We start from the raw sequence: 71,147 nt of genomic DNA on the forward strand, positions 1-71,147 counted from the left end.
CCTATTTCTTCCCAGGACCCTGACTTTACTATTTTTTTTTAAGATTTATTTATCTATTTATTTATTTATTTATTTATTTATTTATTTATTTATTTATTTGACAGAGAGAGAGATAGCAAGAGCAGGAACACAAGCAGGGGGAGTGGGAGAGGGAGAAGGCTTCTCACTGAGCAGGAAGCCCAATGTGGGGCTCGATCCCAGGACCCTGGGACCATGACCTGAGCTGAAGGCAGATGCTTAACGACTGAACCACCTAGGCGCCCCTGATTTCACTATTTAAAAGAAAAATGTCTCACGGACATTTAAGAGAGCTTGGAAAAGAGTATCAAAACTCAAAGAGGATGCCTTAAATCCAAAGGGTTTGCTTTGGTGCGGCTGAGAAAACACATGTTGTTCAGTAATAGTAATACTCAGCTCTGCTCCCAAGCCCCTGAAACAAAGTCATTCTTTACATATAAAAGTTTAACACAAAGTTGTTGTTAACTTGATTGATTTCTTCTCATTTTGGTCTTGATCAGAAAAATTATTTCAAACGTCCTTGTTTCCCCAGGATTTTCACAACATCTGGAGCATGAACTACAAATGGGGGCTGAGCAAGGAAGAAATCTGTTACTCGGGGTGTTCAGGGTTTAATTAAATGTTTTCTTCACTCCAGATTTATTTTTCCTGAGTCAGCCACATGCTGCTATACTGTCTAATATAATTCTTTGAGCAGCACTTTGAGGCCAAATTGCAAAATCCAGAAGCTCCGTTTCCTGATGGGGCCACAAGTTTCGCCCTGGACAAAACCGGAAGTGTCCCTGGATACTGCAGTGGGCATTGGTCACTATTCGGCACCTGGACCCCTGTGGGTCTCAGGTAGAATCTGGAAGGGCTGTTAGTTGGAAGCTCTGCTCTGCTTGGGCTCAGGGGCAGCTGTCTGGCATCAGACTCCAGAGCACAGAGGTGTAAACGGTGGAGACAACTGGCTTCCAGTCACCCAGCTTCTGACCCTGCTTTGAGAATGTTCCTATTCACAGATCTTTTTTTTTTTAAGATTTTATTTATTTATTTGAGAGAGATAGCAAGAGAGAGCAGGGCAGCGGGAGGGGCAGATGGAGAGGGAGAAGCAAGACACCCAGCTGAGCAGGGAGCCTGATGCAGGGCTGGATCCAAGGACCCTCCTGGCATCACGACCTGAGCTAAAGGCAGATGCTGAACCGACTGAGCCATCCAGGTGCCCCCCTGTTCGCATCTCTTGGATCTCCCCCAGTTCCTGCTCATCTCCGTGCCTAGTTCTTAGTTTTCCTGTCCATTACCCATTTTCTGGGTTTCCCGAGCTCTTTTGATAAATGCCTTTTTGCCTAATTTACGCAGATTGATCTGCACAACTTGCAGGAGAACCTTGACACGTAAGGGGCCATCTGCACAGAACACTGTGTGTGCAGGGGATGGCCAAGAATCATACCTGGGGATTATTGTTCGTACTACTACTATTACTAAAACCTAAGTCACATTTGCAGCACGTAACTTTATGAAACCTTGCCTGGGGCAAAATCAAGTGCAGAACTCATACACATCTTCTTTTATAAGCAGCTTTATTGAGATGTAATTCGCATATTACACAATTCACCTATTTTAAGTATACGATTCAACAATACTTAGTATCTTCACAGGTATGTGCAGCCATCACCACCATCAATTTCAGCACATTTTAATCACATTAGAGAAACCCCGGATCCTATAGCTATCACCCCACTTCTACCCCACTCTCCCCCGGCCCCTGGCAACAACTAATCTATTTGCTGTCTCTGCAGATTTTCCTATTCTGGACTTTCATATGAATGGAATCATAGAACATCTTAGTCTGTTTGGATTGCTGTAACAAAAATACCACAGACTGTAGGGCTTAAACAACAAGCATTTATTTCTCAGAGTTCTGGAAGCTGGGAAGTCCCAAGATCAAAGCACCACCAGGTCTGGTGTCTGGTGAGAACCCATTTCTTGGTTCAAAGATGGTGGTCTTTTCCCTGGGTCCCCAGTGGTGAAGGGGACAAGGGAGCTTTCTTGAACCTCTTTTCTAGGGCAGTAGTCCCATTCATGAGGGCCCCACCTCCCAAGGCTCCACCACCAAATACCATCACGCTGGGGGTTTGGTTTCTATCTACGAATTGGGGCAGCGGGGAGGGGACACAGAACTTCAGTCTATAGCATGTAATCCGTGGACTTTTGTGACTGCTTCGTTCACTTGGCATAATGTCTTCATGGTGCCTCTATGTTGTAGCTACATGTAGTCGGTGTTTGATTCCTTGTTATGACTTGCCCATATTCTACTGCATGGACATACCACATTTTGGTTATCCATTCTTCAGTTGATATGCATTGTTTCTACCTTTTGGCTATTATGAATAATGTTGCTATACACACCCAATGAACAAGGTTTTGTGTGGACATATATTTTCACTTTGGGGGGGAATATGCCTAGGAGTAGGATTTCTGGGTCACATGGTAACTAGATGTAGTCTTTTGAGGAACTACTAGACTATGTACCAAAGTAGTGACATGGTGTTACATCCCCACCAGCTCACACAGTTTTTAATTACCTAAATTAAGCAGGAAAGTATATTTATACATCAGTCATAGTAATCGAACCTGTGACTGTAGTACTTCATATCGTAGTACTCGGATGAGAAAAAGTCCTATCCAAAATAAGCGATTCTTATGTGCCTTTACGTCCTCACAGCTAGGACTGACAGTCAGTGACTTTATAAATTACCTTTTCATGGGAGCCTGAGCTAATAAATCCCTTCAAAAGCTGGAGCATAAGGATTGCTATGAGATTTTATGAAAGCCATTAGCTCAAAGGAGACAAATAGTTCTTTTCCTGAGCCATTCATCCACACAAACATAGCATGTGTTTGCTGCCTAATGGCGCCTTCCCAACGTGGGAGAATACAATTTATGAGAGTCTGAAAATGATGTGTCAAAAAGACGAAATGAGCGGTGACAAAAGATGAGACACATGAAGAGTTGCTGAAGATAAACCTTTACCACAGAAAAAGATGGGAATTAAATAAAAATCTATGTCAAGGGCGCCTGGGTGGCTCAGTCGTTAAGCGTCTGCCTTCGGCTCAGGTCATGATCCCAGGGTCCGAGATCAAGTCCCACATCGGGCTCCCTGCTCCGCGGGAAGCCTGCTTCTCCCTCTCCCACTCCCCCTGCTTGTATTCCCTCTCTCGCTGTGTCTCTCTCTGTCAAATAAATAAATAAAATCTTTAAAAAAAAAGATCTATGTCAATTCTAAATATGCACCTGGACCATATCATGTAAGAGAGAGCTCAAATTTTAATTATATTAATTATATTAATTATATTAATAAACCCAGCAACATTGTGGAGAATATAAAAATTTCTACAACGAAAGGATTTTTTTTTTTATTCCATCTCTTTTTGCTATAGAAAAATTTCACAAACTACCGGGGACTGTCCTTCCTCCTACATGATGGAAGCTGCCTCAGGACATTACTCCGCATTATTCACGCCCAGAGGTACATGTCCCATTAATTCCACAATAGTTATTGTCTCCTGGGAGGCGTATCAATGAGTTTTTGCTACATAACAAACCACTTCCAACTTAAGGGCTTTAAAGAACGCATGCTTTCCAAGAGTCTGTGGATGGCGTTTTACGTCAGGCTCAGCTGGGCTGTCCTGTTCTGGGTGGGCTTTGTTGTTTGCCCCTGAGCCGGCTCGGAAGCAGACAACGGAGCTGGGATGGCTCTGGACGGCCGAGATGGCTGGACCCTCTCTCCCTGCGGCCCCTCACCCGCCCAGCAGAACACTAGCCAGGCTCGTGGATGCGGTGCCAGAGGGGTTCTCAGGACCAGAGCAGAAGTCCCAAAGCGTCCGGAGCCCAGGCTGGGCTGGTGGGGGTGGAGAGAAGCTGAAGGTGAGAATGGAGCTCCCATGTCTGAAGTCATTGCCTCCACCCGTCCCAACACTCCTCTTGTTGACCCTGCAGAGGGAGAGTGATGGAAAACTTCCAGATGTTTGCAGGAGACTCTGAAATCAGTGCACTGAGCACCAGGTTCTGTGTGCATCCGTGGGAGCAGACAGCTTCCCAGAGGGCTCCTGGGGGTACCAGACAAGAAGGGCCACCAAGGCTATTCAGGTAGAGGGAGACCTCGAGCCCGCTCAGGTCCCAGGACCTGAAGATCACATGGAAATAAGCCAAGGGTGCCCACAGGCCCCAGGATTCCTAGCCACAAGCAACTGTTGCTACTTAAAGCAGAAGAACATTTATTAAAAGGTAGAGGGAGATAACCATTTCTAGGGAAGCCAGAGACCCAGGCTTGGAAAGAACCAACGAGCAGTGCTGTTCAAGGTCATCCTGAGGCTGCTTTGGAGAGAGGCCGCCTTCACCGTCGCTTGCTGGCAGAGATCTTGTTCCTCAGGCCAACACGCTGGAGTCTCACACAGGACGCGGACACCAAAAGCTTGCCACGCAGGCCGTCAAGACGGAATGCTTCCACCACCACCTTGCACCCACAACACACAAAACAAGTTCTTTCTCTCCTGCTTCTCCACCTCACGCTCTGAATCAGTCTTGCACGGGGGCATCTGAGGAGCCGAGCCTGAGTCGTGTAGCTCCAGGCAGCCAGGAAGACCTGGGAATAAGGTCTGCTCGCATCCCCGGGAAACGGGATTTATGAAATGGGAAACTTTCTAGTTGGAAGAAGGGTGTTCAAATGATGCTGCATAGCCCAAACATGACAATTTCCACTGTTGGGGAGTGGAGGGGGTGGTGTTGTGTGTGGCTGAGAATCGAGTCACTTTCTCCAGGCATTGCCCTGAGCAGGCAAGAGATGTGCTGGGAAAGCTGCAGAGCCGAGACCCCAACCAGGGAAGGAACCAAGGGCCAGAGATTGAGGAGACTCAGAGAGACCCTGGCGGAGGGGCTCCCATCAGGGGAAGATGTTGGAGGCATGCCGCACCCCCAGGGAATTACAAAGCATTGTCCATGATAAGAAATCGAAACACAGGTTACACTGGTTGTGAGCCTCCAGCAGCAAACACAGTGAGAAAAGAGGTGAACTCCCAGAGCCCCAGAGGCCCTGCCCCATGCCCTGGGTAAGTCAGACCCCCCGCCCCCCCGTGCCGTTCCAGGTGCCACTGTTGGAAAGAAGAAGGGAGAGGAAGACTGTCGAGTGGGGAGAGACAGACTCAGAGGGTGTTTGAACTCTGAAGTGACTGCTAGTTGACAGAGTGAGAGACTCTCTTAAAATGAGACAGGGTATCATACAGCAAAATTTAAATTCCATTTTTATTACTATATGAGAATGTGGGCTCCAGAGCAAGAGGTGACAAGATGTACAGTTTTTAAAAAGTCAAGTTAGAACGTCTGCATGCTAAACCACGGAGAGCACATTTCCATTCCGCTGTGCCTGGGGTTCAAGGCATCCTAGGGTCTGTGCGCAGCATCAGCCTGCCGCCCCTGAGGGAGGCCCGGGAAGCTGTCCTCTTGGAATGAGACCAGACTGCAGGGACAGAGGCACCAGAGGGTCAGCAGAAGGAAGCCAGGGATATTGGTCTTTCTTCCACGCTGAAATTGTATTTTATTTTATTTTTCTAAAGATTTATTTATTTATTTGAGAGAGAGAGAAGAGAAAGGGCAGAGGGAGAAAGAGTCCTAAGCAGACTCCACGCTGAGCATGGAGTCCCATGTAGGGCTCAATGTCATGACCCCGAGGTCACAAGCTGAGCCAAAACCAAGAGCTGGACGCTTAACTGACTGCACCACGCAGGCGCCCCCACGCTGAAATTTTACAGAGTGAAACCTCTCAGGAATGCAAAGGCAATTTCAATAGTGTCACCTTGGGCCATAGGGAAGGAGCCTAGTGCTTATCTGGGGCGACAAGGCCTTGGAGGAAACTGTATCCCACAGTCGAGCCAGAAAGCAAGCCCGCAGCCGAGGAGCTCTGGGAAACCGAGGGGAACCATCAGCAGCTGATGAGTGTGCATCTCCGGGTAGGAAGCTCTCTGCAGTCAGACAACTGAGGCCAAAGACTGGGCAGAGCACCTGGGGAAGATCTGGGCCCGGTGCCCGAAGGTGACCTCCTGCACCATGATGCGATGCTGCTGTGGGTGGCCCACTGGGGAGGAGCGGTGGGTAGCCAGATGCTGGAATGGGGGCTGTTCCTGGGGAAGGAAGTGAGTCTCACCTGGGACCCAGGCTTCCCACTGTGAACCTGGGAGGTGATAGAAGGAGCACCAGCTCCCACCTTCTAGGAAATGGGGGTGGCGCTCGTGACCACCACTCCTGAGCCCCCTTTGCAAACACATAGACTTCTTGGAAGGGAGGGAACAAAGACATCACTTCTCGGCTTTGAGCTTCAAGCTAGACTTTGTAAACTCTATGGTGACAGGAGGGTCAGTCCCACCTTGGAAAGAAAGCCCCCTGGGGCTGGGGGAGGACAGATCTGCCGTAGACCAGGAGACTTGGGGACCCCTGGTCTGCTTCTGGCACCACGGAGGCCCATCTCCCTGTGCCCAAATGCCCCCCGGGGAGACTGGTGACTGGGCTTACCTCAGAGGACTCAGTTTTGGCCCAAAGAGTGACTAAGCCAATAATACTTAAGACTGGCCTCGAACTCCATGTGTTAGATGGAACACCCTGCAAAGGGGCAGGATCACCGTGTGCTCTGGGCAGTTTGCGGGCCCAAGGGCCACAGGGGCATAGGCCCCAGAAGAGAGGGAATTCCATTTCTGCACACGTGGGACGCAGTGCATGAATTCCGAGACCCCCATCCCAGCCCCAGCACTTACTGCAGAAGCCCCTTCGCACACACTGTGGGTGTCACATGCTGGGGCACAGGGATCAAGTATGAGGGGGCGTCGCTAGGAGAGCAGGGAGGGTGGAGAGTGGAGAGCATCCCATGCTGAGGGGAGGCACCACACCAGGTTCCTGCTGCCAGAGGGACTCGGTAGCTCTGAGAGGGGAATGGAGCATTCTCCACGTCTCCACTCCTGCTCGCTGTCTAACCGCCCACTGGACCTCGACCTTGGCTGTCTCCTGGGCATCTCAAACTTGAAAGAAATTCAACTGAGTATGTCTATAAGGTTACAAGGATAAAATAGTATAAAGAGGCTTATAGGGATGTCTCCCGGACACCCTAGCCCCTGACTACTTAGTCTATCCCCAGAAGAGGGGATCCTCTTGCTAATGCCTCGTGTATTTTCCAAGAGCTTCTGCAACTAGAAATGCATATGCTCTTCCCCCTTTCTCCACAAACGGTGGCCGACTCTGCATGGCACGCCGCACGGGGAACTTTCCGTCAAACATCCGCGGCAGCATGGAGTCTCCTCGTTCCCGTCTGTGGCTGCCAGGTGTTCCATTTCATGGTAGTGGGCCGTAATTTTTGATCGTGGCCCCTAAGAGTGGGCCCTGCATGCTTCTCAACTTTTTTCTAAACTAAATAATGTTGCAGTGAAGTGAACAAACTTGCGTACCTTTCACTTTTCAAGGGTGCAGGAGAAGCTGCAAGGAAGAAACAGCTGGTTCTGGGGTGTAAATTTTTGTAAATTTGATAGATTTTAATCACGAGCAGTGAGGAGGGCGTCTTCATCGCAACATATCGAAAGTTTTGAACTTGCTGGTCTGTCCCTCCTCCGTCCTTGGACTCATGTCTGGGAGCAGAAAGCCCATCCCAGCACCCCACAAAGAAGCCCTGACAGTCATCTTACCAAGAGAATCTGCCCGTTCTCACCCGCTCTCCTACCACACCTGCCGTAAGCCGTGGCCCCTCTCGCCCGGACACCTGGGTGCACACCCTGGCTCCGCTCCCCTCCGGGCTCTTGCTCCAGCCGCCCCAGCCATTTTGCACACAGCACCAAGCGCCGCTGAGCCAGGCACGGAACACAGAACAATCCCCGTCGCAGGATCGGGTCTGGTTTGCGCGCTTGGCAAGTCCTGGTGAGGGAGAGTCTGTCTGCCCTGCTGCGAAGTCCAAGGCCACTGGACTCCTCGGGCAAAGTGGCTGCACCTGGGTAAGGGCTCAGACCGTTGGTTCTTGAGTTTTGCCCCCAGATGTCACACACCCACCCGGGCATGATGCTCGCATCCCTCTGCCCCACACACAAACCCACCTGGGCTTGGAAAGGAAAACAAAACATATTCAGTGCAGGCCAGCAGTGTGGAGGGGAAGGACTAGTAGGCCCCCCGAGGCCCTGATAGGGATCAATTAATTTAGAATTCACTTCAGCACATTATTCTGTCAAGGGGAAGGAGATACAGCTCAAATGATGAATGGTTCCCGTGAGGCTCACTGGGCTCGAAGCCACCCATGTGTCTCTCTAGGCTGGTGACAAGCAGACAGACCTCATTATAAGAAATGCACCTCATTCCCATGGGCAGACCCATGGACCTTCCCCTCCAAGGTGTTCAGAGAGTTTCCTAGGGTGTGTGAGGGGGGTGTGTGTGAGGGGGCCTGCATGCAGGAGGTGTGCAGGGCCTGCCGGGCATCCAGACTGTGTGGCTGAAGTTCCTCTAACCATTTCCCATCCTGAGATGGAACCAACAGTCTGAGCCCTTACCCAGGTGCAGCTACTTTGCCCGAGGAGTCCAGTGGCCTTGGACTTCATAGCAGGGCAGATGGGCTCTCCCTCACCAGGACTTCCAAGCGCGCAAACCAGACCCAATCCTGCGACGGGGACTGTTCTGTGTTCCGTGCCTGGCTCAGCGGCACTGGGTACTGTGTGCAAAATGGCTGGGGCGGCTGGAGGAAGAGTCCGGAGGGGAGGGGAGCCAGGGTGCACGCCCAGATGTCCAGGGGAGAGGGGCCACGGCTTTCCAAGGTTTGGAAAATTAACCCGAGAGGCTCAGGAATGGTATCTGCTTTCCTGAGGCACTGGTTCGATGTTTCCCCAGCCTGAATGGCAGGCTGAGCTGGGCGCGGGCTCAGAGACGCTCCCATGTAGCCCTGAGCCCGGGACAATGAGGTTCACAAGAACGTCAGCACAGGGGAATCCCGGCCTGCACCCGGGTCATCCCAAGGGACAGGGCTGGGAGGGGTCATGAAGGCTGACTCACCTGAGGACCAGGAGGCAGGTAGGAGCACTTGGACAGGGTCCTAGTTGCAGTCCTGTCTCCCGTGCTGGGACATGGTCCTGGGGAGCAGGGTGCAAGGTGAACCCCAATAGGCTGCGGGTTGCTAAACGCTTTCAGTGCGTTTCCCACTCAGGCATTTCCGCAGTAGTCACAGATGGCAATGCAGTTTCTGATTTCCTAGTAACTAAAATAGGCTTTCAGGAAAAAGGCTGGTTCTTCCAGTCTGCAGGAGAGACCAAGGGGAAAGACACCTGCCCAGACAGGGGTTTGTAATGGGAAAGGAATAAGGATACACAGTCCCGGAACTTGGGGAAGGTCCGGCATGAAGTGGATCCTTCATGACTCTCCACGGTGTTGAATTTCACTGCAAGTTCCCTTTACCCCTCGATGGGGCATTTGAGGGGGAAATTCTCAGGAACCTGGGCTGCTGCTAATTTCCTTGAAATGATCCAGAAATGAATGACCCTCCTGCTGTCACACCTGTCTCCCTGGCTCTTGTCCTTAATCACTTCTAAATAGAGCTGTCTGTCAGGCAGCGGAATGCAGGACTCCCGGCAACTCCACTGTTTCTAGCACAGAATCATTCCAGAATCCTTTATTGTGCAAAGAGATATAACAAAAGGGGCTCAGAAGTAGGGTCATGAGAGCCTGTGTCTGTGGGATGAGGCAGGGGGCAGAGAGGACAGGGATGGGAGGAATCCACAGCTCCTGACCCTGCATATGCCAGACTCCACAAGCTGCTTTGATCCCATAATCCCTGCAGCTCTAAGAGACCCCGTTGTCCTGACTCATGCCGAGAAAACAGGCACAGAGTGTTTGCCCAAGGTGACCCCAGGCAAAACTGGGAGTTCAACCCTGATGTCACCAACTTCGATGCCTACACATTCTCTATAAAACAATGCGCAGGGTCCACTCGACAGGAAGTGTGTGGAACTAAATGAACATGCCTGGAAACTGGGAGGTCCTATAAAAACTCGTGTCATAGGCTTTTAACTACACCCACTAACTCAAGACCCTGTGCCTCCAACACCCGCTGTGACTAGTTCGGGAATCACAGAGACATCGTTAAGTTCCTAGAAGACCAGGGGCTTCACATGGCAGTTAATACTTTTATTAAATTGCCTCCAACCTCTGAAGCTCATTTCTTCTCAAATGTGAAATCGTGTTTGTAGAGTTTTACAGGACACAGAATTTTACTAATATGATACCTGCTTTTGCAAGTATTTCCCAACACCTACTGCCAGGAATGCTGGAGAACAGAGGTGCCTGTACCCTGGAGGAGGAGCTGATGCCCTCTGTGTGTACACCTGTATCAGGGGTCAGTCACCAAATTCCGGCTGGATGACATCTGGCCCCCCCGCTGCTTTTGTAAATAAAGTTTTATTGGCACATAGCCATGCTGGATTCATCACATAGCATCCATGGCTCTTTTGTGCTACAACCCAAAAAGTTGAGTACTTGCAACACAGACCACATGGTCCACAAAGCCGAAAAATTAACTAACTGGCTCTTTACAGAAAAAGTTTGCAGACCCCTGCTCTAAATCAAAATGAGGTGGTCTGAGAAAGAGCTGGGTAAGCTCGGTTCATGTAATAGGTGTCATGACGGTTCACTAAGCTCCCTTCCGACTACAAAACCCTGCAGTTCTCTGACTTCAGATGTGATTCAAGACCACACAGTATACTCTCCTCCTGCAAAGCAAACACTGCCTGCCACCTCCCAGACCGATTTGGTTTCTTGCTCTCTTTTCCCATAAAGCAATCCTCTCTCTCCCACGGAGTCTCCCCAGAGCATTAAGCAGAGTTTGCTGCCCCTGCCTGGAATTGGCCCAGGCTCACTGCTCCCTCTGGGTCTGCAGGAGCCCCTGGGAGGGCAGAGAGCTCTCTCTACAGTTTGCCATCAGGGCGTGCCTCATTTTAGTCTTCACAGGGAGGTTCCCAGGCAAACAGGAAGAGGCCAAGGGCCACTGAGCCCTGGTTTCCCTGAGCTGGCTCCTTCTTGACTAGTACAGTCATCTTGTCGACCTGAGCCCCCCAGCAGGGGAGCAGCCATGCCTTACCTCTATCGGGCCCCAGGGCCCCAGAAGCACCCGGTTCCCAAGGATGCCCGCATCACCCACTCCTCAGGCCAGAGCTTCGAGCAACTGAGGCAGGAGTGTGTGCAGAAGGGAGTCCTGTTTGAGGATGCAGACTTCCCAGCCAACAGCTCCTCTCTCTTCTATAGAGAGAGGCCCCAGATCCCCTTCGTATGGAAACGGCCAGGGGTGAGTGTAAGAGGAAGTGGTGGGGGTGGCAGGCAGGGGTGTGGGCTCAGCAGCCTGGCAGAAGGGAGCAAGGAGAGGAGGGGCTGGGTGGGTGGGCTACACACAGACACATCTGCCAAGCACATCTGCCAAGTCCACTGTTGAGATGCTATGCAGTTTGCAGAGGGAATGACATGCAGGGGGCACGCACAGCAAGCCAGGGATGGCCCCGGGGCCGTGCCCAGGGTGTCTGGCTTCACCCCATCCCCAGCTCTCTGACTCCCACCAAGGTGAGCCCGGGACGAGAACCCAGAGCCAGAGAGGGGCTTGTCATTAAGTGGTGAATGGGAGACAAGTCTCAGGTGACACGTTCTATGGGAACCCAAAGGCAAACATGCAGAGCTGGGTGGGAGGCAGTCTTGCCCCGTGTGCTGAGGCTGCTGGGATGCATGGGGGGTGCCCCTAGCTTCTGGCTGCAGCCCAGGATGTTCAGTGTGGACGGACACTCACGCAGCAAGTGCTCAGTACATATGTGATGGATAGAACACTCGGGAAGCAGGGCCTCTCTCCCCAAACCACGCATCTCCCTTCCCAGAGGGGAGCCAGCGTCCGAGCTGCCCCACCCCCAACAGTCTGGAGGTGATGGTCCCCAGGGGCACCAGCTGGTGCCTCCCACAAGGAGTCAATATTTGCTGTGCTGGATTAGTCAGGCCTTGACCTCCGCCCGGGCGCCGCTGGCTATCATTCCTTCCAGGTGGGGACACCTTCCAGGTGGGGCCCCTATGGGGACAGGTTGCTATGGACAAGGAGAGCACAAAGAGGACTGAACAAAAGGTGAGGCCCTGAGTGCTGGTCCCACCCTGCCACTGATTTGTCCTGCGACTCTGGTCCTGGTACTTAACTCCCCCGAGCCTCAGTCCCCTCCCCTGTGAAACGGGAACAGAAACGACCAATGTAGATCCAATGTCCAGCAACAGTCCACAGTAAGTGGCAGCTGATGTCATGATTGCTATTATGGGTGTCATCCCAGAGCAACGCCACCGACAGCTACATGACCTTCTCTCTGGACCCCACACAAACAGCGCCCGCAGGACGTTTATCACAGGCGCTCTCAGGATCAACACCTGCGGCCGGACGGGGAGCAGGAATGGGCAGATGGAGCCTCTGGGCTGTCATGTGGCCCCATAAATGGCCCCACAAAGCCCTCAGCCAGTTGCACGGGGTGCCCTGGCCTAGGATGGACCGTCAGAGTCTTCTTGTGTCGGGGTGACAGCGTCATCTGTGTCTGTGCCCTCACCAATGAGTCACTGGATGCAGTACCCCCGAGAGCCATGACCTTGGAAAAGGTAGCTTTTTTAGCAGCCCCAACAGAGGGAATGAGCCGAGCCCCTCCCCGCTGCGGGGGATCCAGGCCATGCACCACTCAGAGCCTCACTTTCCTCTTTCACAAAAGGGGGGTTATAATGCTGCTTCCCTTGCAGGGCTGTTACAGGGATTCCCGTGTTAGCGTGTAGAGCGGGCAGAAAGGAGCCCGTAGATGGGTGTCTCTGACTGTGTTTGCTAGGCAGCACATACAGGACCGTGCTTGTAACCCGACTGTCCCCTCCCCGCTGGAGGAGGGCGCCCTGCCTTGCGGTCTGCACCGCCACCCACTGGCTTAACGTGTGATTCCGCCGCCGCGTTCGACTCACCTCTTTGCCGAAGTTGGAGTTTCTCCAACAGAAAAGCTGTCTGCACACAGGCCAGCATGGAGAACGCCTTTGTTCCCGCACGTGGAGTGGAGCAAGGACCACCCAGACCCCCAAGGGAGTCCAGAGTCCCAAATCCCAGCTCTAGGAGGTGGTCATCCTCACTACTGATCTCTCTCGGGGTTGCCCCAAAGGATGGGTGAGGCCGCCATCCACTTGGGGGCCCTCCACCCGCGACCAAGGGCAGAACGATTTCTTTATTTACCTCAACTCAGGTCTACTGTTGCTGTCCTTCCTATGGATTCATTCTCAGAATCCGTTCTGCCTTTCCCTTTGTGTGCCCCTGAGATGGTCCCTTCTGTACTCACTCCCAGAAACAGCCCCGTCTGTTTGCAATCCGAGGGGCTAGGGGTTTTGCAGACTTCTGACAGACTTGTGTGAAGTCAGCAGCGAGGGGCTGGGTGGGGGTGAGGATTGAGATTCCTCTTGCAGGATGGAGGGCCAGCGTCCCCTGTGTGCAGGTGGGCGGGCGGCAGGAGGGAAAGGCTAAGCGTTGCCAGTGTCCCTCCAGAAGGCTTTTGTGGCTTGGGTGCTGTTTGCATGTCTGCTCAGCACTTAGGTGGTGCACGTTCGGGCAGCAAGTGCCGAGCTGCCCAGTGGGACCGTGCTGCCCTCCCCAGCACCACCTTCTTGTCAAACACAGCTGTGCTCACGGACGGGGGCATGAGCACCAGAGCGGTCGGAATCAGAAAAGTCAGGAGGACACCAGAGGGCAGTGGGCAGCCGGGCCCACCCTCCAGAGAGCCCCGGGCAAGGCGCGCACCGAGGGGGAGCCCCTGGGGGCCTGCAGCGGGGGTGGGGCGATAGGCTCCGCTGGGAGAGAAGGGGGAATCCCCTCCAGTGGGCCTCTTGGAAAGGGCTATGTGTCGGAGTGGGGAGGACTGGGTCTGGGGTGCAGCCAAGGGCCTGCCTTCCTGGGCCCACAGCCTGACTTCCTTAGCTCACAAGCACTTCCTTCGGCCTTTTCCTCCTCGCCTCCCTGTCTGCCTGCATCCTTTCTGCTTTCTCCTATGCAATTCCCTTCCTAACTTCTCAGCCTAAACCCAGGGTACCTCTTTGCTGAAGATGCTCATACCCCTCTAGCCCAGGCTGACGGCCCCCTGGCTGAGACTGCCCTGCACACCGGGCCTGCCACTCTGTGCCTCCAGAGACACCCCCGTATCCCCACGCGTCTTCACAGCCCTGGGTAACACACAGCTGCCGGTCGTAGGGCCCAGCCCCTCCAAACTCGTTACAAACGCGGCTTCTCCCCGTTCAAATTAATGACTAAGTAAAGAAAAGTCTATGTGCGTGGCTGAGCCCCTGATGATGTACGAAGTGAACAGAACAGGCCCCAAGAGGGAACATTCCGGGACGCCTGGTCCTCTGTCTGGGTTCACTTCGGGTTTGTCGAGACTCCTCTGATTTTCCTGTCCCAGGACAGTAACAGGTAACCCTCATCCTCAAGCCCCCAAACAGCATTTCGCAAGAACAAACGTACCCCTGGGCCCCACACACGCAGGCCGTCCAGGCACAAGCGCAATGCATCCAGAGCACACACGGAACCAATATGCGTGTCAGACGGGCGCCCGTCACATGCTCCCTGCGCCTGAGACCCACATCTGTCGGCGCTCACGGCCACATGGCCGGTGGCCGCGGGGCCGCCCCTTCGGCCTGGACATTCACGGACCCCGCGCGGATTCACTGACTCCCAGGAACGCTGGACAGACCCCTGTATCAGCCACGCGTCCGGGGAGCTCACAACTTCACACCTGATGGCTAATTCCTGTTCACTTGGTGAGAGTTTCTGAGTTTTCTCCTTCTGTATTTTTCTCCATCCATCCACAGTTTGAGGCAATTTGGTAAAACTCTCCTGGACAAAAACAGCTAGCTGAACAATGGAGCCGAGAGGCAGTGGCAGCTGTTGGCCCAGTTGGTGCTGTTGGCAGGACGGGCCAGCCAAAGGCGGGGGAGGGGAGGGCCATGAGGGGGGGCGGGGGGCCTCCTCGCCCACAGCCCATCTGGCCTCCAGAGGCCCACGTCTGCGACAGCCTGCTGGGCGGGGTCCGCCCGCCTTCGGAGTCGGAGATAGGGATGGGGCCGGGGCGGTGGGAGTTTTGCTGGCTGGAGCCCTGCTGCGCTCCCCCGATAGGGGCTGGCTGCCGTGGGAGCTCCTGGGGGGCCCTTGGGAGCAGGGGCTCCTGTACACATTGTGCACCTGGCCCCGAATGTCCACGACGGAGGAAGGTTGTCTCACATGACAGATGGAGACAGAGCCTGGAGAAGCTAGATGGCGCACCCAGAGCCCCTCTGCTCATTGGGGAGGGCTCCTGAGGGGAGCACGTTTTCCTGGTCTGTTTGCACCTTCCCACTGGCCTGGGCCGGAGCCACCTGCAAACACCTGAGGAAGAGGAGTCGGGAGAGCCGTGTGAGAGGGTCTGCACGGGCCAGGAGACTGGCCCAGAGGAGCTGCCCCCATCCCCATCCATGGCCCTGCCTGCCCTTCAGGAGCCGGCATTCGGGGTGTCGGTCGGACCCCTGCCACGCCTGGGCTTGTGGTGAGCTGATGGCACAGTGTTCAGAGATTCTCCTGGCCCAGTTTACTGAAACACTGGAAAAACACATAAGCCCACACAGTGCTCTTGGGCAGATGTCCGGGGTGTCCATCACTCCACGAGGCCGGCACATCCCAGGGGCTGCAGGGAGAGCGCCATCATTTTACACGTTGGCTCTTCGTCTTAAGCAATCCCCCTTCCTGCAAAGAAATCGCCATCCTCCTGCTGATACTTTGGACGCAGACCAGAGGAGAAGTAAGGTCCCGGGGAGCTTGAGGAAGACTGTTCAGGGCAGAGCTGTCCCCTAGGCCACCACCCAGGTACTGGTGAGGACTCCTGCTCCAGTCCTGTTTCTGGAAAGAGGTGGGAAAAACCCCTCACTCGGCCTGCATTCAGATCCTCTTTTTTTTTTTTTTTAAGATTTTATTTATTTATTTGACAGAGAGAGACACAGTGAGAGAGGGAACACAAGCAGGGGGAGTGGGAGAGGGAGAAGCAGGCCTCCCGCGGAGCAGGGAGCCCGATGCGGGGCTCAATCCCAGGACCCCGAGATCATGACCTGAGCCGAAGGCAGACGCCCAACGACTGAGCCACCCAGGCGCCCCCGTTCAGATCCTCTTAAAACGACCGAGCATCTGCTGTGTGTCAGAACTTTCCTCTATGTCTGATGATTTGTTGTTTCCTCTCCCTGGACCCTCACGTGACTCCCTACTCAACTGTCTGCTTCCCCAGGAGGTCCTCCCTGACTGCTCCAGCCCCCACACAGCCCCCGTTCCACACTATTACTTTCCATCCTGGAACTTACCGCTCCTGAACTTGGATGTCCATGCCTCTGTTCATGGTCTGGCCCCCAGTCCCTCAGCAACTCAGGAGGGCAGGGACTCCCTCTCTCTTGTTCTTCGCCTTCGTCCCTGTCAGGAATGGAGACTAATGACTCAGCAAAATATAAAGAAGAGACGAATTTTTTTTTTTAAAGATTTTATTTATTTATTTGAGAGAGAAAGAATGAGAGAGAGCAAGCACATGAGAGGGGGGAGGGTCAGAGGGAGAAGCAGACTCCCCGCCGAGCAGGGAGCCCGATGCGGGACTCGATCCCGGGACTCCAGGATCATGACCTGAGCCGAAGGCAGTCGCTCAACCAACTGAGCCACCCAGGCGCCCCAAGAATAGACGAATTTTATACAATTGCTTTCAAACACTTTTTTGTTAATGCTTTATAGTATCTCTTTCTCTATATATATGTATATATAAGTAATTATGTACACATAATAATATAATTATGTGCAATATAGAATAAAATATATGTAATGCACTGAGATAAAGTTACATGAGAGATATTGCATGTATCTCCCACTATATAATGTGTGTATATATATATATACACAATGCATATTTTAAAAAAGAAAGCAGCTGGGTGGGCGAGCATGAATTTGTATTTAATCCTAGGCACTGGTCTGTGGTGTGTGTATTACCTCATTTTAAGATGAGGAATTTGAAGCTCACAGAGGGTACAACGCCGATAAGCGGAGAGTCAGGATTCGAACTCATGCCCTGCCCCCGCCCCGCCCCGACTGCTAGCCCAGGGCCTGAGTAAGTGACAATGGGAGTCTTCAGTTCATGGTCCGTTGTTCGTCCAGCGCTGAGGGGCTGCCCAGAAGGCAGGATCTATCCCCAGGGGGTGCCATCCACCAGAGACGGGCCCAGGTTTGTGGCACCCCTCCACTGGAAAAAAGCCCTCTGCTCCCAGAAGGGAGAGAGACCCCGAGCCCGCCCCAATCACAACGGCCCAGTAACGCCTTTGTTCTTCCAGGAAATAGTGAAAAACCCAGAATTCATTCTTGGAGGGGCCACCAGGACAGATATCTGCCAGGGGGAGCTTGGTAAGTGTGAGGGGATGGGGCACGGAGAGAGGGGGTTGGAACAAGCACCCCTGGGGCCAGCAGGACAGGGCCTCTGAGCTGCCCCCACTGCAAGAGCAACATGGGACCCCCGAGGGGCACAGGGTCTGGGAGAATATGACTGCTACCACCGGCTACTTCCTCCTCTCTTCCCTCCCAGTCTGCCAGTCTGCCCCCACCCGGATGGAGCCCCGGGGCCTCCAGGCTCCTTGCACTCTTGTACCCCTGGGGGTGGGTGTGCTGCAGTGTGGGGCTCAGTTCACAGAGAACGGAGATACCCCACGGCGCTGCTCTGGCTCCCTGCACCGTGACACGGCTAACACATGCATGCGTTAAGTCGGTCCCTGGATCTCCGTCCTGGTCACCCTTCCTATTTTACAGATGAGACACCGAAGCTGAGGGAGGCTGAGTAACGTAAATCACAGAACTGATAGCGAGGTAGTCAGGATCTGAACTTGCTCTTAACCATTATGCCACAGTGCACCAGGGGCTCAGACTTTGGGGGGTCTCCCCCTGGAGTTTCACAGTCTCCTTTCTAAAATTAACCTGAGAGTGCCCCCAAGTCTGTTAAAGTGGGCCTTGCATTTCAGGATTTAGCCCAAAATTGGAGTGAGTTTACCTTTATTCTATCTATGGAAAAAAAAACAAAAAACAAAAAACCTCCTCAAAACCCAAAAAAGGGGCGCCTGGGTGGCTCAGTTGGTTAAGCGGCTGCCTTCAGCTCAGGTCATGATCTCAGAGTCCTGGGATCAAGCCCCACATCGGGCTCCCTTCTTGGCGGGAGGCCTGCTTCTCCCTCTCCCACTCCCCCGGCTTGTGTTCTTTCTCTAGCGTCCCTCTCTCTCTGTAAATAAATAATAAAATCTTAAAAACAAAAAAAACCCCCAAAAAACCACCAGTGGGTTAGCTTATGAGGCCTGGCCTACAGCTGAGTTACCACCGTGCTCACCAACCAGCTACCCCAAACCAAGAACCCAGAGTCACAGACCTAGAGTGATGATAGTTGATGATAGATCAACAGATTGATCCATGATACAGTTGGTCCTTGAACAACACGGATCCACTTATACATGGATTTTTTTTTTTAAAGATTTTATTTATTTGACAGAGAGAGACACAACGAAAGAGGGAACACAAGCAGAGGGAGTGGGAGAGAGAGAAGCAGGCTTCCTGCCGAGCAGGGAGCCTGACATGGGGCTCAATCCCAGGACCCCAGGATCATGAGCTGAGCCGAAGGCAGACGCTTAATGACTGAGCCACCCAGGCGCCCCCATGGATTTTTTTGAATAACACAGTATCTTACTGTCAGTGGATTTTCCCTTCCTTAGGATTTTCCTACTAACATTTTCTTTTCGCTGCATTCTTATTGTAGGAATGCAGTACAGAATATATAGAGCATACAAAATACATGTTAATTGACTAGGTTACCAGTAAGGCTACTGGCTGTGAAGTTTTGGGAGGGTCAAAAGTTATACGTGGATTTCCGACTGTGCGGTGGGTTGGGGGTGGGGGTCAGCGCCCCTTCCCCCATGTTGCTCAAGGGTCAACTGTACACAGATGATAGAATTACACATCCTAGGTATGACTTTGACCTTTTGAAAAAAAATTACATCCAGATTGGTCTTCATTTGTTGGGGGTCAGCCTTTCCTGGGAGACTCTGCCTGCCCCTTCCTCATCTCCTCTCTCATCTCTCCCTCCAGACTCTTCCTCTGCCTCCCCTCACTGCCCCCTCCCCGGCCCCTGCCTTCTCCCTATGTTGCTATTTGATAAAAAGGCAGTGTATAGGCTTCTTTGTGTTTCAAGGTTTTCGTTTGTGGCATGAGTGCAAGTATCTATTTGGAATTCCAACTGCATATTTAACCTTGGTTGGTGTTGAATATAACTATTATTTTGTAACACTTTTAAAAAATTTTATTTATTTGAAAGACAGAGAGAGCACGAGTCGGAGGGTGGGCAGAGGGAGAGGGAGAAGCAGACTCTCCACTGAGCGGGGAGCCTGACCATGACCATGTGGGGCTCAATCCCAGGACCCTGGGATCATGACCTGAACCAAAGGCAGACGCTCAACCAACGGAGCCACCCAGGCGCCCCATTTTGTAACACTTTTATTACTTCCAAATACTGTACATAACATCTGGATAAGCCAGGAAGGACAACAATAAAATGAAGGGCAGTGAGCCTGACACCCAAAATAAGAGCTAGAACATGACCAACACCATCGCCAGTCCCTCCCAGCTAGCTAGCAGCCCCTTGCATGCTCTTGTCCACCGTACTGCCTGACAAACTGACTTTCAGAGGGTACCCTCTTCTGGGCAATGCCATGCATCCACACAGGCCCAGCAGAGAGATAAAGCCATATTGCTTTGTTGTTGAGTTTTTTCCTTTGCTTTAAATTGTATGAATAGCACTGGCTTCTGAATGCCCCCCTTCAAAAGCTCAGGGCCTTCCCGGCTGAATAGACACGAGGTGCTGCGCTCTAGAAAAGAAACGCATTTTCCTACATTGGGGAAAGATCTAACTTGGAGAAGAACCGGGAGGAGGTCAGCGTACAGCAGGGGGCCCCCTCCACCCGGACTCTGGCCAGGACCACCCCAGAGCTGAGAGCAGGAACCGCCCCCCGCCCCCCGGGAGGCACTCAGTGAGGTTTGCTGAACAAATGATCCTGAAAGATTCTGTGTCCCTTCTCATTAGCATCTCCCCAAAGCCGGACCCCAGGCTGTTAAGAGCAGTGGATGCTTGAGGAACCAGTTGGCATGTTCCCCCCGGTGACACTCTAGGGAAAGCCAGAAGCAGGGTGACTCAGCAAGTAGCTTTCCTGATGCTACACCCTCTGAGAGTCGCTCCTGCCTGTGCACAACAATCAGAAAGGGGTCGTGGGCTGTATGGTATTTTCCAGAAATGTGAACCCCGAGGAAGCCAAGCTAAGTATGCTGGGGTCTAGAATTCCAATGACGGTGGTGTGATCTACTGCCAACAAAGAGATCAGGGATAAAACAGAGAGGTTGGGGAAATGGATACTTGCAAGTATCTGCTCACACGGAGCTCATGGCAGCCCTGGCAAGAGGCGCTGGTCCCAGCCTCAGGGCGGGCGAATGGATATGTGCGAGAGGCTGGCACAGCACAGATAAAATGCTGTCTGATGTCTGACTTTCCTTTGGAGTTGTCCTCCAGATGTGTGTCAGTGTAAAGTCACGGCTGCAGAAATCAGTAGACCGGTCAGCAAATCTTGAAAATGAAAAATAACTGGAGCTACTCTCATCTCTAACTCAACCGAGTCTGTGCTGTGGGGAGGCCTCAGTCCCAGAAATGCATTCCCCGGGCGCCACGGGGGGCTATTTCTGAGGACCCCCAACTTCTTGGGCTGTAGCTACGAAATGCCTACTCACCCAGCCCCGCTGACACGAGCGTCCGCAGCCTTGGCGCTCTGGTGGGGAAGCCTCTGGAAATGCACAGAGCTGATGCATAATGGAGCGTCAGTCTGAAACCCAAGTGAGCATGTCCTATAGCATGGCCCAGACAACAACAGCTGTGTGTGATAAACCGGGCACGGAAAGAGCCAGGAAGGGAGGCAGAAGGGAAGGACAGAGGTATCTGTTGGTATCCTGTCCGTTTTCCTAAATGCGGAAAAGATGTGGCCACATCTGGAACGCCCCACCTCTCCTTCCAGCATAGAGTTTTCCCATTCACTGTGCGTGGGCAGTGAAAACCGTGATGTCTGGCTCTCGTTTTGCAGGGGACTGCTGGTTATTAGCTGCCATTGCCTCCCTGACGCTGAACGACAATGCTCTGGCTAGAGTCGTCCCCCAGGACCAAGGCTTTGGACCCGGTTATGCCGGAATATTCCACTTCCAGGTAAGAGGGAACCTTGACCGGAAGTGTTAGCTCTTTGGGGTCCAGCATGATGTCATGAGCCTCTTCAGCTGCTCGGTACCCTGGGAGGAATGTGACCCCATCTGCGTGAAAGCAGCACCCCAAACCGTGCTGTGTCACGGGATCGCCTCTCAATGCGGGAGGAGGACATGGTGAGCCCTTTCGGAAAATAGACAGTAAGACTTTACGTGCGATTGTGGCAAGTCTGGAGGTCCTTGCCAATGGGTTTTAGTCTTTGGAATAGCTTGTGCTTTTAGCATAAATGGCCTAAAACAATTCTACCTCCCTGGGACTGGATTATTTCTCATAAACTGGGAGATCCTCCTTATTGAAGAAATACAGATTTGGAGACGTGAGTGAGGGTAAGAAGTAGAAATGGACAGAAGCATGGAGGCATCGCCTGCTGGAGGTCAGGGGGTGACACATGTCGCCCCTGTGGGACTCCTGCAGAGCCACCCCCGGGGCGCGGCCTGCCTGGGAGCTGGTTTCCGGTTTGCTCACGGCCCTGTTCTCTGTCCTCTCCTCCCCTGCAGCCCCTGCAAAGGGCCCCAGCTCACACTGACGCCTGCCCTGTCCCGTACGTCTGCGGGTTTCCTCGGGCAGATTTCACACACTGTCTGGAAAGAGGACTCATATCTACCTTGTGGGGTTCGCAGAACTAAAAGGGATCCTAGGAAGGTGGCAGCATGGGGCCGGCATGCACTTCTGCCCCCGCACGGTCACCTTCCCCTCCCGGGCCACCACACTGTCCCCTCCGTCCCCAAGGCCGGCCATCTGAGTACTCCCTCCAGTGCGCTGTCGTGCTCCGCTGCCCTGCCTCTGATCGGCTGGGGCTGCCCTGTCGGGGGCCTGTCAGTCACATGCTGACATCTGGGAGGGGGCGTTGGGAGTGAGGCCCCCTCGCTGCTCCTCTCCTGTCCTCAGCCACAGTGCGGGCGTGAGGGTGCCGGTGGGGCCATCTCTGTGCCGCCCTGTAAGATCCCCTGAGCCAGCTCCCCGCTGGAAGGCCAGCCCGGAACTGCCCCCAACCCTGCACCTGCTTCGGGAAGCCCCGAGCAGTGCATCCGTGGAACCCTAAGTCACAAAGGCCCCCAAGAAAGCCTGAAGTGACACGTGCTGGGAGGGTGAAGCCCCCAAGCGGGACCCCAGCTGTGGGGGGGGGTTGTAGTGTCCCACGCCGTGCTGCCTCCCAACACACCCCTTAGAACCCGTCACTGGGAGCCCGGGGGAATATTCCTTCAAACACACACAACCTCGGCCAGACACCGGGTGGCCTGGTCGGACTGGGGCAGGATCACTGACACGGAACCGCTTGGGATGCCCCGGCAAAGCTGGAAATGGACCGCTCCCAGAGCTCCCCTCTTTCTACTTTCTCTTTCTTCTTACCTTAGGGTCTCTCTCGGGCCATCTGAGTGAGAAGGAACGCACACGCAGATACACGCACTCATACGCACATGCACGAGTGCACGTGAACACATGCACACACGTGTGTGAACACATGGACACACAAGCACGTGTGTGAGCACACGCAAACACATACACACACACATATATGCACACACACTCACCTCGTGTCTGCACGCCCAGCACAAGTGTCCACCTGCCCCATTACAGCCCCTCTCTCTCTCTGTGTGAATGGCCAAAAAAAGTCAGTCTGAGAGTTTCCACCCCCGGGCAAGGAGGGGACTGAAGATGAAGAAACATTAAGACGCCCAGCAGCCAGTTGACGGAAGGGCGTATGGAGAACCGCGGTGTTGCAAGAGCAGAGCAAACCCCACACTGCGCCCCTCTCTTGGGAGACAGAAGAGCTAACCCAGCCCACCCCGCGGTGTCCGCGTGTGACCCTGTCCCGCCGCCCCCGGCGTTGATGGGTCCACACGGGGTCTTCAGGCGGATGTCCGCGGCGGGTGGGGTGCTCAGCCTGTGGCTCAGTGGACACAGTCCAGGTAGCCCCATCATGGGACCTGCATGTGATTTTCCTCAGGACCCTAAGGGCAGTGTGTGGTCTGAGGGAGAAAGAGCCAAGTGATAAACATACACGGACGGGGCTGGGCTCCCCTGGGACTCACCCCCGTGCTTTCCATCTCCATCCTGGCCAACAGTTCTGGCAGCACAGTGAGTGGCTGGATGTGGTCATCGATGACCGGCTGCCCACCTTCAGGGACCGCCTGATCTTCCTCCACTCCGCCGACCACAGCGAGTTCTGGAGCGCCTTGCTGGAAAAAGCCTACGCCAAGTGAGTGCCCCCTGCCCAGGGAGGAGGGGTGCTGTCCAGGAAGCAGGTCTCCACCCCTGGGGCCTTTCCAGGGAGTTTCAGTGAGTGGCGACACATGTCCCCCCTGTGTCTGACTTTCCAAAGAGCTGGGAGGGTAGGCGGAGGAAAACCTGGATGTGTTACCAGAACTGGTCTCTCCCAACCTGCCACCAAGCACCATCATAGCTCAAACATCTGGGCTGTGGTAAAAGGGACCGTTTTAATCATTTTTAAGTGTACAGCTCAATGGCGTTAAGTACATTCACACTGTTGTGCAACCATCACCAGCATCCACCTCTAGAACTTGCAAAACTGAAACTCTGCACCTGCTAAACTCCAACCCCCCATCCCCTGCGCCCAGCCCCTGGCAACCGCCATGTTGATTTCTGTCTCTGTGGATTTAACGAGCTGAGGAAGCTCAAAGTAAGTGGAACCCAAACATTTTTAATCGCCTGCCAGACGACCTTGGTTCCCGCCAGCACTCTCAATGTCTAGCCCATCAGCTTGTCAGCAAAAGGCCAAGCAGCCTGAGTTCTGTGCTCAGCTGACAGCAGAGCTCCCCTGGGAGTCCCTCTTGGGCTCATCCCGGATCTTCAGGCCATGGGAAACCTGTCTTCAGAGACGGGAACTGGGAAGCACATTTGTGCTTCTAACTCTGGCAAGTGGCAAAATTAAGTGAAGGTAAACGGAGGTTTAATTGATCCTGAAATCAGCAGGACAGAATTAAAGCCATCAAAGAAGAACCAAAGGTATACTACCTGCCCCCCATGCCCATCTGCTCCAGCTAAGTCTATACACACCCCTCCGAGGCACCCGACAGGTTTCAGATGGGCAAAGGGGCACAGGACAGCCAGGCAGCCCAGCCCCAGTTCTACCCATGGTGAGTCCCCCACCAGGAGACCTCGGCAGGATCCTCTCCAGGGCCAGTGCCTGTGCTCTCCAGGGCTGGGCGGGCATGGCTTCATCCTCGGTGAGCCCAGCCCAGGGAAATCCTCCCCCTGCAGCTATGGAAAAGGCTTGAGTCAGGAATTCCAGCTGGGGGGATCCAGTGGAATTTGAAGGGTATTCACTCAAAGAGTGAAGAATAAGTTTCCTAAAAAAGAAAATCTTTAATTTTTGGTCATTCAAAGAGACCAAAAATGATTGGGATGTACCTCACCACAAAAAGATGTCCAGATGGCAAATAAGCACATGGAAAGATGCTCAACATTATTTGTCATTAGGAAATTGCAAATGAAAACAATAGCGAAATACCACTACATACTTGCAGCACCGATTGCTGATGAAGATGTAGAGCAAGAGGAACTCTCATTCACTCGTGGTGCGAATGAGAAATGGTTCAGCCATTTCGGAAGACATTTGGCAGTTCCTTATAAAACTAAACATAGTCTTACCTAATAGTTCAGCAATCACACTCCTTGGTAAATGAGTCCGGTAAAAAGTCATTTTTACCCAAATGAGTTGGATAAAAACTTGTGTCTATGCAAAAGCTGCACACAAATATTTATTGTACCATTATTGATAATTGCCAAAAACTGGAAGCAAACAAGATGTCCTTCAAGATGAATGGATAAACAAATGGTGGTACATCCAGGCAATGGAACATTATTTAGTGATTTAAAAATGAGCTATCAAGCCATGAAAAGAAATGGATGAATCTTAAATGTATATTGCTAAGTGAAAGAAGCCAATCTGAGAAGACTACATGCATACTGCATGATTCCAATGATATGACATTCTGGAAAAAGCAAAACTATGGAGACAGGAAAAAGATCAGTGGTTGCCAGGGGTTCAGGTGGAGGGAAGGACGAGGTAAGGATGAATATGTGGAGCACAAGGGATCTTTTTAAGGGTGGTGAAACTATTCTGTATGATACTGTAATCGTGAATACGTGACACCATTCATCTATCAAACTCATAAAACTTCACAGCACAAAGAAAGAAGCTTAATACATGAAGATTTAAAAATCATAGAGAAGGATGAGGAATCCCAGGATGAAATGCAGACCATGCATTTCATAACTGTATTGCAAATTTATGCAACAAACTCATTGCAGGGGTAGGAGAAAAAGGAGCTGACCTGAGTAACTGTGGGCATGAATGGGGTCTGTAAGATTAAAAGCAAAAGGAAGCATTCTACTCAGGCTGATTAAGTTGTTTCTCATACGGGCAAGGACAGCAATTCTGATACCATTATATGTATATAATGAGTTGAACAGTTAAGGAGATGGATGGCAGGTGGTGGAGCTAGGTTTCTCACTTTTGGAGAGGAGGTTACAGAGAAGCAAGGGGAGGAGGCTTAGAATGATGCCTGTGGTCGTGGGTTAGGGCTGGAGACTCAGGCTGTTCTCATGTTTTGTTTAATAGAGATCGTTCCAGATAGACACATGTATATATCCTGGGTCGGTGTACATACATCATCTCCTCACTTTGTCAGCACAGGGGGCCTAGAAAGAACAGCAGCCCCACAGGAACAAGCAACCCTACTTCCCAGGTCTTGGTCTCTAATACCGTTTTTCCAAAGAAAGGAACCAGAGATCCTTGGAGACAAGGTTGATTCTAGGACTGGGCCGGGGAACTCACAGATGAGCCTAGAGCATCTTGTAGTACCAAGAAGTGAAAGAACATGTTTTACACACACACACACACTGGTGGGGTTATGTCAAAAGGACGCAGGAACCAGCTGACGAGGCTGAAAGTAGCCAAAGCTGGGACAGTTTGAGCAATAAAATAAGTACTTTGGATTATAAACCAAAGTACAAAATAAATATCCCTGAGTCCATATTGACATAAATAAATGACTGAATATAAATTGGAGAAAAGAATAAATCTTCCACGTAGAAGAATTGCAAGTAATTAAAGGTGGAGCAAATCCCTCTGCTCCTGAAGGGATGGCTGCTCGTAATGGTGTCCTGCCAAAGAGGATAGCGTGGACAGGGGGAGGGAAGGTAACTACAGTGGAGAAGCCTAATGGACATGACCTCACTATCAACAGCGATGGGTCATGATGACAGTATGGACCCTGGATACAACATGATGAGAAGGACATGTTACTTCTGTGGTCTTCCTCCCCTACACCCATAACCCCAGTCTAATCAATAGAAAAACAGCAGACAGATCCCAATCGAGAGACATTCTACAAACACCCGACAGTATTCCTCAAGATGGCCAAGGTCATGGAAAACAAAGAAAGTCTGACATTGTCACAGCCAAGAGGGGGCTTGAGGACTCAGTGTGATGTGATATCCTGGGTGGGATCTCGGAACAGAGCATATTAGGTAAAAACTAAGGGAATAAGAAGAAAGTAGAGACTTTAATAATAATAATGTATGGGTTCAGTCACTGTAACAAGTGTACCAAGATGTTAATCCTGGGGGAAACTGGGTGAGGAGTATATGGGAACTCTACTGTTTACAAACTTTTCTATAAATCTGAAACCGTTCTAAATGGAAACGTTTATATTATATTAATTTATTATATCTGTATATTATATTAATTTTATATTAATATAATATTATATTAATATATTATATTAATAATATATTAATTATATTAATTAAAAAGACCATTATGTAGAGAAAAAATGGTTGTGAGTATGTGAGACCAGAAAGGAAGAGAAAGATCCTCAACTTTGTCTCAGTCTATGTATAACTAACACCCTCATGGTCAAGTCTTGTTCCCTGTTCTGTGTAAGATGAGGGAGAGGGAGGGAGGGAGGGCGGGCGAGCCTCATTTACACCTCACAGCAGTCCTGGGAGGGAGCATACGCCCATCATCCCCATTTTGTAAATTTGGAAACTGAAGCACTAGGTAAGCGAGTTGTCCCCGGAGCCCTCAGTTTGCAAGTGGTGGCTCTGCCACTTGCACCCGCGGCCAGTCGGGGACCAGAGTCCACGCTCTTTACCACCACACTGCACTGCCTGTCTCATAGAGAGCCCAGGATCCTTGGAGCTCCACGTAAAGCTGAATCCCTGCTTCCCATCTTCCTTCCACACCACCCAACCCAGGGCAAGGCCAGGACAGACAATGGTTCTTAGAAGAGTTCGGAAAACTCTGGTCAAAGGGCGCCACCTGGTGGCCTTCCTTGTTCCCTGCAGCGGTGTCCCTGCCTTCCTTCCGAGACAGGCTGAATGGGAGCTATGAGGCTCTGAAGGGGGGCAGCACCCTCGAGGCCATGGAAGACTTCACCGGGGGTGTAGCAGAGACCTTTGCAACTAAAGAGGCTCCAGAGAACTTCTATGAGATTCTAGAGAAGGCCTTGAAGAGGGGCTCTCTGGTGGGCTGCTCCATTGATGTAAGTCGTTCACTTGCGTGTTCACATTCCTGGCACTGCCCCCGGGCTGTAGACCAGCAGGTGCCCTGGCTGGGCGAGACCAGGAGCATAACTTTTGGGGCGGGGCGGCGGGGAGGCACAGTGGTGTCGATGTTTATGTATTTTCATTAAAACAAAAGCTTTAATTTAATGTTTTTCAAATTACAAAGTTAGGGCACACTTATTGTATCAGGTGGAACAATCCTAGATCTATAAAGGTAAACTTCAATGCCCCTGCCTAAGTCCCAGCCCTGGGACACCCAGTGTGTGCCCTTCACACCCCCCTCCTTACTCAGACATATGGGCATGTGCATGTGCCTAAATACAAAACCATAGGAGAAGTCAGTTTGATTTTACTAAATGGAGTCCTACTCCATAGATTTTACTAAATGGAGTCTTACTCCATACTTTTTCGAAACTTGTTTTTTTCTACTTCCTATAGCATTAAAACATTCACATCAGTAGATAGGAATCTAACAGTATTTTCTCCAACGTCTTTATGCATGCAAACATACACACGTATAGTTTTACCTCACCCAGTTTTTTAAGAGAACATATTCAAGTTTTGTGTTTCCTCTTGCATTAACCTTGGGAATATCTTCTTTGCTACTAAATTATCCCTTTCCTCTGTGTTTCCAAGTTTGTGACATAGGGTTGTATGTGAGACTGTTAAATGCTTCTTATCCTCTCTTTGGTGTATGGGATCATACCTCTATCTTGTGCTGGGCTACATGATGGGGGGTGGGGTCAAGTTGCTCTGTGTGGAGGCAAAAAAGTGAACTTTTCCCTGGAGTCTGAGCTCGGAATGAGGGTCTCCTCACCCTGGTAAGAGACTGGGAATTGCTCTATGTCCCAGCTAACCATCTTAGGGGTGATCTTATATGCGTCAGGCACATGGGGGAGCAGAAGGGGCCAGGCACAGAGCTGGGTCTGGGCAGGTAGGGAAGGCTTGACTTACCCAATGGGTCCAACGCTGCTTTTTTCACATTTTAGATCAGAAATGCTACAGAATCTGAAGCCCGGACACCTTTTGGTCTCATTAAGGGCCATGCCTACAGTGTGACAGGAATTGACCAGGTAGGCGACGTGAACCCCTGTGGATAGGGTACAGGAATAGACTCAGCAGTGCTAATCCCTTATACTGATTTAGTGCATCACAGTTTAAACCACACCTTCAGACATTTTAGAGAAGGTCTCATCTAAAGGAGGCAGGCTGGAATCCAAAAGAGCAAAACAGGAGAGAGAGAAAGAGAAACATGTGATTCTACCACAGTACCAACCTGGTTTAACTAGTGTAAGAGTCTAGGCTTTGTTTTTTCTTTTCTTTTTTTTTTTCTTCCTTAATTCTAGAGTTCTCTAGAGAAACAGAATCAATAAGATATTGATAGATGATAGATAGATGATAGGTAGATAGATAGATAGATAGATAGATAGATAATAGATAGATAAATAGATAGATAGATGATAGATAGATAGATAAATAGATAGGGAATGAGGAATTGGCTCCCATGATTATGGAGGCTGAGAAGTCCTATGATCCACCATCTGTAAGCTATAAACCCAGGAAATCTGGTGGGGTTGTTCCAGTCCAAGTCCAAAAGCCAAAAACCAAGAGAATCAATGGTATAAGTCCCAGTCTAAGAGCAGAAGAGAATCAAAGTCCCAGCTCAGCAGTCAGACACAGAGAATGAATTCTCCCTTCCTCCAACTTCTATAGCTCTAGTCAGACCTTCAACGGATTAGATGAGGCCAACCCACATCTGGGAGGGCCCTCTGCTTTACTCAGTCTCCCAATCCAAATGCTAATCTCATCCAGAAACGCCCTCACAGACACACCCAAAATTGTGTAAAAGCAAATATGTGGACACCAGTGGCCAAGTCAAGTTGACACATAAAAATAACCGTCAAAAGTCCCATTCTCTGCAGCAGTGGCCCAGTGTAGAACTAGTAACCCCCAGGGGTTACTAGACCCCACACAGTACCCCCTCTGACTTCTAGGGAGTGCTTGGTTTAGACAAGAGCTCCTGAAGGGACATGTGGGAAAGAGAAGGGAGGGGGAATGACATGGAAGAGGAGGACAAGAAGCCAAGGGCCACATTCTTTCAGGTTCTAGTTCAGTGAAGTCCAAAAGCCCACCTCATGCTTCCGCTGGACAAGTCTCAAACCCGGTCTGTAGAGGACGCAGCACCTCTGGCCTCTCCTGTTGCTGCCCACATTTTGAGTAACACAGTCCAGAGGAGTGGGGAGTAAGGAGTGCGGAAGGAAGCCTGTCCTGCCTCCTCACCAGGGGACTGTGAGCAGAGCTTACAGGGTGGTGGATGCAATGAGAGTCTCTAGAGCTGAACTATTTGCATAGGCTCTTTTCCCCTCCTTCCCTGCCCATAATGCCTTGCCAATCACTCACTTGAGTAGGCATGTGATTTTTTTTAAAGATTATTTATTTATTTGAGAGAGAGAGAGTGAATGAGCGAGAGAGAACACGAGCGGGGGTTGGGGAGCAGAGGGAAGGGAGAAGCAGGCTCCCTACTGAGCAGGGAGCCCGATGCGGGGCTCAATCCTGGGACCCCAAGATCATGACCTGAGCCGAAGGTCATGAGTCAGAGTGAGCCACCCAGGCGCCCCAGTAGGCATGTGATTTTTAATGTTGCAGCTTCCAAATATTGTTTCCAGTAATAGAAACCTTCCACCCCATCTGTTCAATGGCTTTTCCTTTCTGTCCACCTCCAAGACATTTACCTTGCCTGCACATTTCACGTAATGAACATCTTAAATGATGAGCTGCAAGCTGCATCCTAGACTCTGGAGAAGTTATACTAACCTAATTTTTACACATCAAAAATATGATTTGTGCCCAGTGCATGAGGATAAAGTGTTTTGAGCTAAAATTTCTGGTTAGTTGATGAATAGAAGTTTTTTACTTCTACTCTCTTTCCTCCAAAATCTTTCTGAAATGCACTGGCCCTTTCTCCTGGTCCGGGGCAGAGCATGAAGGGCATGGCTGAACATCTTTCTTTACTGGCTCAAGGGCTCTCCATATGGACAGCAGAAATCCTCACCTGACACCTGAAAGGGGGAATATTGGATTCAGAAGACTTGGAAGTGGTTTTTGTTTATCGTTGTTTAAATTCCCAGTGTGCGCCTATATACTTTTCGTTCATCTGTGAGTAAGATATTACGGATGAAGAAAACTCACTCATAGGTCCCTGAGCACTTGGGACAAACTACTCTTTACCTCTCGCTGTGCTAGATGCTGACGATACACCAATAAATAAGACTCGGCCCCCGCCTCTAGGGCGATTCCAATCCAGACAGAAAACTCATTCATTTGAAGATTCACGTGAACTAATTTCTTGTTATTTGTAATTCTACTTTATTTCCCAGATGCAGCGTATCCAATTCTGGGGTGATTAATAATCATTGTTGGTGATGCCAGCCTCTGTGCTCACTAGGAATTAGAGAGTTCCAAGGGCTAGTTAAGAATTGATGAGTTTTGACATGTCTTTTGCGTGTCATTGCCAAGAGGCTTTTGGGAAAGCCAACCCTGGCTGGAGGAGAAGTACTCTGGAGCTCACGCATGAATTTATCATTCCACATTGCCCTGATGTTTTTCCCCTCTAGGTAAACTTCCAAGGCCAGAAAACAGAGCTCATCAGAGTGCGAAACCCTTGGGGCCAGGTTGAGTGGAAGGGGTCCTGGAGTGACAGGTCAGTCCCTGCCTCCTTGCCTTCCTGGGGCTTCTGCAGGCATATGAAGAAGGGGCACTGTGTCTACAGTTCCCTCCTGGCTCTCGTTCAGGGGACTATCCTGCTGCTGGGGTGACCTCACTTCCTCCCTCTTCAGCCCTCTGGCCCGCCATGCAGTCAAAATTGAACACCCTTGTAACGGCTTTTTCACCTTTCCAGGTACTGTTACTTACGTTAGTGGATATACTCCCTCCCATGGGGAGATGTCATCTCCCCATGATATTGTGAGAGGCTTTATCTCCAGTGATGAGTAGCTCCAATATGCAGGGTGTGTGTGTGTGAGCGCACGTGTGGGGAGTAGGGGTGGCCATGAGTATTTGAGGTGTGAGAATCCCCGAAATATTGCCAAGCCGGTCACTACAGGGTTCTCTCTGATTGGTCCCTGGCCATTGGCTAGAGATCCAGTGGAGTCTGGAGCCTGGACTTCCATAGCAGTCAACCAGGGTTATTTCTTGGCCCCCAATTATATAGAAAGATCTCCCTTGCGGGTATGTGTCCCTTCCTCATCCCTCGCGAAGCGGCCCAGGTGGCTAGCATCCGGGAACGTTTAGATGTGCTTGGGCAGGGCCCACCTGAGCCACCTGCTCCCTCAGCCAGGACTCTGCCATCTTGGGGTCCTGCTGTCACACCCCTGCCTGCTCACCGCTCGTGGGACTCTGGGGAGACCTCAGCATGTCTAGAGCCTCAGTAAATGAACTTGAGTTGTGTTTGTCCTCAGAGCACGAGGCCACCATGTCGCCAGCCATCAGTGTCTGTGTCTCTGTTAACCTGACTCCAGCCTGAGGGTGCAGGGGCTTGTGGTCCCATCGTGGTTCTTGTCCCACCACCTTCCCCCCACTTTGGCTTCTGCCGTCTCAGAGCCCAGGGCCTTTGGCAGAGATGGATTCACACCAACATCACAGGAGGAAAGAGATCGGCCTCCCTCTCCTGGCAGAAATGGAAAGAACAGAAATATTGAAATTGAAATTAATGAGCCTGCTTCATATCACACATAGACTATTAGAGTGTTCTTCCGTTTAGAGAACACAGCGTGTAAAAGGGCCATTTTTTTTTTCTTCTCCTGGGAAACACGCAGAGGGAGAAATAAGGGAAGTGCATTTCCTGGGGTCAAGGCTGGAAGCGAGCTTTCCTCCTGCTCCCACTCAGCCTCGGGGTGACGGAGGGAGGTCCCCATCCTGATCCCTGCTCCTGACCCCGCCTGTTAGGAGCAAAGTACTGAAAGCGCGTTAGCCTGGCAGGCCCCTTTTGGGGTGTGAGCCCCTCGGAAGGTCCTGGCTCTGGGTACTGCTGTTCTGACCCTGCCGCGCAGGACCTGGAGAGGGGCTCCTCCTGGGTCCTTCCCGGGACGAGCTCTGCAGGGTGTGGATGAGGGGGCCACGTCGGTTGGGTACCCCGGCGGCAGTTACTCAGCTGGAACAATTGGGAGGCGGCTGTAGGGGTCGCAGAGACACGGTGAACTTGGAGGCTTCCTGGAGAGCTCACCTAAAGAAAGCGTTTAGTATGTGAAATGTCAAGCCCAAGCAAACATAAGATACTATTATCACTTTTTGAAAAGTCACTTACCAATGAAGAAGAGAGATCGGGAGATGCTCTGGGGCACACATCAGTCCCCTTCTGACTTGCAGTGGAAGTTTCTGTTACCTTGCTCGTGTTCAACGTCCTATGATGGTCCTGTGATAAGCCCCTACAGAGGGACTTCAAATGATCCTGAGGACCTTTGGCCATTGGCTGCTCTTGGACGCGCACTTTGCAACCAGCTTCTAGATCCCCTGGGGCGTTCCCGGGGCCCAGGGCGTAGGCACTGACCAGGATCAAGCCCCACATAGCCACCACCCTGGCGCCTCGGGAGGGACGCTCACGCCCCGACAAGGCCAGTCTTGTTTCAGCCGGCTTTGCTTACTCCTCCTAGTTCCTCCGAGTGGCGTTCCATTGGTGCAGCCGAGCAAAAGCGTCTGTGTCACACGGCTCTCGACGAGGGGGAGTTCTGGTACGGCGCTCGTCTCTGTTTTCCTTTCTGTATTAACTATATAACAGGTATGAGCACAGTGCCCTAGAGCCCTTGGTTTGCTTGCTTGCTTTCTGTCTGTCTTTGTTCAATTTCTTTGGTAAATCAAATACATTGGTCTCAAGCCCCTTATGTTCACCCAGGTTGGCAGAGAATTTGATATGAAGACGGGGTTGAGCCTGGGTCTCCAGCCCAGCGTCCCTCCTCTGAACTACCCATCATCCAAGTTTGCGTGGTGTATTTGAAGACAGGCAGCCCCGCTGCTCCTGGGGGCTACTCCCTTGTCCCACTTGATGACAAAGGCCCCTGAGGACAGTGACCTTGACAGCATCCAAAAAAATAGACCTAAGTGGGCAGGAAACATTCCTAATCTGGACTTTCTATGGGGTGGAATCTCTTTGCTTAACTGGGAGTTTTTAATGGGCCTTTGTTTCTAGAAGCTTCTTTGATCTTGTTTCTTCCTGTGGGGTCCAGAAAACAGTTGGCTCTTCCAACCCTGCAAGACCACACATTTCTGATGTCCAGCTTTCTTCCCTGATGAGCAAACCAGTCAATTCTTGTCTGAGCTCACTTTTTTTCTTATAGGCCTTATTAAACACAGCAAGCAAAAACCAGCACACATACTAATATGCTAGCTTTTTCCATCCTTTTCCCCTTGAACACAGCCTCTGTCTTCCATATTTTTACAGTTTTAACAAGTATACTGCCATTTGTAATGTGAATATCTATTTTCCAGCTCTAATATTTCCTTGAAACCTGCCCAAGTGCTAAGCTGATATCACATAGTTTAGAATTCTGTCACAGTGGCTCCATACTTCAAGGCACCAATGACTTAGGGTCACACCAGCTGCTGTAAGAAGTAGACTCAAAACGTATAAAGACTCAAATGCAATAAAGTTTATTTCTCACTAATTGTAACAGTCCAGGAGGACATCCCTATCCTGTGGGTGGCTCTCCCCATGCAGTGATTCAGGGACCCAAGCCCCTTCCTCTGTGTGGTTCCACCATCCCCTGGGGTCACCCAGCCATCTGCAGGAAGCCAGCAGAAGAGGAAAGATTGGAGGAGACACCCCCACTTCCTAAGAGCCTTGACCCGCACATCACTGCTTACATCCCACTCTAGATGCAAGGGGTGGGCTACAGTCCCTGAACCTGGGTTTTCCTTAGCTTTGCTTGTGTATTTTCTGTCTGCCCACATGTGAGTTCTCCTCCATCCTTGAGGACAGGTGCGGGCACTCACTACCGGTTGGTTAGATGATTAAGCGAATGAATGGATCATGGCATCACCATCACTTCCTATGGAGAATGGTGTCTCTCCACCTTGTTGCAGGATGGCGTTTAGGGACTTCAAGGCCCACTTTGACAAAGTGGAAATCTGCAACCTCACTCCTGACGCCCTGGAGGAGGATGCTCTCCACAAGTGGGAGGTGACGGTCCATCAAGGAAGCTGGGTGCGGGGCTCCACGGCCGGGGGCTGCCGCAATTTCCTGGGTTGGTAATCTGTTTGTCACTCTCTCTGTCATTGCCAAGTGTCCAGTGCAGTCTGGGGGACATCAGCAGGTCAGCGCCAGGACCCTAGAGAAAGCCTGAGTGTGGAGTTAGTAGGATTTCCGGGATGGCTGGTGAGGGCTGCAGAGATGTAGCTGGAAGTCAGATAAGAATTGCTCGGGGAAACTCTTGTTTGGTCACTTAGGTTATCTCCCATGACAAGTAATAGAAAGCACAACTCATGCTAGTTTAGCAATTCAAAGAATTTTTTCCTTGCATAGCTGAAAAGTTCAGAGAAGTAGGGTGGGCTTCAGGCATAGTTCCATCAACTCATTGGTCTGGAATTCTCTGCTCTGTCCTCTTTCCTCTGTTGACTTCTTCCTCAGTCTGGATTTCTTTATAGTCACAGGAGGGCTGCCAGCACCATCCAGGACTTCCTGAGCCCTCACTTGTTCACAGGGTCATCCAACAAAAGGCCCCAACTTCCCTCTAACTGGGAATTCCTTGTACCCATATTGCCTGGTGAATGCTTCAGGCTGATTGGATTTGTTCCAACTGTCCGCAGCAAGAGGGACTAGGATGAACCAATCAGCGTTCACGCTTGGAGCTGGGAGTGGGGTGGATTCTGCTCACACTGCACAACCAGAGGGGCACAGCACTCTCCTCTGAAATATCACAAAGGAAAAATAAGATGGAGCAAATGGGAGACCCAGAAGAATGTCTTTATAAGCTGCATGGGAAATGGCTCAAGAGAAGGTGGAGTTGAAAGGGGAGCACTTGGCCTTCTCACCGGGGTTACGGGAAGTAGAGCACAAGGGCCATCGGAACAGGGAGAGAAGAAATGAATGACTTTCTCAGGTTTGGGAGGATGTGGTGGGGGTGGATGGAGCGTGTGGTGTGTGTGTGTGTGTGTGCATGTCTTTTGTGGTTTTTTTAAGGAAGATGAAATAATTCACCTCTTTCAAAGGGCAGATACCTTCTGGACCAATCCACAAATAAAATTGTCCCTGACTGAGAAAGATGAGGGGCAGGAGGACTGCACCTTCCTCGTAGCCCTGATGCAGAAAGATCGAAGGAAACTCAAGAGGTTTGGAGCCGACATGCTGACCATTGGCTACACCATTTACCAGGTGGGTAGGAACTAAGCCACTCTTCGGAGCCCACTGCCTAAGGTGCTGGATTCTCAGCTCCTCCTTGGCCACATGCCCAAGACTCAGTGGCCAGTCCCCCAACTGTGTCCAAATACCCAAAACCAACGGCCCTCCGTATAGAATCAACCCCAATATGCTTCCATTGCAGAGCCCTGGCAAAGACGAGCATCTGAACAAAAACTTCTTCAGGTACAATGCTTCCCAGGCCAGAAGCAAAACGTTCATCAACCTGAGAGAAGTCTCCGACCGCTTCAAATTGCCCCCTGGGGAATACATCCTGATTCCCAGCACTTTTGAGCCCCATCAGGAAGCCGATTTCTGCCTGAGGATCTTTTCAGAGAAGAAAGCCATCACCCAGTGAGTAACAGGCTCAAGAATTCCTCTTCATTTAGTGGCTCAGTCCCTGGGAAGTCACAGGAGACTGTTGGAGCCATGACCCCTTTCTGCCCTTCTCCACGATCCACCTGAGAAACCAGGAGGGTTTCTTAACCCATTTGCAAAGCAGGATATGTTTCCATTTTGGTTCTGCTCCTTCCTTCCCTCGAACAAGCCACTGAAAAGCTGTTCTCTCCAACCACTCCCAGAATCATGCTCACCAGACCCTCTCGGGTGGAGCCCTTCATTTTCCAGACCCTATTTTCAAGAAATCTCTGGAGTGGGACCCACAATTAGAAGTGCTAGACTCATTTTTGAACACAGTGAAGGGGATGACTATTACAAGTTTCCTAAATGACCCGTTCTTTCAGCTTCAGTTTAAATAAATGTGGCCAAATTGTTTGGGGTTGGTCTCAGCCTATGGGCAGCGATGCCATCAACTAGGAATGCCCGAGAGAACTCACCTGGGCCTGTACTTCCTGTGGTGAACCCCCAAAGACGTTTCCCCAACCAGAGCCAACATTGAGGCCAGACTGACCCTTGTGGATCTTTTTAGGATTGCAAGATGTATCTCGGCAACAACCCAAGGAACTTTGAAAAGACAAGGTTTATTACTTACAGGTTCTGGAGGGTACATGGCACACCTGGGGCCACAGAGTGATGTCCTGAGTAGAGAGAGAGAGAGAGAGAGTACACAGGCCTGGGGTTCTGCCTTTATTGGGGTCGAGGGTAGGCCCCTAAGTTTTCGCAGGCTCCTTATTGGTGAACATAAAAGCAAACATAAAACATTCAAACATAAAAGCAGGAATTAAAGTGCTTGAAGGAAAATCAAGCAGTGGGCCAAGTGGTCTACCAGAGCTTTTTTAAAAAAGAGGGAACCTCGTGGGGAGGGTGGCTGGGCTTTGTATCTAGCTGTGTAGCTGGCTGTGTGTTTGAGATGAATGTCTTTGAAATAGATGCCTCGACGGTCAAAAACTTAATGCCAGGCACTTACACTACAATCAAAAAAGCTAATTGTCAAGTGCTTACACTACACAAGTCTGCCTTCTATTTTATATACCCGACATTCTGCCACCTCCCCCTTTGCAGTGTCTTAGCAAAATTATTTTGTGTTAGATACTTCTATGAAAAGTTTCCCATTACTACCCTTTGCCATTGGTTGCTCTATGGCAGAGGGAAAAAAAATGGTACAAGATACTAGCATCCACTTCTTTTCCCAGTAGAGACACTCTAGAGATCGCAGAGAATGGCCAAATTGGCTAATTCTGCATTTGAGCTAGATCAATCCCCAACTAGGGACCAGCCTTAGATAACAAGATGGAGCCAGCTGTGAGTTCATGGCCTCTGGTTTTATCTTTTGTTTAGTGGGTTAAGATTGGATTGGCGGCAGGCGTTGAGAATACCCCCAGTTGTCCAGTCTGGTTGGGTTTCCCAAGCTGATTACAAAAGCTATGGTTCCTTCTCCTCAGCTAAATAGAAGCAATTAAAGATCTTTCTTTAATTTTTGAAAATTCTGCTGGAGAGTTGATCTCCAGTCTTCTCCCAGATACTGGTACAAGCTGAGGATGGATCTGCTCACACAAAAGCACCCACACGAAAGTCGTGCAGACTGACTGCTCTTGTGGGCAAGAAGAACAAGAGAGGAGAAGCCAGGCTGTACCTGCCCCACACCTGTGTTCCCTGACCCAGCAGTGGGGCACAGTCCGAGTCCTGGGCATTTGTAGATGGTTCGACATGGCAAAGCTAAGCCCATACTCACGCTTGCCCCCAAATGAGGTCCTTTAATCTGCTGTGATCTGGAACATAAGCACCAGCTTTGTAGCTCAGTGATTGAAGAACCACATGAAGCTTTATTTCCACTGGCTTCGTCCTCATGAGATTATCCTAAATAACCTCTGAAAAGCGTTCTGTTGTGTGTGCCCAGGGGATAAGGAGGAGGGGAGAACTAACCTAGTTCCATCTTAATGTTTGCTTGTTGGTATCCCCTTTGACGTTTTAGCAGTCTTTCTTGGGGAGTGCTTCATGTTTACTCTGTAAGATTAGATTCTTCCAAATGTTTTAGCATCACCGAAAGCTAAAGCCTGGTCCTCTTCTCAATATTACCACTTCCCAAACACTATAGGTTCCCTTAAATATGTGAACAGGGAAATAAACATTTCCATTGTTTGTCCTCTTTTCCCCAGACATAAGCACACACACACAGCCTACCCCCGACACCCACAGTGAGAGCAGGGATTCACTTCCTCGGGGAGGGGCCAGGGGTAAAGGATGGAGCTTTTGGAGGGAATTTTAAGTTCTGACTCAACTTGCTCTATAATCTTTTCCAATTCCCCCAGAAATAATTCACCCTCAGTAGACTGAATGATGGTGTCCAAGGAACTGAATCTCCTTTGGGGATGTAGAGCTCATGGGGCATATTTAATGAATCTGCTTCACTTGTGGATCCTCTAGGATTCTGCTAGCCTATGTAACGCTTCATAAATATCCCTTGTTATAGGGCATCCAGGAAACAGGGGTGGCAGCTGGTTCAGTTTCTTTTACTTCTAGAAGTTTAGAACTTACAAGTTTTCCTTGCCGATGGCTCAATTGCCTCCCTCTTATTTTCATGCCCAGCAGGGTCTGAGTAATAAGGGGGAGGAGAGGGAGGTCAGTGCAGGGGGTCTGCGGCCCCTGTGAAAGGTAAACCTCATGGAAAAAGAAGGGCTTCAATGGGCCAGAAACTTCCACTACCTCTGGGTCCTTGGGTGCTGCAGATCCTAGAGAGGAAGTTAATCCACAAGTAAGCCAGCGTGTTTTCTGCCCCCCAGGGACATGGATGGGGACGTGAACATTGAACTTCCGGAGGTGAGCCTTCGTAGGGTACTCTGGAGGGTGGGGTTCAGTGACTGTCCCGAAAGTTCCCTTCAATCACAGTGTCATTCAGAGCTTTGAAGTTCAGGGAATGGTTTATCTGCGATCCGGTGAGTACCTTGATTCCAACCTCGTGGGGGACACTCCTTCTACCTTCTAAGGCTCTCATGTCCCACCAGGATGGGGCATGGGAACGAGGTAGGTGCCCTGAAGAAAGCTTTGTTTGGACCAATGTTTCTCTGTGCACGATGTTTCTTCACCATGAAATTGCAAACATGATTTTGTCCAACTCGCTCTGTTCCGAGAGTTGGGTGCTGCTTCTGAAGGGGGTGGGATGTCTTTAAAATGCATTCGGTTTAAGAAAAATAATCAAGAAGAAAATGAGAGTGGCTAGTAGATTCCCTGACAGTGGACTTGGAGGAACACGGGACTTCCTCCCTACCATATGTGTATTGGTAGGAGGCAGAGGGGGTGGGTTTTATACTTGTCCAAGGGCTGTAAGACTTTGAAGAGGTGCTGAGGTGTACCTGGGACAGTGTGACGCTTCCAAAGTCAGCACTGATCTGCACAAAACAAAACTAAAACACCCAAAGCATTTGCTGAGCTCGTTCCATGCGCTAGGCCCAGGCCTGCCTGCTAGAGACAGACTGCGGCCTACAGAGATTTCACCACCTGTCAAGACAGATGGTTCAGCAAGTAATTACAGCTGAGAGTGGTGAGGAGTCTGATAGAGGAGGTGCAGGGAGCCGTGGCCACCCTGGCTGGGACCCCAGCTCGGTCAGGACTCCAGCCTCCCTTAGCGCGCTTATCTGCTAATGTCCCCCCTGATTGGTCCTTCCAGATTCTCCCGCTGAAGAGCCTTCACAAGGAATCCGACTGCCATTCTTAATGCTCCAGGCAGTGGCCACTTCTGGCCCCTCCTCACCGCAGTGAGGTCCCAGCCTCTCCCGTGGGACCACAAGGTCTCCTGTGCGCGCCTCTTTTTCTTGGTATTTCTTTGGGATAATCGTAAACGCCAAGTGTCTTTTCTGTGCATCCCATGTAAGTTCCTCTGGTTTCTTTTTAGCCTCCGAAGCCGACTCCACCTGGCCAGGAGACAGAGGAGGAACTGCAGTTCCGGGCCCTGTTTGAACAAGTTGCGGGTGAGGTAGGGCTGACTGCAGGCTGCCCTTGGCCTTGACCCCCTGCAGTCACCTAAGAAGGGGCCTGGTTTCCTCCACAGCCCAGGGATGCAGTAAGGTGTTTGTCAGCAGCACTTCCCAGAGGCCTGGTGGAGCTAGAGCCAACGAGAGGCCAGGCCTGATCATTTGGGAGGCTCTAAAGACCGCCTCCCCCACCGCACCCCTCCTGCCGGGCTGCCACCGTTGGTGGGACAAGGGCCCCCAAAGGAGCTCAGCCCGGCCCAGGGGCTTTCTGTGGAAGGCTAGAGGAAGCCTTGAAGAGGTGGCTCATTGCACCCTGTCCACAAACCACTGCTTTTAGAATGTTCTCTCTGCTCTGGTGGAAGGTGGTATTGTTCGGGGACGTCACCATGAAATTGCAAACATGATTTTTGTCCGGTAACATCAGCGGCATGGCTAGGTTTGGCAGTTCGGGCCAGGGCAGCCACTGGGGAAGGAGAGGATCTGTCTCTCGCCTCCTGCTCTCCGACCCCGACCCCGTTCTTGCCCCCTCGGTTGTCAGCTTGTTTGTTGGGGGCCCTGGCCACTCTTGGGGGCCCTGGGTATCCCTCGCCCCAGGCTCCGTTCTCCTAGAAACTGCCCCACCTGTGCTCCCTCGTAGCCATAAATAAAATTAGCCTGATTGACCATTTCATGGTGGGTGCTGATGACTCCATTTGGTTCCTTCCCCTGCCAGGGCTCCTGAATCATAAAAGAGGTGGGACACCTGCACCAGGGCGGGGGGAGCCCTGATGGTGGGATTTCAAGCAGTGTAAGAACTAGCAGGGCAGGGAGACCTGGGGACTGCAGTCTGGGTGGAGAAAAATGGGGACTCGTGTGACTTACTTTGTGTAAGCCACAGCAGGCAAGGTGGCCATCTGCTCTTCCCAGGGCGGCCTGCAGCCCCTGGCAGGGTGGAGCAGGGCTGGGCGGGATAGGAACGCCAAACGTCCAGCTCTGGGTGCTGGCTGGAAGACCGGCCTGGATGAGCTCCTCCTCACGGCTGAGGAGGGACAGAAGTTGCCAGAAATGGAGACCCAGGTTTGGAAGAGAAGTGAGGGAATGTTGCAGGAGATTCTTTCCAACTTTACTAATGACCAAAAAGCACCTGTAGAATCAGCTAGCTGGTTCCAGTCCTGCTCTTCTTCGGACTGGCCTGATGGCTCAGACGTGTGGCTCCACCTCTGGCCTGCTCTGTCCCAGGGGGGCTTGGGCTGCATCAGCGATTCTTCTCTAGGGCTGAACACCCCAAACCCCGTTCCCCAGGCCTCAGAAGCTCCAGGGGTGGAACCTGGGCAGGCGCATATGGAAATAACTTCTTAGGTGACTGTTTCGCACCACTAGCTCAAAACCCTGGACCAAAGGAGCCGTGAGTCCGTGCTACTCAAACTGTCATACACATAACCCTTGCCAGAGCATCCTGGGAAAATGCCGATTTCCTCCCCAGAAGGTCTGGGGAAGGGTCTGAAACTCTACAATTCTGACAAGCTTCTAAGGACCCCGGATGCTGAGATCTCGTGGACTTAGTGGACGGCCCGAGATCAGTGGTTCTGAAAACACCCTACAGGTTTTGAAAAGAATCCATGGGACATCCTCCCAGTCTTCTGATTGAAATGGTCCCTGGAGTGAGCTCCCAGCGCGGAGTGAGCCCCCAGGGTGGGCATTTTTAATACTCTCCAGGCGGTTCTGCTGTGCAGGGGCTTGGAGACCCAGACACGAAAGTCCTCCAACAGAAGCGCCACGTGGGGAGCTTTAGCTCAGGGGGTAGGGACGCTTTCCTCCCCTGGCCCAGTTTTTCCATCCTTTCTGGGCTGGGCATGTGAGTCCCTGAGAAGTTAAGCAGACTACAGTCATGGGAAATGGGTACACGGGCCCGCAGCAGGGTCCTTGAGGGCCGGGCTTGTCGCTTGAGCCCAATCAAGCTCAGAACTAGAAGCAACTAACAAAGAAGGCGCTAAGGGCCATAAAAAGCAATTGTCTCTCCTTCAACAGGACATGGAGGTGACAGCGGAGGAACTGGAATATGTTTTAAATGCTGGGCTGCAAAAGAGTAAGTGCTCATCCCCCCCCCCATCGGGGACCCCAGGGCTCCTCTGGAGGGGACGTGTGACCTGTGACCTCATGCTGCCTGGCTCTCCTCCAGCTCCTCCAGGCTCCCTGCTCTCCAGGGCTGACTTTGGGTAGACTTTCAAAATAGCTTTCATTGCTTATTTCCTGATTACGAGAACGATGCCCATTATGGGAGAAAATTACATAAAAATGCAAAAAAGCCTAAAGACAAAGACAGAAGCCACCAATAATCTAACCACCCATAGATAACTGCTGTTGAGATATGTGTGTGTGTATCATGTGTCGTTGGTGTGTCTCTCAGGGTGTGCATATCTGTACACACACACAACTGCCATTAAATTGTAGATACAATTTTGTTAATGCAACAGCTTTGAGACATAATTCACATACTATACAATTCACCCACCACGGTTTTTAGTGTGTTTGCAACATTGTGCAACCATCACCACAACCAGTTTTGGAACATTCCATCACTCAAAAACTATACCCAGGACCAGTCACTCCCCACCTCCCCCAGGCCCTGAAACAACTGATCTACTTCCTGTCTCTATAGACTTGCCGATTCTGGACTTTTCATATAAAAAGAATTATGTGGGGTGCCTAGGTGGTTCGGTCGGGGAAGCACCTGCCTTCGGCTCAGGTCATGACCCCAGGGTCCTGGGATCGAGCCCCGCATCGGGCTCCCTGCTCGGCGGGAAGTCTGCTTCTCCCTCTCCCGCTCCCCCTGCTTGTGTTCCCTCTCTCGTTCTCGCTCTCAAATAAATAATTGTGGTTTTTTAATTAAAAAATAATAAAAATAAAAAGAATCATGTAATAGGTGATCCTAAGTGACTTCTTTCACTTAGCATAACGTCTTCAAGATTTATCCACGTTGTAGTGTTTGCCAGGACTCTTCAATCCTTTTTATGGCTGGGTAATATTTCATTGTAGGAGTATACCAGGTTTTGTTTCTCCATTCCTCGCGGATGGCCATGAGGGTTGTTGCCACTCTCTGGCCGTTATGAATAATGCTGCTGTGACCATTCATGAACGAGTCACCTGTGTGGACATTTCTCTTGGGTATATACCTCGGACAATTGCTGCCTTACACGGTAACTCTGTACTTCCTGTTTTAAGGAACCATCCGACTGTTTTCCAAAGTGACTCTTTTACGAGCGGTGTACAAGTGTTCAAGGTTCTTCAATAATTGCAAATCCTGCCTTTTAAACTGACTTTTTATGAGCATTTCCGCAGATCATTAAATGTGCTTCAGAAACATGGTTCTTAAGGACCGTGTAACAATCCATCCTTCGCACATAACCTTTTCTGCTCCTACCCTTCCATTGGTCATCTATGTCATCTCTAAATTTTTGCCATTATACATAACCAGATGATAAAGATGTTAAATTGTAATTCTTGGCTTGGGATTCTTAAAACTAGGATAAGTGAATGGAAAGATCTTCCCGTTTTTTATATTGTGCAGTGTTGCCTTCCCAAAGGCCATGTCAGTTTCTGCTCTCACCAGCAGCCTGAGAGTGAGCACGTCTCCCCCTCACCAACCCCGGGATCTGACCACGCTCTTGGACTTCCAGCAGCCGGCAATAGGCTTATCTTATCCCATGTCCAATGAATTCTGCTTTCATGTGTGATTTCAGAAAAGGACCTCCAATTCAAGAAGCTAAGCCTGATTTCCTGTAAAAACATCATTTCTCTAATGGATGTATCCTTCCAATCTGTGGGCAGAAAGGGCTGTGTTTTCCTGTCGTGCAGACCCTCTTAGAATGTGGCACCTTTAACCGGTAGGATAGTCTTCTTCTCGGGGAACATCCAAAGACCAGGCAGCCCCTAGAACTGGAACAGAATCAAGAGGCACAGACTGTCCAGTGGAGGGGGGGGGATGCTTTTGGAGGGACTTGGGGTGCCACTTGGGGGGTCTTGTTGCCACTTTGGGGTCCCAGCTAAGGGAATGTTTTTATTGTGCTTTCTCGAACTTGCTGGTGCCATCCCCATCTTACCTCTGCCATTTCCCCTCTTCAGAGATGCGTGGTTTGATAGTTAAGCCACCTCCCTAGGAGCCCTGACTCTGCCACCTGTCCCCCAGGCCAGCCGGTTGCCCCTCCATCCCTGAAGTCCCGCGAGGCACCTTGGGTTGAGACCCTGCTCATCTTCCTTCCTTCCTTCCTTAACGTGCTCGGCACAGACCAGTGGCAACGGGAAGCTAGAGTTCGGGGAGTTCACAGTGTTCTGGGACAAGCTGAAGAAGTGGACAGTACGTGATCCCGCCGGGCAGGGCCTCTGGGGATTGCGCCAGCCTGGAGCAGGAGGGGGTCTTCAGCGGCCAAGGGAAAGGGCTGAAGGGAAGGAATTGTGATGCAATTCCCCAGTTCCCTTCTCCTGCTTATAGAAGTACCCCAGAGCTTGCCCCCGGAAGGGAAAGGAAAGCAAAAGGTGGAGGAGCCTCTCCTCCTGTCCAGGCTGTATGCAGTTACTGTCAAAGGTGGTGCCTTCGGGTACCCTCCCTCTGGTTCTCAATGCCTCTGTCCTCCCCACAGAACCTTTTCCTTCAGTTCGACACTGACAAGTCGGGCACCATGTCTTCCTACGAGCTGCGGAGCGCCCTGAAAGCCGCAGGTAAAGCAAAGCCTGGGAGGTCAAGTGTGGGCTGCGCGTGGCCAGGGACTGTGGACGGCCCCTTGCTTCTCATGCCCTACGAGGTGGCCGGTCTTTGACCCGAGTTCATGCTTCTTGAGGGCACAGCCCTGCGAGCGCCAGGGCCAGGCCTCAGGCTCAGGACTCGCTCGCCCACGCCAGGGCCGTGTTTTAAACCACTGTGTGGACATTGGCAGGAATCTGTAAAATGGATCCACTAAGGGTGAACTTAGCCTGACCCCCTCTGCCACCTCTGGCCAAGTTTTCTGGCCGAGCAGAGGTACATGTAACCCTTTGGTGGCAAGCCGCAGTGCCCCCAAACCTCTAATTGCTGCTTTCGGAGGGTGATGACCATGGATGAGGCAGGGCGTGCCCGATCCCATGATTCAGGGTCGGGGAACGGAGCTCCTCTGCCACCTGCAGCCCTGTCCCTGGCCTTGTCCCCGGCTTTGTCCCCAGCAGACGGAACCCAAACCAGATGGTAGTCACGGTTTATATCAGCTCTGTACACAAAGGATGGGAGCCAGGTGGTGTCCCTCGCCCTCTGGCAGTCACCACCAGGGCACCCCGAGTCTCTGGGGCTCTGCCGTCCTGGGCTCACAGCCGTGGTTCTGAGGCCACTGCAGCCCCCAGCCCCTGCCAAGTTGCGTGGTGTTTCTCACAAAGCGTGCTTCACAGACATGCCCCCTGGGCCCTGCCAGAGCTTAGAATCGGGTTCCCTCCCAGGTGAGCCAAACATCTGGAAACATCGTCAGCTTCATGGTCTGATAAAGGGACAGAATGTCCAAAATCGGGACCATCTTGGGTCCTACGAAAGGGAGGAAAAAAACCAAGGTTAGTTATAAAGTGGAAAATACCACAGAGGAGGAGGGCCTGATTTTCTTAAGGGCTGGTGACCGTGTTTCTAGGGGAGGAGGATGGAGCAGAGGGGCAGACGTGGGGGGCAGGAGGGTGCCCTGCTCTCCCCTCCTCCAGCCCCATGGAGAGCACATGCTAGGATCTGGGGTATCACCAAGAACCGACACCACTGGCTGGCTCCAGAAACCGCTCCCAGTGTCTGACTAGCCTCCTCTTCTGTCTGGGATTGGGACTAAGGAGCAGGGAAGACCTGGGTAGACGTCTGAGCAGTACATTGAATGTTCCCTGGGAAGTGAGCATGTAGACTGAAGTCAAGGGGGGGATCCCTAGGATGTAGGTTAGACACTGAAGCATTAAATATTGGATCTAAAGTGACTTTACCTCTAAAGCCCTCATTTAACCAATAAGGACAGGAATCCCAGAGAAGCAAAGCAGACCGCCTCTGGCTCAGCCTGTGTGGGTGAATGAGCCCCTGCCCCAGGGGGTCACTCACCTGGGGCAGGAGCATCCCTTCTAGAAACACGATTTCCAGAGCCCTCAACACCTTTGGGTTAAAGTGCTCTCCAGAAGGGGAGGTGGGGGAGAAGGGGTGGGAGTAGGGCTCAGACACCATCCGGCTAAGTTCCCGCAAGTGAGGCTTCCTGAAAAGTCAGCAAGATACAACGGGTAGGTGAATGTCAAAACCAAGAGCATGGGACGCCTGGGTGGCTCAGTCAGTTAAGCGTCTGCCTTCGGCTCAGGTCATGATCCCAGGGTCCTGGGATCGAGCCCCGCATCGGGCTCCCTGCTCCGCGGGGAGCCTGCTTCTCCCTCTGCCTCTGTCTCTCTCTCTGTCTCTCATGAATAAATAAATAAAATCTTAAAAAAAAAATCATTAAAAAACCAAGAGCATGACCTCACAAGTCCACCAGCATCCCTCCTGATGGAGACGCACACTGTCACGCTGCATCCACGCTGAGGACGGGGAGCCCACCTGCTGACTGGATGTGCCCCAAAGGTGCGCCCCATGGGGCCCAGCCAGGACCAGTTCTGTATCTCCTCCCCGGCCCCACAGGCTTCCAGCTGAGCCATCACCTCCTGCAGCTGATCGTCCTCAGGTACGCGGACGAGGGGCTCCAGCTCGGCTTCGATGACTTCCTCAACTGCCTTGTCCGGCTGGAGAATGCGAGCCGTGAGTGGCTGGTGGGGCTGCGCCCCCTGGGTCCCGAGGGGGGTCCCCGTCCCCTCAGTTCCCTTCCAAGAGTGGGTGACAGCCAGCCAGCCATAAATCCTGGCGACAAGAGGCTCTGTCGTGTGATCTCTGCCATGTGCGTGGTTAGATGAGGGGTGGGGGTGGGGGAGTCTTCTTTGCCGGGCCGTCCTTAAGAATCTTCTCATCCACGGCCTCTGGGTTCGGGCCACTCCGCTTGCTGAGTCATCCTCCGCGTGTCCTTGCAGGGGGGGTGGGTTCCGCCTCCTATCTGAGGGAAGGTCTGATCCGGGGTCAAATCCATCATAGCCCATAGAATCAGAGGAGTCTCTCTCTCTCCCTCGTCTTCTCTTTCCTCCTCTGTTCCCCTCCCTCCACCCTACCTTTGTGGTTTTTTTTGTTTGTTTGTTTGTTTTTTAAAGATTTTTTATTTATTTATCTGAGAGAGAGAATGGGAGACAGAGAGCATGAGAGGGGGAGGATCAGAGGGAGAAGCAGACTCCCTGCCGAGCAGGGAGCCCGATGCGGGACTCGATCCAGGGACTCCAGGATCATGACCTGAGCTGAAGGCAGTTGCTTAACCAACTGAGCCACCCAGGCGCCCCTACCTTTGTGTTTTTTAAGCCCTAGATGCTGACCTGGTTTTCCCAAACAAGATGTGTTACCCCAAGAAGAGAGAGAGAAATTATGTGTAGGGATCCTTAGAGCGTGCAGTTTGTGATCACACTGTCACCAAGTTGAAGCTGAACGAAGCGCATCCAGGGGCCTGGAACCCAGCACCAGGGTGGCCACCATGATTGGGGGCGGGGGAGAGAAATGTGTCGGTGCCCAGCGCCCTGCACACCTGAGGATGCCCATGCTTGGTTTCACGCTTCAGTGTCACCATCTTGAATCTTCATCATTTTTTAACAAAGGCTCCCACATTTCCATTCTGCACTGGGCCCCATGAAGTATGGACCTGTCCTGCTTGGCATTTTCTAAAGGATGTTTGCTAGGTGACCTCAAAGACTTGCTAAACCAAGGCAAGGCCTGTGATCCTCGGGTCTACAGTGCCAGAGGTCCCTTTGCTTCTTTTGTGACACTTGTGTTCTACATGTGATTACCTGTCCCCAGGCTGTAATCCCCGGGAAAACCGCACTTAGGGGACAAGTGAGGCTTATGGGTGGGCTGCTCATTATGACTTGAGAGAGGCAAGCAGGTGCTGAAGGGCCTTGCACGCCAAGCCAGGAGGCTGGGCTTTCTCTAGGTGGTTACCACTAGCTAGTAAGAGGTGCGTTTTAGAAAGGCCCCCCTGAAAGGTAGTCACTTACTAGAATTACACAGTGGTCAAAACGGACCTAAAAAGAATGAGATTTGGTAGCTTCTCTTCTCTCAGCTGCCCCTGTCCTTTCTAAATCCTCTCAGCCTGATCCTTCCCAGCAGGGTGTTCTCAGCTTGTTCTTACAAAATCGAGGAATATTAGGGAGAAGGCACTTTGGGCTTAACACCATCCTACTCCAGGATCCTCTCCTTAGATCCACCACCTGGAGAACTTTTTAAAATACCAAGGCTAGGGCTTTACCCCAGGATTATTCAAACTTTTAATTCTCAAAATTTTTAATCAGACACTTGAATATAAGGAATAATAATCAGTCCCCATGGGCCCCACACCAGGGTTCCTAAACTTTACCACACATTACAACCCCTCCGGTAGCTTTAAAAAATTTCGATGACCTGGGGTTGGGGGGGTGGGCAAAATAGGGGAAGGGGATTCAAAGGAAAAAATGTTTTGTGATAACCAGGCTGCACAGGAGGCCAATTAATTAGAATCCAGGGGGTGGCACGCAGCATCGCTGTTTATAAAAATCCCCCAGATGGTTCCAGCGCCTTACACCAGCCTCAACAATCATCCTGCTAATCTTTCATATGTTCTTCTAACATATACTTTTTTTGAATTATTTGATAACAGAGCTCAGAAATTCAGTCCTTCCCTCTGTAAATATCTCTAACAGGTAGGCTTGTTTTCAGCACAGTGCTCATGCTGTCTGTACCCCCAACACACTTCTCAGTGAGCCCTCAACATCATCTAAGACCTGGCCCATGCTGAACTTTGCCAGGTCCTCTTTCCACGTTTGCTTGCTTGTCTAGGGATCTACTCACTGCACTTGGCTGTTGGGTTCTGTCTCTTTTGTTCTATGACAGTCCCCTCCCTTTTTGTTATATTTTTAAAGTTCCTGGGAGACTCTTAGGGGAAGCCAGACTTGACTGGCTTGGCCACTTCGATTAAAAGGGGAGACTGAGGCCCAGAGAGGAAAGTAGTTTTTAGTGCGTTAGCTGAGACGTCCAGATCAGCCAGCTCTCCGTCCTCCCCCTGCTCCTCCTACATGTGCGGGCACCTACAATGCTCACCTTCTCCTTAGGGACTCGTAGAGATTGAACGGCTTTCAAGACTTATGCAAAACTTCATGTACATGAGCTTTTTCTCTGGGGAGAAGGCCCGTGGATTACGAAGGACCTGTAGCTCCCCAAAAAGTTAGCACAGGGGAGATGTTTGGGGTCCAGGAGCTGGCCAGCTGACCGGCATATTGTAGAGGACAGCACGTGCCACCCAATGCTAAGGCCACCAGCTCTGCCATCCCAGGAATTCAAGAGCCTCCACCGTGTGACAGAAATCCCTGTGCAGTTGGCCTGAGTCTGGCCTGCCATTCCAGAAGATCCTTGCTTACCACCAGATGGAGCAGCTCCTCCACGGACTGCCCTGCAGGCCCCAAGGTCACTAGGAAAGAAAGAAACCTGTTGAAGGAACTGTCCCCACAATGATGCCTTTCTCGTGTCTCTCCTGTTAGGGGTGTTCCAGGCTCTCAGTACGAAGGACAAGGACAAGGAGTTCATTCATCTCAACATAAACGAGGTATGATCCAGCCAGGGCTAGGCAGAGCCCCCGCTCTATAAATGTTTGCTGAATGCACGTGAAGGTCACACTTAGCCATGGGCGTAATAACAACAATGAAACTGCTAATATTTTTTAGGTACTAGTCAGTTAGCAGCCAATGCAGTCGTTACAATAGTCCTGTGAGCTAAGGATTAACAGAATCCTCATTTGGCAGAAGTGGAAACTGAGGCATAAAATGATTAATCACCTGGAACAGAGTGAGCAAGTAAACCCTGCCTTCTTCTTCTCTTCCTTCTGCTGTATGGGTTCCTCAGCCTGCCTGCCTTCTAGCTTCCCTTGCGCATGTTGTCCTGTGGGTCTCATGATTCTTGGGGGGGGGTGTGCATGCACATGCATGTATGCACATGTTTGCACTCACCTCAAAAACCCTGAGAAAGACACAACTTTTGCCAGTTACAGGGCTAACCACAGCAAAAATGATGGAGGGAAGAGCCTGGATCAGAGTCTCAGAGGCTTCGAAGAGGTGTCCCAGGTGTGGACCGTCCTGTCCCCACTGCCTAGAGTGCGGTCCGCAGACCAGCGGCGTGCGCATCACCTAGGGGAGCTGTTAGAAATGCAGAGTGCCACATAGTGATTATAGCCCACAAAACTGTTATAAACTTCAGAGTTGCTAAGAGACTACGTCTTAATTGTCCTAGCCAAACACAAAAAAGAAATTATAATCATGTGACCTGAAAGAGGTGTTAGCTAATCACATTGCAATATGTAAATACATATATAACACTTACACAGTGTTAATGTCAATTATATGTCAGTAAAATGAAGACAATAAAAAATTACACAAGCAAGAAAGGCAGAGTACCAAGCCCCACCCTGGACCTGCTGAATCAGATCTTGTTTTAGGAGGATCTCCAGTGATTCCTACACATACTAAAGTTTGAGAATGCTGGTTAGACATTCTCCTACCCAAAGGCAGGGAGGAAACTATAGAATGCCTCCCTTCACTGGTTCCCATGATTTCTTTCTTTTTTTTCTTTTAAAGATTTTATTTATTTATTTTGACAGAGAGAGACACAGTGAGAGAGGGAACACAAGCAGGGGGGAGTGGGAGAGGGAGAAGCAGGCTTCCCGCGGAGCAGGGAGCCCGATGCGGGGCTCGATCCCAGGACCCTGGGATCATGACCTGAGCCGAAGGCAGATGCTTAACCGACTGAGCCACCCAGGTGCCCTGTTCCCGTGATTTCTATTGCCCATTTTTCTCCTTTCTTCCCCCGTGTCTTCCTGTCCAGCTTTGCTTTCCCTTGGACCTAACAGTAGCAAAGCCAGCAGCCCGAACCTCCTTCCCGTCTCTGAGCTCTTTCCCCTCCCCACCCTCTTCCACATTCACACCACAAACACTGGCTCATTTCCAAATTCAGTAGCAACTTTGGATTTGTGTTCCACTTTAATGACTATCAAGATAAAGAAGGTGATGACAGTGTGTATTAAATGGGATGGAACATCCCCTTCTGTGCTTTGATTTTGATCAGTTCACCCGCTCTGCGCCTCAGTTTCCCCATCTGCAGAGAGATCAGGCCTTAATCTTACATCAAAAGTTTGGTGTCTAAAAAAATATCATGTAATTTGGCCACTTATTGTGTCCCCTTATCACCAATGTTCTGTGTGTATCTCCGATCCCTGGATACACTGTGATTTCCCTGAGGACAGACACTGGGCATTTTCCTTTTCTAGTATTCTCTCTAAACTTCAAAGCACACAACACAATAAATATAACTCCTCTGACCGATAACCATATAAAACACCTGGGGGGTTCCAGAAAAAGATGTGCATAATCCAACTGGCCCCTTATGAAAACAAGAGGGACCCCTAGACCCAGATTTCTCAATTACATCAATATTTGGCCACTATTAAGCATGAAGAAAGGACAGTGGCCACCTGTCCAGAGTGCAGGGGTGAGTGGGCAGGTTTGGTACTCAACACTCTCTCCCAAAGTCTTCAACGAACGTACCAGAAGCGTGGAGGAAGCGTTCTATTGCCTCAGAGTCAAGGGGTCACTTTCAAACCAAGTGTCCGTGGGCGGGGGGGCTGGAATGAGCTCTCTATCCTGTCCACCCTCCCCTCAACAGACCCAAGTCATCTGGTGTGAGCTCCTGCCCCGCCCACAGTTGTCCATCTCTAAGACAACAGGACAAATCTTCGAGTCTTCTCCCTCTTTCTCCCTTCGAGCCCATCACCCTCAACTCTGGCTGCACAGTAGGATCACCTAGGGAGATTTTAAAATCCCAATGGCTTGGCCATGACCCAAACCAATTAAGTCCAAATCTCTCGGGGTGGGGCCCAAGCATTGATATTTTTAAAATTCCCCCATGAGTCCAGTATGCAGCCAAGTTCAAGAGCCCCCTGTCATCCACCTAGGTAACAATCGGATCCTTGCCCCACCTACAGTTACTCTGCTAGAAGAGTCTGTGTGTCTTCCTTCACCCAGCTGCCTTCCCTGACCCTGACCTTGGCATACGCTGTGTCCAGGAAATGGGGCAGAGAAGAGAGAAGAAACCATCCCACATAATTGTGTTTCCCCGTGACCATGCTGTGATAAGAAAGCAGGGGGCAAGGGGAGGAAGAGGCAGGATGCCCTCAGGCTAGAGAAGGAACTGCATGCAACTTCACCAGTTCACTTGTAAAGAGCCCCAGATGCTGAGCCTGCAGCCTCTTCCTGATGGACCACCTCTGTCCTAACCGTCAGGGGACCCCTCATCAAAGAGGAAAAGGCACTTCATATTGCCCTGCCTGAGGTGCCTCAGGAAGGCTCTCTTCTTTGCCAGGGAGAAAGCACATTTCTCTCTCTCTCTCTGCACTTGACTTGAACTAACTCAGAAAGATCTCAGGACCTCTGGAAAACTGAAAGTGTTGGGAATTCACATTTTAAAAATATTTCATGTTGAAGTGGAAGTCCATATTCAAAGGCAAGATGATTGGATGGCGGAACTGCTGTGACACAAACCAACCAGGGCTGGTAGGGGAGTAGAGGGATAACCAACTCTTCACTTTCTCTCTCTGTCTTTTTGTTCCCAGTTCATCAACTTGACAATGAACATCTGAGGCTTCCGCAGCAAGGATGCAGTCTGTCCGGCCGAGTCTTGACTTTTGGACCATGAACTTCAGAACGTTTCTTGGTGTAGAGCTCTCCTCCCATTATCCAACCTTCTCCTCCCCCTGCCCCACCATCCTGATCTTGGAAGAATGAAATGGACTCAGCTATGATCTCTGATTTTATGCTCCTTCTTTGTACAATCCCTGCCCTAAGAGGGGCTGAGGTTACCACCTGTGCCTTAAGCTCAGGTTCAGGCATCGTTAGCAATTTCTCCGCCCACCTTCCCCACCTCTTCCCAGTACTAATTATCCAAAGTGTAACTCAGTGCACAGAGCCCTGGCTTCAGTGGAATGTCAATCATTACACTCGAACATCCTATACAGGACAATGTTTCTATAAATGTGTTGGGGCCTGAGATGAGAACAGAAAGTTGTGATGTCATAATTAAGTATTTTCTTCATCTTAGGTGTGTTTCCTTATTGGGGGGCAAACCTTGGGGGAATTCTGGATGCTTACTTGTAAGAGTGGAACAACATGAAAATCCCTATTTCCTCCTCCAAGAGGTGGTAACTAAGACAGTGTCTGTCCAGTCCAGACATCCTTTGTGTCTAAAGCTTTGGGTCAGAAAAGTCAGGTGCAATGCTTTTCTTCTCGGTAGCCCAGATTCAGGTCAGACTGGATTGCATTAATTTCTACCATGCTGGGGAAGAACAGAGTGGAGAAGCCTTGTTTTAGCTCCTTGACACTGAATAGGAAAATCCCACCAAATTGGAATAATAGGAAATAACGTGATATTGCCTCAGTAAATGTTAGGTCTCATTTTCTTATTTATGTACTTGTGGCAGGTGAGGTGGAATGGAGGGGTGTGCAGAGAGAGAAGGGGGCACAATGGTTGGGATGAAGATCAAGTTAGAAGTGAAACTTCATCAGATTCCTGTCCCCTGGCTAAAGATGCTGGGGCAACATGATCTCTTCTCAATTCCCAACCCTTCCCTGATCTCACCCAGCAATAGGAGCATCATGCAATAACAATGTTTTCTAGTTTCTGTATTTGATATTTGATATCTTGAGGGCTTGCTAACCCTGGAGGGATTGCCCTTCCCAAAGCTAGTCAATTCCCGGAAGTAGCAAACAGCTTGCCTGCAAGTGTGCTTTTCATATACAAGCCAACCAATCCAGAGCCCACACCCCAACCACCTCCTCTATGGGACTTTGACACTCCAGGCCACTATCCACCTACCCTAATCACCGCAGAGCCAGGTTTCAGACAACTAGGGACACTTCTAAGCCCCAGAGCCTGCTGAAATTATACAAACTAGCCAATCGTCAGACTGCTTACTCTGCCTCACCCATTCCTTCCTATGGAAACCACAATAAAGATTCTTGCCCACATTTTCCCCTTGCTCCCCCTGCTTCCTGACCAATTCTGGTGCCTCTCTGTATGGCCCTGCATGACATGGCATGCCCCCTCCTTTTGGGATTGGTGAATATAACAAGTTACCTTTTCAATAGCAATTGTCTCCTAATCTTTTGGTCTCATCAGATAATAACTTGAATTTACAAGAAATGAACAGCACTACAAATAGTATCTGTGGGTTAATATAAAAGTCTATAAATGTGTTTTTTTTTCTTCTAATTTTGTTAAAAGACATAAGGCTATATAAAGCAATAATTATAACACTCTATTCTTAGGTTTGTAACATATGTAGAGATATATAATAATAATAGCACAAAGGAAAGGAAAGAAATTGAGATATATTGAAGCAATATTGCTATATTTTACTGACATTAAGCAAGTATTAACCTGAAGTAGATGGTATAAGTTAATTTGCATATTGTAATCTGTAAAGCAACCTCTAAGAAAATAACAAAAATGCAGTAAAGCAACAGAGGAATTGAAATGGTATACCTAGAAAGAATTGTTAGCACAAAAGCAGTAGAGGGGGAACACATTTTCAAAATGAGACACAGAAAACAAAATGGCAGACCTAAATCCAACCACAGCAATAATTATATTAAGTATAAATGGATAAACACTATAATCAAAAGGCAGTGATTATCAGAATGGATTTAAAAAATAAGATTCAGGGCGCCTGGGTGGCTCAGTTGGTTAAGCAACTGCCTTCAGCTCAGGTCCTGATCCCAGGGTCCTGGGATCGAGTCCCGCATCAGGCTCCCTGCTCTGAGGGGAGCCTGCTTCTCCCTCTCCCACTCCCCCTGCTTGTGTTCCCTCTCTCGCTGTGTCTCTCTCTGTCAAATAAATAAATAAAATCTTTAAAAAAAAAAATAAGATTCAATGGCTACCATCTACATGAGACACACTTCACACAAAAAGACAAAAATAGGTTGGAAGTAAAATGATAAAAAGCGAATACCATGCCAATGGTAGCAATAAATGAGCCAGAGTGGCTATACTACTATCAAACAAATTTAACTTCCAGATAAAAAATATTATTAAAGACAAGGAGGGTCATTACATATGATAAAGGGTAAATACATTAGGAAGATAAAACAATTATAAATGTCATACTACCAAATAGTAGAGCCTCAAAATACATGAAGCAAAAATGCATAGATTGAAAGAAGAAATAAACACTTTAACAATTAGTTCAATACCCCACTTCAGTAATTGAAAGAGCAGCTAAACAGAAAATCAGCAAAGATGCAGAAAACTTGAATGACACTTGTCAACATAATAGACATTTTTAGAGCACTCTACTTTAAAATAAATACACAGTTTTTTCAAAAGCAGATGGAATGTTCTCCAGGTTATATCATATACTAGGTCATAAAACAAATTTCAATATATTTAAAAAGATTTACGGGGCGCCTGGGTGGCTCAGTTGGTTAAGCGACTGCCTTCGGCTCAGGTCATGATCCTGGAGTCCCAGGATCGAGTCCCGGGATTGAGTCCCGCATCAGGCTCCCTGCTCGGCAGGGAGTCTGTTCCTCCCTCTGACCCTCCTCCCTCTCATGCTCTCTGTCTCTCATTCTCTCTGTCTCAAATAAATAAATAAAATCTTTAAAAAATAAATAAATAAAAAGATTTACATCATTCAGAGTATGTTCTCCAGCCACAAATGAATTAAATTAGAAATCACAACTAGAAAGAAATTTGGGAAATCTCAGTTTTTATAAATTAAACACATTTAGAAGTAATCCATGAGTCAAAGAAAAATCACGATGGAAATCAGAAATATTTTAAGCTGAATTAAACAAGGATACAACATATCAAGATGAATGGGATAGGACTAAATGAGGACTTGGGAAAGCAGAAAGTTCTCACATCAGTAATTTAAGCTTCCGTCTTAAAAAAAACACGAGAGACCAAAAAAACAAGAGAGAAAAAGAGGTAAATTGAATCCAAAGAAAGCAATAAGAAAGAAATAAAGATCAGAGCAAAAATTAATGAACTAGAAAACTGAAGAATAGAGAAACTCAAGGAAATAGAAAGTCAGTTCTTAGAAAAGATCAACAATAGAAAGAAAAGGATCAGCAATATTGATACTCTTTTAGCTAAACTGACCAAAAGAAAATGATTTGTTTCCAGAATATATAAGGAACTACCACTCAACAGGAAAACAAACAACCTGATTTTCTAAATGAGCAAAGATTTCAATAGACATTTCTCCAAAGAAGATATGCAAATGGAAATAAGCTCATGAAAAGATGCTCAATCTGATCAGCCATTAGTGAAATGCACACTCCTACCCATTCACACCACCGTGAGATACGACACAGACCCACTGTAATGGTTATAACGAACAAGACTGAAAATACCAAGTGTTGGCAAAAATATGCAGAAACTGCACCCCTCATCCATTGCTGGTGGGAATGTAAAATGTACCGTTCCTTTGGAAAAACAGTTGGGTTTGCTTTAAAAGTTAAACATATACTTACCACATAAATTAGCAAATCCACTCTTAGGTACCTACCTAAGAAAAATGAAAAGATATGATGTATACACAAAGACTTGTAGGTGACTATGAATAGCAGCTTTATTTATAAAGCCAAGACAATGAAAACAATCCATAGCTGGAGAATAGATTAACAAAATTCCTTACAATGGAATTATTGTAAATATTGTAAAATAAGCTGCTAATATATGCTTCTTCTACTTTCCATTTGCATAAACCTTTTTTAAAAGGCAAATCCATAGAGACAAAAAACAGATCTGTGGTTGTCTGGAGCTGGAAATGGAAGTGGGGATTAACTGAGCCAGCACGACAACTGTGTGGGGTGATGGAGATACTCTGAACCTGGATCATGGTGTTGGTTGCAAAATCCTGCACATTTACTAAGGAGCATTTGTTTGTATACTTATAATGGGTGGATTTTGTGGTATTTAAATTATACTTTGATAAACCCTTTAATAAAAAGTACATGATCTGTGAGATAAGAGACAAAAACAAGCAGATAAGAGACATGGGAGTGTAAGCAGATAAACAATATTGAATTAATTACTGTCTACCTTGGTGACTGCTTTCTGTTAAAGTAGTCAAAATGATAATCCATGTTAGTATTTTTTTTCTTAGTTTCAAGAATGATTAGGTTAAGCCTCCGACCCTTGACTTCAGGTGAAGGTCGTGGGATTGAGCCCTGCATCCGGCTCAGCACTCAGTGTGGGGTCTGCTTGAGATTCTCTCTCTCTCACTCTGCCCCTCCCACTTGTGCTCTCTCTCTAAAATAAATAAATAAATCTTTAAAAAAATTAATCAGTCATACTTCATAAATAGCTCATTTAATATTCAGTCTTACAAGTTTGGTTTTCTCATCCCCATAAAACAGATTTCTAAACTATGCAGATTGAGGCTCAGAGGGGCTCATGAAGCAGCCAAGAGCCTTTTGAACGCAATGCTGCTTCCTGTTTGAGCAGAATTTGGATGAAGATGTTCAAGCCTCTGCGGGAGGAGGTGGTGTCCTTCCCCATCTTGAGATTCTATGATGCTATCAAGTAACCTGAAAATTATTCTCACAACAGTATAAGTGACTAATGATATTTAAAAAGAAAATGTTGGGGCGCCTGGGTGGCTCAGTCGTTAAGCGTCTGCCTTCGGCTCAGGTCATGGTCCCAGGGTCCTGGGATCGAGCCCCGCATCGGGCTCCCTGCTCGGTGGGAAGCCTGCTTCTCCCTCTCCCACTCCCCCTGCTTGTGTTCCCTCTCTCGCTGTGTCTCTCTGTCAAATAAATAAATAAAATCTTGGAAAAAAAGAAAAAGAAAATGTCCTCTCTTACTGACATTTTGAAGCACGATGAAAACTTTAAGCCTAAGGAGTGATGTTCCTCGGTGGGATTTCAGCTTGAGAGGAGGATACTTACTATTTTTGCAGGGTGGACTCCCCCCACTGCGAGGAGCTGCCTGCTCACCTGGGCCAGCTTCGCCCTCACGAAGTGAGCACTCACAGAGTACCTTAACTTTCCTGTGACCTAACTCTGCAGGCTGCAAACTCTACGATGGCTCATAGATTGCAATTCCTGTATGTGATCACAGTGTTTGACACATTGTAACACCGTAAGCCCTCAATGAAGGACAAGGTAAGGGAAAAAATTCTCTCAATAAAGACTTCCGTGGGCTCTCTGGGATAGGCTGGTGGACCATCGTAAGGAGTGGTCACGCCTCCAGCCCCGTTCCCTCAGATAACAGAGATGCCCTACCTCCCCAGTATCTCTCCCCACAGGGCTGCCCCCAGCCCTTGCATCAACTGCGGCCCTGTGGTCACACGTAAAGAGCTGCACCCAACCCAGAGACTGGAAATCGTTTCCCATAGATCCTCAGACCAAAGCCCTCAGGCCCTACCAGGAGGGAGCCACTGGCCACAGCCACCTTTCTCTGAAATGCACCAGGCTCTTCTCGGCCCTGCCCTATGCACAGTCACGCAGTGAAGGGTGCCCACTGAACCTCGGTTTGTTAGCAAGCAATACTCTGCTTTGCTCAAGCCCCAGAGCAGGGGACCCGATTGGCAGGAGTCCTGGGGTCGGTGGTGCCAGCTCTACTCAGCGCACTGGATCATTCATGTTAACAAAGCACTGTTCTACTGAGAGCCAAGACCGCCTGCCAAGTACCCGTGTGGGCTGTGCAGGCACCGACCGCAGCTGCGAATCAACAGTAGGCTGTGCTTGCTACTGATGCTCGCCTGGGGCATTTTCCCAGCCCCACAGTGCCTTTCTGAGAGGTGGCAAGGGGATGGGGGAGGAGGGAGGGGAAGGGGGAGAAAGAGAAAAGTGCAGATGGGAGAGGAGAGAGACTCTTCCTTGATCCCTGAATGGTGCCTCTGGGTGGAAGAACATAGCCCCGTGGTGTTCTTGAGGAGGAGATTTTTCTGTGCATTACCAGTCAAACTCTGCTAGGAGGAAAAGTCTCTCTCTTTCCATAGTCAGGCAACCGAACCACATGGAACAAAATGTGGGATCACATAACACAAAGAACATTGAATTCAGAGTCCAGAGACCTGAATTCCAGGCTGTAATTTACCTGCAGCGAGCTGTAGGGGCTGTAGCCACAGCACTTAACTTCTCTGGGCTGCTTTGCTCTGTGCAATTGTATGATTCCTTCTCTAACTCTGGGGCTTTGAAGGCGAGTCAAGTGTGGCTCAGTCCTGGTCCAGTGGGGCGGATGGAGAGACCGGTAGGAAGTAGCAGAGGTGGGGAGGGCCAGCCTGAGAATTCACTTACCTGATTCCCTGACAAAGCTCAGGGTTCTTAGAAGAATGAGACCAGAGGAGTCTCTCCATGCCGCATCAGGACCTGGCTTCTAGGAAATTCTCTGTCCTCCTCCTTCCTTTCAGCATCTCCCCATGCTCCTCTTTCTTCCAAACTCACCAGAAGCCAACTATCCATATGCTTTAGCTTCCTCTCTATTCCCTTGCAGGTGAACTTCTAGGTTCTAAAAAGACAGTCATCCACCCCGATGGTCTCCCCCGTGGTCACTTCTTGACCCACTGCTAGAACAGACTTCCTCCCCCCACCACTGGGTTGGCACCTCTGTCGGGACAGTGCCAGCTCCAGGGGACAATGGGGGCCTCCTCCTGTGTGAGGTCTCTGCAGCGCGGGATGCCCCTGGCCATGTCCTTTTTTACGAACCCACCCCTTTGCTCTGGGCACTGTTACTCCCTGGCTTCCCCCTGCCTTCCCGGCCAGTCCTGCCAGTCCAATTCCCATGCTCCTCCCCTCTGTTCGGACTTGAATATTGGTGTCTTTAGGACTTAGCCATCAGCACTTTCATCCCATTCTGCACACGCGGGCATCTCGTGTGCTTGTGGATTCCAGTCGCCATTTCTACACCACTGACTCCCAACCCTGTGTCTCACTCCTGGCCCCTCCTGAGCTCCTTGACAACACACTGTGCAGGAGAATCATCTCTACAGGCACCTCTACCCAGTTCTGGGAGGACTCCCACAGGCACCTCCATTCTGCATTCTACAAATATTGAATACTCAGTCAGCACTATGTTGGGTGCTGTGTGGCCCTCCTACTTAAGATGCAGTCAGGCCTCCTCCTTGCTCCCAGGAAAATGCCCAAAACTCAGTATGGCCCTGCTTACTGCTAAGCATGTTCTTCAGGATGCAGCCCGGAGCTGGGTTGGCCGTCCTCCCATTTGAAACCATGTCCCCTAGCCTTGCTGGATCACTGCCTCTACTGTGCACTCGCTCTTGCCCACTCTAGGTGTCCCCTCTAGACCAGGAATGCCTTGCTGGCGGGGATGAGAGTCAAGTCATACCCACCTCTGTGCGTCCCATGTGCCCAGCACAGCTTCTGGTCCACATTAATGTTTGGGCTCTCTGTCTCTAATGTGCGTGGACCACAAGCATGGAGGAAGGGAATTCAGACCCAGAGTATGTATTCCTAAACCCTTTTGATCCCTTTGCTCCATCAGAATAGGCTTAGCTTTTGTGGATACTTGAAGTGTGCCCACTGAACATCTGTTTGCTAGCATGCAGTATTGGCTCTGCTTTGCTCAAAAAGCATGCAGGGTGTTCTGCTCCAAAGATGGCATTATGCCTTCCAGATACGAGAAATTTCAAGCATACAGGGTGGTCTTCATTGAAGCAAGGAGCACTCTGGTAAAAACCTTTGATAGGAAACAGATGCAGGTCCCTTTTTCTAAACAAAAGAATCAAAGTGCCATTCACAGAACCTGCCTGCTGTATTCAATAACACAAGTTTTTAAAAAAACCACCCAATCTGAGCAGCATTCAGTTGGTTGAAAGTCCCTGGAAAAGTCAGAAAATGTGGGGTTGAGATCCCCACAGAAATCCTATATCATGTTTATCTCTGTTATTGCATTTGGTAGAAATATATAAAAGTCAGTCTGTTTTTGCAAAGCTGATATTTCTTTTTTTTTTTTTTTAAGATTTTATTTATTTATTTGACAGAGAGATTGACAGCGAGAGAGGGAACACAAGCAGGGGGGAGTGGGAGAGGGAGAAGCAGGCTTCCCGCTGAGCAGGGAGCCCGATGCGGGGCCCGATCCCAGGATCCTGGGATCATGACCCGAGCCGAAGGCAGACGCTTAACGACTGAGCCACCCAGGCGCCCCAAAGCTGATATTTCTTTTGTTGGTAATTGGTCACTGTGTCTACAGAAACAGAACTTTCTTTGGCCCAAATCACAGAGATATGTGGCCAGGCATGGCATCAGATCACAGGGCATTACACACAACAATAATGCATGGGCTCTTGCAGGACAGTTCCAAGGCCTATTATAAGCCCTGATATTTCTAAAACCCATCCCAATATTTCTTAAATCACTTCATTTTATTATTTTATATATTTATTATAAAGGGTTTAAGTGATAAAAATCAAAAGGATGATTCTACACTTGCCAATAATTTTGACTATTTATTTATTAATCTTCATCTCTCCTGCCAAGTGTGCATATGTCCATGTCTTGTCTTTGTACCTATTCATCCTACCTAATCAAATCTAGACTTGACAAAGTTCAAGTCTGCAAACACACCGTGGGAGAAATCAGATACTGTATGGAGTAGTAACTTGCTTATTAAGTGTTCATCTAATATCTAGCAGCGCCTGGGTGGCTCAGTCGGTTGAGCATCCAACTCTTGGTTTCGGCTCAGGTTATGATCTCAGGGTCATAAGATCGAGCCCCACATTGGGCTTCACACTCAGCATGGAGTCTGCTTCAGATTCTCTCTGCCCCTCCTGCTCGTGTTCTCTCTCTCTCTCTCAAATAACTAAATAAATAAATCTTTTTTTAAATAAACGTTCATCTAATACCTAATGATTATAATAATAATTATAATAATATTACCTATAACTTATTTACTGCATTCACTGTACAAAGACCCCACAACTGCGTTACATGAATTATCGCATTTAATTCTGACAATGACAGGGGTGCCTGGGTGGCTCAGTCAGTTGGGTGTCTGCCTTCAGCTCAGGTCATGGTCTCAGGGTTCCAGGATTGAGCCCCAACGTCGGGCTCCCTGCTCAGTAGGGAGTTGCTTGTCCCTCTCCCTCTGCTTGTGCTCTCTCTCTCTCTTAAATAAATAAATAATTTCTAAAAAAATAACCAGGACAATTACTTTTTGCACTTGAGGTTAAAATTCTCTGATTCCAAAACTCTTAGCTTTGTATTAGTTGGAATGATTGGGTTGCAAGCAAGAGAATGCGACTTTTGAGTAACTGAAGTAGAAAAAGACTTATCACAAGGATACGAAGTAGCCCACAGAATTGGAGAGAACACTGAAGAACCAGAAATAATGACAGGCGTCTTGGTGGCAAGAACTGATGTAGTAGTAGGGAGTGCGTGCTTCAGGGGTACGGAATTGTCTTCTGGGGTGAGGAAAATGCTTTTGAAACTAGAGAGTGGTGGTGGTCACACAGCGCTGTGATTGCACTGAATGCCGCTGAATTGTACACTTTAGAAGGGGTGATTGTATATTGTGTGAATTTCACCTCACTAGAATTTTAAAAAGGGGGGTGAGGACTGGTAGACATCTGCCCCTGTGGGGTACTGCCTCTGTGACCAATTGCCACCAACACATTTCAGGGTTGTTTTTGTTTTTGTCTTGGTTCATCTCTGAAATGCAGGTGAAGAGCGTATGGTAGACTTGGCTTGGGCCATACGCCCACACCTTTGGCACAATGAATGATAATCCTGTCCGATCATATCCAATTCTGGCCACAGTAGTTCCCATAAAGACCTCTCAGGGTGCTGAGGGAGAAAGGGGAGAATAGATACTGTACATCGAAACCAAAACCACGTTTGTCTCCAACAACTCTTTGCCACTATAACCTATTTCCTCCTTTCTCAGGAACTGTGTTAGCCTGGAAAAACTAGGAACAAACAAAATGCAATTATTCTTCTCAATGATAGCAACGGGTCTCGAGGCACAAAGGACCTACATAAAAGCAAAGAAACTGAGTAACGTGGAAGGGGGTTAACAGCTGAAATGAAATGTAAGAGACGGTCCTAGTTTCCTCATTACTGGTGAATCAGCTGCTCTGATCATTCTCTCTGGTAAGTTGTTTTCTCCTGCAAAATTCAGAAATCAGATTCTAGCACTTCCATAAGTGGACGGAAACAGAGTGAAGGAACAGCAGAAATGGTGTGGCATCTCGGAGTCGGGAAACCAGGCCTTTGAAAGTAGTCCAGTTGAGCCACACACAAAAACGACGAGGGGCGTGTCACCATCTTGGCAAGAGGCTGACCTGAGAGAGACAGGTCAAGGGAGCACACACTGCAGTGGTGTCAGTGGGTCCCATTGTGTCCTATTGAGGAAACAGAACCCCTGGTTTGACTCAGCCTAAGTATAAACTCCAAGCCAGGATTCACAGGAAGTAGAATTTCCCCTAAAACCGAATGAGAAACATGTTTCCGTAAGTCTAGACAGAGATACATGGATTTCGAACTGTGCTTGACCAGAGGACACAGGCGGAGTGAAGGAGGTGACTAAGTCCAGGGCAGGATGACCTGACGCCATGGGATGACTCTCAGACATCTGGGCAAATGCCTTCTACAATCAGAGGATAAAGGAACAGGATAGGCCACCAAGGCTCTAGTCTGACGGAGTCCATGGGAAACACAGGTGAGGAGCGGAGAACACTCCCTATACATGAATGAGGTTGAACAAAATCATCCCAAATATCATCATCCAGATAAAAATATTTTTTTTACTTTACTTTATTGTGGTAAATATATGTGACATCTGATTCTACCACGTTAGCCATTTTTTTTCATTTTTTTTTATTCTTATGTTAATCCCCATACATTACATCATTAGTTTTAGATGAAGTGTTCCATGATTCATTGTTTGTGCATAACACCCAGTGTTCCATGCAGAATGTGCCCTCCTCAATACCCACCACCAGGCTAACCCATCCTCCCACCCCCCTCCCCCCTAGAACCCTGTTTGTTTTTCAGAGTCCATCGTCTCTCATGGTTCGTCTACCCCTCCGTTTTCCCCCGCTTCATTCTTCCCCTCCCGCTACCTTCTTCTTCTTTTTTTTTTCTTAACATATATTGCATTATTTGTTTCAGAGGTACAGATCTGAGATTCAACAGTCTTGCACAATTCACAGCGCTTACCAGAGCACATACCCCCCCACGTTAGCCATTTTTAAGTGCACAATTCAGTGGCATTCAGTACATTCTCAGTGTTATGCAACTATCACCACCATCCATTTCCAGAACTCTTTCATCATCTCTGGAGTCATTAAACACATAAACACCACCTTTCCCTCTACACCCAGCCCCTGGGAGGCTCTATTCTATTTTCTTTCTCTATGAGTCTGCTCTTCTGGATCCCTCTAATAAGTGGGATAATACAATTTTTGTCCTTTTGCATCTGGCTTATTTCACTTAGCATTATATTTTCAGGGTTTGATCAAGTTGTAGCATGTGTCAGAATTACCTTCCTTTTTGTGGCTCAATATTTCATAGGTATGTATATAGCACATTTTGTTTACCCATTCATCTGTTGACAAAGATTTGGGTCGTTCCCATATTTTGGCTATTGTTTTTTGTTTTGTTTTGTTTTTGTTTTCGTTATTTTAGAGAGACAGAGTGTGCGTGTGTGCTAGAGGAGGTAAGGAGGGAGAGAGAAAATCTTAAGCAGGCTCTATGCCCAGTGCAGAGCATTACACAGGGTTCAAGCTCGTGACCCTGAGATCATGCCCTGAGCTAAAATCTAGACTTGGATACTTAACTGACTGAGCCACCCAGGCAACCCTCATATTTTGGCTATTGTAAACCATGCTGCTATGAACATGCATGTACAAATATCTGATTGAGTCTCTGCTTTTGATTCTTTTGGGGTACATACCTAGGAGTGGAATTGTTGGGTCACATGGTAATTCTATGTTTCATTTTTTTGAGGAACAGCTAAGCTATTTTCTACTGCAGCTGCACCATTTTATATCCCCCTAGCAGTGCAGAAGGGTTCCAATTTCTCCACATCCTCACCAACCATTGTAATTTTCCTTTTTTATTTTTTTTTTTCAGAATAGTCATTTTAGTTGATGTGTAGTGGTATCTCATTGTGGTTTTGATGAGCATTTTCCTGATGACTAATGATGTTGAGCATCTTTTTAGAGAAATAAATATTCAAATCCTTTGCCCATTTTTGAATTAGGTTGTTTAGATTTTGTTCTTGAGCTGGAGGAGTTATTATTCTAGGTATTAATTCCTTATATGAGACATGATTTGCAAACATACTCTCCCATTCTGTGGCTTGTCTTTTCCTTCTCCTGACAGCATCCTCTGATGCACAAAAGTTTTAAATTTTGATGAAGTCTAATTTATGTATTTTTTCTTTTGTTGCCTGAGCTTTTGGGGTCATAACCAAGAAATCAAGCCAAAACCAGCATCATCAGGATTTTCCCATTTTCTACTAGGAGATTTATAGGGACAGCCATTAAGTCTAGGTCTTTAGGCCATTTTGAGTCACACTTTGTATATGGTGTAAGGTAAAGGTCCAACTTCATTTTTCTGCTTGTGGCTATCCAGTTTTCCCAGCACTGTCTATAGAAAAGACTGGTCTTTCCCCCACTGAATGGTCTTAGCATTCTTGCCGAAAATCAAGTGACTCTGTATGTGACCGTTTATTTCTGGACGCTCTATTGCATACTGTAGCTCTGTAGTATGTTTTGAAATCAGGAAGTGTGGGTCCTCCAACTTTGCTCTTTTTTCTCAATATTGTTTTGGCTATCACCCTTGAAATTTCATATAAACTTTAGGATGGGTTTTTTTTCTATTTCTGCAAAAAAAAAAAAAATCTGATTGAGGTCTTAATAGGAATTGTGTTGGAACTGTGGATTGCTTTAGATAGTACTGACATCTTAATTATGTTTTCTAACCATGAACATAAAATATCTTTCCATTTATGTCTTCTTTAATTTCTTATAGCAATGTTTTGTAGTTTTCAGTGTATAAGACTTTTGCCTCCTTGACTAAATTTATCCCTAGTATTTTATTCTTTTTGATACTATTATAAATGGAATTGTGAGGGGCGCCTGGGTGGCTCAGTTGGTTAAGCGACTGCCTTCAGCTCAGGTCATGATCCTGGAGTCTGAGGATCGAGTCCCACATCGGGCTCCCTGCTCAGCAGGGAGTCTGCTTCTCTCTCTGACCCTCCCCCCTCTCAGGTTCTCTCTCTATTCATTCTCTTTCTCAAATAAATAAATAAAATCTTTAAAAAAATAAAATAAATGGAATTGTGGGTTTTTTTTTTCCTTTTGGGGGTGTTCATTGCTAGTCTATAGACATGCAACAGATTTTTATGTGTTGACTTTTGTTGTGTCCTACAATTTTGATAATTTCATTCATTAGTTTAACAGGGTTTTTCATTGAATCTTTAAGGCTTTCTATGTATAAGATCAGGCTATCTGTAAAAAGAGATAATTTTATTTCTTCCTTTCCAATGTGGATGCTTTTTATTTTTTTTCTTGCCTAATTGTTCTGACTAGGACTTCCAGTACTATGTTGAATAGAATTAGTGAAAATATGTATCCTTGTCTTATTCCTGACTTTAATTAGTCTTTCTCCATTAGTGAAAAGCTATTAGTCTTTCACCATTGAATATGATATTAACTATAGGTTTTTCATATATGGCTTTATCATGTTGAGGATGTTTCCTTCTATTCCTAGTTTATCGAGTGTTTTTATCATTAAATTGTGTTGAATCCTGTCAAATGTTTTTTCTGCATTTGATATTATCATGTGGGTTTTTTAAATTCATCTATTAACATGGTGTGTTGCATTAATTGGTGTTCACTTGTTGAACCATCCTTGCACTCCAGGAGTAAATTTCACTTGCGCATGGTGTGTAATTACTTTAATGTGTCACTGACTTCGGTTTGCAAATATTTTGTTGAGGATTTATGTATCATTATTCATCAGGGATATTGACTTGTAGTTTTCCTTTCTTGTGGTGTCTTTGGCTTTTTATCAAAGTAATACTGGATTCATAAAATGAGTCAAGAAGTGTTCCCTTACCTCAATTTTTCTGAAACAGTTTGAAAAGGATTCATGCTAATTCTTTAGATGTTTGGTAAGATTCACTAGTGAAGCTATCTACTCCTGGGCTTTTCTTTGTTGGGAGATTTTTTATTACTAATTCAATCTCCTTAACTTGTTAGAGTTCTATTGAGATTTTCTGTTTCTTCATGACTCAGTTTTGATAGATTGTGAATTTCTGAAAATTTGCTCATTTTATATAGGTTATCCAATTTATTGGCATACAATTTGTTCATTGTATTCTCTTATATTCCTTTTTATTTCTGTGAAATTGGTTGTAATGTCCCTTCTTTCATTCTAATTCTAGTAATTTGAGTCTTGCAATATTTCTGATAAGAAAGCTGTTTTCATCTTTATTTTTGTTTCTTTGCATATAATGTGCCCCTATTTTCTGGCTTCATTTAAGTATTTTTTCTTTGTCACTTGTAGCAAGCAATATGATTATAATGTACCTTCGTAGTTTCTTTGTGTTTCTTGGGCTTAACGTCCATTGAAATTCTTGGGTCTGTGAGTTTATAGTTTTCACTAAATTTGGAAAGTGTTCAGTCTTAATTTTTTTCAAATATTTTTGTCCTTCCACCCTTGAATTCTGAGCACTTCAAGGTTACTTGAAGTTGTCCTATAGCTTATATGATCTATTTTTTTATTAGTCTTTTTCCTCTGTGTTTCATTGGGTTTCTTTTGCTATGTCTTCAAATTTACTGTTTTTCTTTAATGTTTACTCTGCTGTTAATCCCATCCTGCATATTTTCGTTCATCTAATCCACTGTGATTCTCATCTCTAGAAGTTCATTTTGGGTCTTTTTACATCTTCTGTGTATCTACTTAGCAGGTTTAGTCTTTCCAATAACCTCTTGAGCACATGGAATACAGTTATAACAGTGTTTATATCTTGTCTACTAATTCTCTTATCTGTGTCAGCTCCGGGTCAGCTTCTACAGACTGGTTTCTTTCCCTCATTATGTGTTGTGCTTTCCTGCTTCTTTGCATGATTGACAATTTTTTATTTTGATTGACTGCTTAACCTTATGACTTTTGCCTTGGTTTCTGGATGTTTTTATACTGCTATAAATATTCTTGATCTTTATTCAGGAACACAGTTAAGTTATTTGAAATAAGTTTGATCCTTCTGAGTCTTGTTTTTAAGCTTTATTAGGTGGAACCACACCAGCATTTAACTTAAGGTTTGTATTCCACACTATGCAGAAAATCAAGACTAAGTGTCTATTTAAAGGTCTGTAACCTTAATTACATTTACAAAATCCCTTTCACCAGGTAGTATATCATAGTCACAGTTTTCTGAGATTAGGGCATGAACATCTTCGAGGGGTTGTCATTAGGCCTTACACAATTCACCCTCTAGTGCCCTTTCCCCCAGATTCATGTCTGTCCCCCACACAAAATATACAGGAGTCCATGAGCCTTCCCCTGCTGCTGTAACCATCAAAGACATCACAAAGATTGGAAATGCTGAACAGGTGCTACCTCCACCAGCCTCCCAGAGTCCAGAGCAGCCTTACCTCTGCTCCAACATCACTCCACTCTTACTGCTCTTACAGCTGCCAGGAATACTACACTGCCAAAACCAGAAATAGAAGGTTCTCTCTTCCTTCTGTGTTATGATCTCTCCCGGGCCTCTTTCCTATTGGCAGTATGCAATAGTTTAGAGTCATGAATGTAGCCTGGCAGTCACACAGTCTACAAAGACGAGTGTGCAGCTAGGTGGGTCTGGCTGCACTCAACCTCTCCTCTTCTGTCAGATTACAACCAGTGGGAGCAATGCAAGAAGAGCAATAGCCAAAGAGTGAATGAAGAACCGGATGTAGTCATCAGTGGGCAAACCCTCCCTGAAGTGCTGCTAAACTCTGGATTGCAGTGGGCGAGGCCTGAAGCTAGTGTGGCATCTGAAGAGGGTGCCATTAGGCTGGGTCTGCAAGAGTTGGAGAAACTGAAGACTTTACCTGCAACAGGAAGGCTCGCTGCTTCTGGGGTAGAGAAACATTGCTCACAGGAACAGCAAGTAGACAGGAAGCATGGAGTCCCCTCTTCTCCACACACTTTGCAGGCTCCATGTAGGTCTTTTATTGGCAGGGTCCAACGGGGAGCAGATGGCAAAGCAGAAATGGGCTTTGCAGAGAACCAGCCTCAGCATTGCAAAGCCAGGTCTGAAAGAGTGAGTGTGCAGCTGAAAGATGAGAGAGAGTCCAGTAACTGGCACGCCTTGCACATGGGTCATCCTGAAAGTGCAGAGGTGATGCCCACGACCTCTCAGTGCAGTGACCCTGCAGACACCGGCTTGTGGATGTCAGTCCCTGAGTGATCCTAGTGGCCACTCTTCCAGGAAAAGAGAGAACCCAGGATGTAAGGAGAGCAGAATAGTCCTCTCTAGCATGCCTCCACATGGGGAGAGGGCGTGGGAGTCCTCCGCCACTGAACCAGGGCTACAACAGGTAAGGAAGAGCAAAACCCTCCCACCCCCTCGCCGTCCCTCCCCAGTGGCACTTGGCTCAAGCATGGTGACAATTGCTGAGCACAGTGGTTGTGTACGCAAGGACCTTTCCCACTCTGAGTAAAGATACAACTTGCGTCATGAATGTGGGCTGTCTGGAGGCAACATGTCTAAAGGTGTCTTCAGGGACAAATACAAAAATTGAATTTTAATTCCCCATCAGATACGTATATATACACACAATTGCTCATTCTGATGATGAAATTCTTCCTGAGAGAATTTCCTATAATACAACTATTATAAGAAAGACCAGATGTAATGCAAATTTTATGCCCTACACTGCACGGAATAAATCTTTCTCAAGAATGTGTAACTCAGATGAATAGTCAATCACCTCAGGTCTCAGACATTTTTTCTAAGTATGAGGAGATTTCTCTGAATTAATTCTTGCCTTTTTTCCACAAACATCAGAAGGTACCTACAGAACTGTACAACAGCAAGAATGAACCTTAATGTAAACTGCGGACTTTAGTTCATAATCATGTATCAACATTGGTTCACCAATTGTAACAAATGTACCACAATAATGCAAGATGTTAATAATAGGGAAAGTCAGGGGACAAACAGGATATATGGGAACTCAATGTTTCTGTAAACCTAAAATTTCTTTAAAAATAAAGTCTATTAAAACACTCAGACTGTGGGGCGCCTGAGTGGCTTAGCTGGTTAGGTATCTGCTCTTGATTTCAGCTCAGGTCATGATCTCAGGGTCAAGGGATCTAGCCCTGTGTCGGGCTCCCCGC

General features: G+C 48.8%; 1 protein-coding gene across 3 annotated transcripts; it reads left to right on the forward strand.

Annotated features, from left to right (window-relative positions):
* Positions 1-11,131: 11,131 nt before the first annotated feature.
* On the forward strand, positions 11,132-53,428 carry CAPN9 (calpain 9). Of its 3 annotated transcripts, XM_035008371.1 has the most exons (20): positions 11,132-11,344; positions 17,416-17,485; positions 21,238-21,356; positions 23,477-23,610; positions 27,754-27,922; positions 28,934-29,017; positions 31,559-31,644; positions 33,593-33,670; positions 35,019-35,179; positions 36,149-36,306; positions 36,476-36,684; positions 39,510-39,546; positions 40,619-40,699; positions 42,705-42,762; positions 44,417-44,481; positions 44,962-45,030; positions 45,314-45,392; positions 47,323-47,439; positions 50,283-50,347; positions 53,402-53,428. In XM_035008371.1, exons 1-20 carry the CDS (start codon positions 11,132-11,134, stop codon positions 53,426-53,428), a joined length of 2,079 nt encoding a protein of 692 aa, XP_034864262.1. The 3 variants fall into 3 exon arrangements, with proteins under 3 accessions (XP_034864262.1, XP_034864263.1, XP_034864264.1); XM_035008372.1 differs by lacking the exon at positions 33,593-33,670; XM_035008373.1 differs by lacking the exons at positions 17,416-17,485; positions 21,238-21,356.
* The last annotated feature ends 17,719 nt before the right edge of the window (positions 53,429-71,147 follow it).

Source organism: Mirounga leonina, unplaced genomic scaffold (genome assembly GCF_011800145.1).
Source record: "Mirounga leonina isolate KUSES-001 unplaced genomic scaffold, KU_Mleo_1.0 Mir_152, whole genome shotgun sequence".
Lineage (NCBI taxonomy): Eukaryota > Metazoa > Chordata > Mammalia > Carnivora > Phocidae > Mirounga > Mirounga leonina.

Coding starts and splice junctions, on each gene's coding strand:
- CAPN9 (XM_035008371.1), top strand. CDS start 11,132: ATGCCTTACCTCTATCGGGCCCCAGGGCCCCAGAAGCACCCGGTTCCC. Junction 29,018..31,558: donor GTGTGACAGGAATTGACCAG/GTAGGCGACGTG, acceptor TTTCCCCTCTAG/GTAAACTTCCAAGGCCAGAA. Junction 39,547..40,618: donor TGAACATTGAACTTCCGGAG/GTGAGCCTTCGT, acceptor GTTTCTTTTTAG/CCTCCGAAGCCGACTCCACC.